At 42.0% G+C, this 72,089-nt stretch overlaps 1 protein-coding gene and 1 long non-coding RNA gene across 2 annotated transcripts; one reads left to right on the top strand and one right to left on the bottom strand.

The window, feature by feature from the left end:
- Nucleotides 1-16,734: 16,734 nt before the first annotated feature.
- On the bottom strand, nucleotides 16,735-20,573 carry LOC123365873. The gene is made up of 3 exons (XR_006577805.1): nucleotides 20,248-20,573; nucleotides 19,893-20,103; nucleotides 16,735-16,885 (listed from the first exon to the last, which is right to left on the bottom strand). It is a non-coding gene; the product is annotated as an uncharacterized LOC123365873 (long non-coding RNA).
- A 25,516-nt stretch (nucleotides 20,574-46,089) lies between these two features.
- On the top strand, nucleotides 46,090-55,569 carry HEY2 (hes related family bHLH transcription factor with YRPW motif 2). Its single transcript, XM_045008497.1, has 5 exons — nucleotides 46,090-46,283; nucleotides 48,157-48,235; nucleotides 48,344-48,427; nucleotides 51,112-51,193; nucleotides 53,408-55,569. Exons 1-5 carry the CDS (start codon nucleotides 46,201-46,203, stop codon nucleotides 54,082-54,084), a joined length of 1,005 nt encoding a protein of 334 aa, XP_044864432.1. The 5' UTR covers nucleotides 46,090-46,200; the 3' UTR covers nucleotides 54,085-55,569.
- The last annotated feature ends 16,520 nt before the right edge of the window (nucleotides 55,570-72,089 follow it).

The raw sequence follows: 72,089 nt of genomic DNA on the forward strand, positions 1-72,089 counted from the left end.
AATTTGATATTAAGGAGGTTTTTTTATGGGAGTTGAACATCTCTGAGAACATATAGGAATTATTTCCTTTGAGTGAACTGAATGTTCATGGAAGATGCCAGATTGATCTCTCTGGAGACTGAAATCTATTCATCCCTGGAACAGATACAGCAATAAAAATACACCCAATATATAAAATGTGTGGGTGCATCGCATGCTGTTAAAAATATATACACATTTATTTATTGGGTGTATTTTTATTGCTGTACCTGGCCAGAGAGATTGTGTTTACAGAGGTAATAACCCATGCCTGGTATAAGCGCATTCTTAGTCATGTGTTATTACTTATGTAAATATAACTTCTCTGGCCAGTTGGAACATAGAGCTGCTAAACAATCATCTTCCATAACTGTGTTGTTATTACAGTAAGCACTGTAGTCCATGGTGTAGATTATGTATAGCCCTTGTCTTTTGACTGAATCATTTTTCACTGAATCATTTTTTTGTCAAAAAAAAACAAAAAGTCTTCATTTTTTGACAAGACGTTTTACTGAGCTTTCCAAACATTTCAAAATGGCAGGGATATTTTCTTAAGACAGGTTTAAAAGTAGCAGCCGTGTTAGTCTGTATCCGCAAAAAGAACAGGAGTACTTGTGGCACTTTAGAGACTAACAAATAAATTTGTTAGTCTCTAAGGTGCCACAAGTACTCCTGTTCTTTTCTTAAGACAAAGCTTCATTATTTTTTGCAATGAATGTTTTAAATGCACAATATATAACAAAGTCTCTAGATTTTTAAAAATCAAGAAACTAACATGACACCCGCCTTACTGCCCCACTCAGTCAAATCCCTCCTTGGCATGGGAGGGAAGGAAAGGATTCATCATAGGAAAGAAGATGCATGTGGAGTTCCACAATGCTATGCCCATCTTCCCTTAGGAGACCAAGGCTACAGGAGAGAATATGAACTTCTGTGTTTGTTGATGTGTTCGTTAGCATATTTTTGGGAGTGTAATATATGTGTTTATAGTATAAGACCAATCCTGGCCCCAGATTGCTTACAATCTAAGTAGATATGACAAGGGAAGCTCAAAGCAAACAGATGGGCATATGGAAGAGATGGAAAAGATGATAAATACTTGACCATGAGACCATGGGCGGCAGGTTATATATTTGTGTGGGGCCCGGGCCCCAGCAATATTCAGGGCTGGGCGCCCTGCTCCAGCAATAGTTGGAGCTGGGTCTCTTCCCGCCCCCCCCCCCGGTCCTGCCTGGATCGGCCCCAGCCACCGCAGGTCTCCCCCCGCCGCCGCGACCCTGCCTGGAGCAGGTCCCAGCCCCCGCCTGCCACCCCCCCTCCGCGTGTTCCCCCCCCTCCGCCGCGTTGTGTTGCGTCCCTGCCTGACAGAACGCAGCGCGCCTCTCCCCTGCCTGCTGCCCGGAGGGCTCCCAGCAGATTTGCTGTCTGCTGCCGCAGGGTCCTAGTGCCTGCCCTCCGCCAGTACTGGCAAGGCAGGCTGCCCTTACCCTGAGCCTCTCCAACCCCAAACCCTCAGCCCCAGCCAGAGCCCTCATTCCCCCCGCACCCTAATCCTCAGCCCTAGCCCTGAGCACCCCCACATCATGAACCCCTCATCCCCCTGCACCCTAATCCTCAACCCCAGCCAGAGCCCTCATCCCCCTGCACCCTAATCCTCAGCCCCAGTCAGAGCCCTCATCCCCCCACACCCTAATCCTCTGCCCCAGCCCTGAGCGCCCCCACATCATGAACCCCTCATCCCCCCGCACCCTAGTCCTCTGCCCCAGCCCTGAGCGCCCCCACATCATGAACCCCTCATCCACAGCCCTCACCCACAGCCCAACCCTCTTCCTTAGCCCTGAGCCCCCTCCTGCATCATGTACCCCTCATCCTCAGCCCCACAGTCCTCACCCTGCACTCCCTCCTATCCCCAAACTCCCTCCCCCTTCCCACACACCCCTTCCCAACCCCAAACTCCATCCCAAAGCCTGCACCCTTCACCTCCTCCTGCACACCCACCCCCTGCCCCAGCCCAGAGCCTGCACCCAGCACCCTTCCTGCACCCTAATCCCCAGCCCAGGATCTGCACCCCAGACCTCCCCCGCCGAGCCCCCTCCCAGAGCCTTAGGCAGGTGGGGGCGGAGTTGGGGGGGCGGAGTTGGGGGCGGGTTCTGGGCCCCACCAAAATTTTTACAAACTTGCCACCCATGCATGAGACTACTTTGCTGCACTGCACTCTTCCCCTCCCCACACTCCCTCGTTCTATTTTCCCATTTCCTCCTCATCCTCCTTGCATTAAAGTGCAAGATCTAGTTCCACACTCTGCTTCTTCCACCTCCCATCAGAACATCATCACCCTGTATCATGCACAATGTGCTGCTTTCCTTTTGTACCAGCTTGTCCGTCTCCTGAATGGTGAAATAAGGCTCACCACAAGTTGCACCCCAAACTCTCTAACTTTTCACAGGCTGGCTCCAATTAAGGATCAGCAGCAGCTTTCCTTTCAGCAGCAATGCTCTGTGTATCCATAACAAAGGCTGTGGGTATGCTGGGATCTGGCAGTTTTCAGTTGTGAGATGTAAGTCAGAGGAGTTCACCAAGATTAGCACAGAGCCTCACTGCACTCGGCGTAGTTTCAGGGATCTTTGGAGTCTGGCATGATTTGAACAGACTTAAATAACAAATCTAAGTGGCCTAACTGTTGACTCAAGATTAGAGTTGGACCACTAATAATAGAACAAATTTAGGCTTTTTTATGTTCACAAATTATTCTCAGACTGTAGGTTTTATGCATTAACTTATTCAACAAATAATTTACGCAAAGAAATTCCAGAGTACAGGTTGCTCTTTAATACTTTGCTATAATTATCCATTGGAGGTGTTTCTATTTGTGCTGTGTGACAGGTCACCTAACTTACATGGTATTGTTTCTGTTACCTGGTTGGTTGACTGAAGCTTTTATAAGCTGGTAGAGGGCTTGTCACTTCTGTTCAAACTTTTCAACAAATATAGATTTGCATGGGTATTCACAAAATGAGAGCAATTTGGTCTTGCATGGTATTACTGTGTCAATAGTTCTTAATACTGAACCTTAATTCTACATGGTAGAAGGGAATATATATGCAATGTAAACTCTACTGCATCTGCTAAACATCCAGGGCTAGATATCCAAGTGCCCACTGTATCTCTAGAATAGTGACACAGAATTAGTATGCCACTTACCGGACATTGCAGAATAGTTAATAATCCTAAATTACACATGACTGTACCAGACCCTAATGTCTGACAGAAGTTTAAATCAGATGCACTGCAGGTACCCAGTCCCTGCAATATTTCAGAACATTGCCTTTTGGCAGGAGTAGAGTCTTTGGCTATCCCCTGAGAAAGCCATAGTTAATTCATACTGGTCTTGTGGTTAGTTTAACAAAAGTCTTGATGTCATTGTTACTTTATTAAAATGTAGCTAAAACAAATACTTATCAGGCTGTCAAAACCTAAATAAAATCTCAAGTTTCTCAAGTGGCCCTTTTGAATGTTTGGTACAATACACACATCTCTATCTACGATACACCGGCATACACAGATGTACTTACACACACCTGTGGCTTGTAACATGCCAAAGCTATTTGCAAACCAGCATTAAAATGCCGGCTTCTGAAAGTGACAGTGATAAGTAAAGTGCAGCCTGGAACAAATCGATACATTTCCCAGTCACCTGTTGCGTGTCAGTACAGCTTGTAGTACTAGATGGACCCTCATATTTCCATACAGAGAAAGAATGTTAAGGTTGCAAAGTCAAATATTCGAAATTTAGGAAATTCAATAAATAAGGTTGCCCATACAACTTTAATTCGGACCCCTTGTGTGCATGCATTATGCTACAGCCTTATGACATGAGTGCATACAGGACCCTGCCTCATTCAGAGCATAGGATGGATCAGGAAACTAGAAGGTAGAGCCAAAGTGCCACATTTCAAGTAGGGCACAGGCAAAGGCAGTAACAGAATTCAATAGCATTAAGCATCAGTGGGGATCATGATGAGGAATCAAGTATAGGATTCTAGCTGGTAGGTCTGGTGTGAGTGCAGATGGGAAAAGGGGGTTGTGCGGGGAACTGGAAGCAGAGGGCCCAGTCCAACTGCAGAGACTAGATAAGCCTAAGAATGCTTCTAATAAAATGTTATCCTAATAGAACACCACTAATCAGGGATGATCAGCCTCCGTAAACCAATAGAAGCTGCAAGTGCTCATCACTTCCTCAAATTAGGCCATACATTTGTTGCTTTAGGACAAAGATAGGCTTGAGTTTCAAAATTTGGACACAAAGTACCGAAATAGCTAAGGTTTGATCTAGTCCATAGTGGTCAGCCACACCATTTCAGTTCGTAGTGGCCAGTCACAACATTTATATACACACCCAGATCCAGACTTTCCTAGCAAGGGGAATTAAGGGCTTTATTCCAGAGCTTTGGCTCATGACCATTTCTGTTTTAGGATTTAGCTAATATTTTTTATCTATCTATCTTTGGGAAGTCTGTCAAGCCAATTAAATCTTTATTGTCAGGCCAAATAGGTGTTTTTCTCTCTTGAGAGACAGACAATTATTGATTTCATTATTAGGTCTGTTCATTCCTTTTTTGCATGAACTCGATTGTGGGATTTCACAGCAAAAGTTCAGTAGAAGAAGCTGAAAGCTTAAGATAAAAGATGATGTGCTGGCGATCCCTCGGAGTTCAAGGATGATTGTCTTCCATAAATGATAGCCAGTTATCACTGGTGGATCTGCAGATGGCTAATGAGACTGATCCAGAATCCATAGATCTTGTCACAATTGGGGCAGACATTTCCTGATGGATGGGGCGGATCTGGATTGTTGAGTCGGACTGTGGCGCATTCTTTACTCCTTTCCAGTTTCTCCATTTCCTGTTCCATTTTGGTTGGTCGAGGGATTGGGTTTTTCGTGAGTTTATGTCAACATTGCAATTCTTTATGTTGGCTTTGAGGGTGACTTTGAAGTGTTTTTTTTTGCCTGCCGTTCATCCATTGGCTGTGGCTCAGACACAATTGAGAAGATGATCGCTAGCAAGTGAAGTAATAGTATCTTGCTACTACATAGCACCTTTTATCTAAGGATCCTGAAACACATTACTTATGTTAATTAACTATACTTCAGCACCCTGTAGCAAATAGGTAAAAATCTCCAATGTTCCTATTACTGTTGCTCTTCCCTTCTCCCTCCTCACTCAGTTATTTTCTACACCCTCTTTGTGTCATGCTATTTATTAGAACTGGGTGAAAAAAGGAGAAAAGGTTATTAACATTTTCATGAAATGTTATCCTCCTTTTCTTAGTTAAGATTTTGACAAAGAATTCCAACCAAATTTCAAAAGTTGGAAAATTTAGACCAGCTCTGCCATTTACATTGTCTTCTTTGACACTTATACAGCACTGAGCACATTGATGCTCCCATCCTGATTGGGGCCTCTGGGCACTTCCGTTATTACAGATAGTAAACTGAGTCACCTGTCCAATGTCACAAAGTGAGTGGGACACTGACAAAAACCGAAGTCTTGGTTCTCAGTTTCCTATTCTAACTACTGAACTTCTGTTACCCTCCCTATTGTATACTGAAAACTGTGCCCTCTATTTAAAACCCTTCTTCTGAAATACCACATATCATGCACCCCCAAAGCCCACCAGCCTCAGGGTAGTATTTCACTAAACCCCAAATTCACCAAATCAATTTCACTTCAAGTGAAGCTTTGGGCTTCACACAGGGTGCTCAATCACTCATGAATAAATTTCTCGCTGGCTACTTTGTAGGCAACAAACCTTCATACCCCATTCTTGGAGGTTGGGGGTTAAGCTTTGAAAGGACAAGTCCAAGGAGGAAATGACAAGGAGCATAGCATAGAAACTTGCTTTAAAAGAACTAAAGCCTAATGCACCAGAGTATTTTTCTTTTAAAATCAGGCAAAGAACCTAACACAAATAATACGGTTACTGATGATTCATATGCTCCTCTGCCTCCAAGTTCCTAAACTGCTGGCTGACTTAACTATTTTTGAACAATTTGAGAGCTCTAACATAATCCCAGAAAGGGTATGTACTACTCTAAAGTTGGCTGGAAATAGGATGGTAAATTCATCATCCTCAGCTTGAAAGCTCTTCCGAAGGCACAGCATGCTCTTTTCTTTTGGACTGTGTGATCAGACTGCATTCCAGGATGAAGAAAATCATTTTATCATCCACATCAAGACTTTTGGTAGCAAGAGCCATCAGCAAAATTAGGTTTCTCTCTGCAGCAGTCTTCCTGGGTTGAAATCCTAGCTGGATGGTCACAGTGGAATCCTGTGCACTTTTTCAAACCCTATGGGATCGTCTTTACCATTTCTATTCAGATCAGAAGGCATAACAAAAGTGTGATCACTTTATTTTCAGGAATTTCAAACAGCCTGATGGTTCAACTGCTAGATTTCCTTTAAGAAGATTTTAAAACAAAATATCCATCATTTTGGCATCCAGGGCAGTAATTTACTTTGTTTCAGGTGTTTATTCTGCCATTGGTAATAGCTCCACCTCTCCCCGTATTAGGCTATCCAGAGTGCACATCAGAAAGCTAATCAGCAACTGGAAAGTAAAGCCCTAATAATCTAACACAGATCAACAGTGGAGCTGTAAGCAGTGTGTTCAGGCTTCAGCCTCAATCAAACCTATACAGGAAGGGTTAGAGGGAAATATGGGCACTTGCACAATATTTTCTACATTTTATTTTTGTTCTGTGTTATGCAGACCACATGGAGTTGTGGGAAACCTGCTGGTTTTGGTTCAGTGGGTTTCAGTGAATTCAGTCTACATGGTTTTAGTACCTTACAATTCAAGCTGTTGTGAATATGTTAATTCAAATGAAACCTGCAAAACAGATGGGTCTCACTTGGTTTGAGCGGAAAGTTGCACAAATCCTACCCCACTTTCCCCTACAACTGTTACCTGATGCTGTCTTCTGGAAGAGTAAGAGGGAACTGGTGACTTGCTACATGCTCTGGTACTCTGCAGTCTTCAGGGGATTGATGGCTGCCTCCTTACCATCCCGATAATTAAAGGGGTTAGCCAGCAAGCCTATGTCCCCCGGGGGTAGAGGGAGCAAAGTTAGTCCATTTCCCCCACTTAATCCACTGGTATTGTGTTACCTGTTCCCTCTTTCTGCATGGGCCCAGAAAATTCAGCTCTCCATGGACCACCAGCAATTGCTCAATCAACCACGAATGATCCACAGAAAACAGGAGGGAATGAACCTCTGTCTTATCTACTTCTGAAGTCAGATACCCCTAGTACACAACACACTGGCATAGACCCCCTTAGTGAAAAGTTTGTGTGTAACTCAAAGTATTTTGCGTTCATCGTGGAGTTCCTGGGTTTTTGTTACAAAAATCTCACACAGCTCTAACACCAACAATTATTTACTCATGCTGACCGCTACTACCATCTACAGACCCCCAAGACTGCAAGAAACTTAATCTGTTCCCTGAATAAGATAAACCAGATGTTTAATTACCTTGCTGAACCAGAGCCAGAGTGAAGGGATACTAAAAAGAAAAAAAAAGGAAAAAAAAAGAGGGCAGGCCAGCTATAAATGCAGTATTGTCTCTTTTCCTACAAACAAAAGATTTTGGTGCCTTCTAGCTTCGACTGGTTGTTTTTCCTTAGGGTTAATGAGTATTGTTATCCCCATAGAAAGCCCAATGGAGCTCACATTTTCAAAAAATATTATTTCCAGGATGAGAGACGGAACTCGGGGGAGCGGTTCACAAGACAAAATGAGATTGTCCCCCATTTAGTCCAGTACCTGTTTTCAATGTGTAGAGTCTGGTCAGGTCAGGAATCTATCAGACAAAACCGAACTTCTTTGCTTTCTTTAGACAGTTTTGGGTTATTCCCTTAATGTTTGATCACATATTTATTGAATGAAAATCAATCCATAGTGTTATGTGAATGGCACAAAAAGCAACTGGCAGGAGAGCTTGCAAACTTTGGAAAACATCTTACATCTGTTATTTTTAATGTGGTTTTACATTTGAATGTGGTGCCAAGTTTGTCCATGGTTCTTTACAAAAAGAAATCCTTCCACAATGGATCTGGAATCAAATGATCAGAATGAAACTTGCAGGGAAAAGGGAAAATAAAAATAAATTTGTTAGTCTTTAAGGTGCCACAAGTACTCCTGTTCTTTTTGCGGATACAGACTAACACGGCTGCTACTCTGAAACCAGGGAAAAGAGAGGAAAGAATGATTGTAATGTACTTCAAGACAAAGTAAATGATTCATTCTTATAATACATACTGTATTTATGAGGGAGCTATTGTCTATGAATTAGGCCGAAGGGGAGACTTACCTATTTGGTAGCCTTAGTGTTGGAGGGCTTAATGGAGTGCAATTGGAATTGATTATTTATCTCCAGTTACTTATGGTTGGATGAACTCAGTTCTGGCTCACCCACAGTGCTATTTCAAAGTACTGTGAGCATATGTATTTAGCATGTGTGTAATGCTAAGGTACCCATTGGTGTGTATGTTACAGAAAATACTATTGGCATGACAATGGAAGGCTTGGTGTGCTCTCCTGTATTTTAATACCCAGAATACTCTCACTGAAGCACCTAGTAACTGATCTCAAGCAATATACTGTAAAGTTTAAGCCTGATTTTTGGAAGCACTGAAATGATTCCTGTGTCATTTACAGAGGTTAGAAAAGTCTTCTCACTGAAGTCTTTGAAGCAAATAATATTTGAACAGAAAAATTATTCTCCAAAAATCTAAATCAGTTCAGTCTTATCCCATAGAAACCTGCTCATCCCTTTTGCCTATTTCTACCACATTTGTTTAATGCCATCTCTATCTAATACAAGTGGGGAAACGGATCAAACACATTCTATACATACCACCCAGCCCACAGTCTCAGCATCCCAGCTGTATCCTAACCTCACAAATTCACAGTGAAACCATCTCCAGTGTTTCAAAAGCATATGAAGGGGGGCAGTGGGAGCTCTCTTAATTAACTCAACTTATTTCTGCATTTCTAGATATGTCTTCCTCTTTGTTCACCTTCAGTAGTTTAATCTAAGGGTACAAAAGGAACATTCTTCCCATAAAGTGCATTCTTTTAGGACACTTATATTCCTGTCAAAGTTTTGGCAGCCAGGAAAACATTTTGGGCCAAACATTCAAATGGAAAGAGGTGCATTTAGCCACTATGCGAGCAGTAAGCTCTAGCAGAGGAAAATTCAGAAATCCGGCCAGTTAGGCAAGCATTTAATTCCCATGAAGTCCTTCACCTATTGTCCATACAACTTATCCTGGTATATAAAATACCTCTGTCCTCAAACCCATTAAAAGGAAAATCAGATTTGATTTCTTAAATCTTTTAACTCTTCCCATTGAGGCATATTTGGCTGCTGGGATGGGATGAAGGGAGAAGGACTCTGATTTTCTCCTACATACCCTAAAGTACTGTTCTGTTGTGAAAGGAGATTCATTAATAATGGCCTGGCAGAGTTCCAAGTTTATTGTGTTCATTATTTCTGTATTAAATGTACTCAGTTTACAAGAAGGAAAACATTTGATCCAACTGACAGCCGTGCAAACAAAATCTGGGCTCTGAGGACCAAGGGCCATAATCCTTCAAGTGACTAAACACCCAGGCCTTTATCTTGCAAAGCACTTAGACATGTGCTTAATTAATGCATCCAAAGTCCTTTAAAGATGGAGTTTCAGAATAAATCTGAACTTTATCGCTTTCATCAGTGTTACCATTAAAATACATTTTGAAAATCAAGATTTCATATCTTCAAAATTGAACATTACTTCCAAAATTTGTAATAGCCCATGAGTGGGTAAGAAATACCAGGTGATGGGTTATATTTTGTAGTTGTTCATAACCAAATTATCTTATATATTCTAATGTTTGTGTCACCATGGAAGCAAAATTGAGAGGTGTATGATTGCTTGTATAGGAGTAAATAGGACTTCTTTGATAAAATAATTTTGCTGGGACTATTTTCCAATATTGTATCATAATTACATTGGGTACATTAACATCAGTTAACGATTATTTCTATTATAAAAAGTCTGAATGGAAATTGTAAGAGTTCAACTCCTGTGGCCTAGCACATATCTCAGGACCAGGGTCTAAATTCCCAGTTTGATGAAGCCTAGAACTGGTTATAAATTGACTTTCTGCTGCTGTTGGCCAAGAAGCAAATACATTTTTAACAGATATTACAAAATTTAAATCAAAATCTAATTATCTATTTAAAGCTCAGGTGTTTTTCCTCTCTTCTTTAACAGCCAATCCCTGGTCTACAAGTACCTAGATGGAGTCGAGATTTCTGATCGCGGACAGATCTTTAATTTAGCAGCAAAAGATACAACAAGGTCCAATGGCTAGAAGCTGAAATTAAACAAATTCAGACTAGAAATAAGGTGCAAATTTTTAACAGTGAGGGTAGTCAACCATTGGAACAACTTACCTAGGGATGTGGTGGATTCTCTGTTGCTTGAATTTTTAAATCAAGATTAGATGTCTTTCTAAAGAGATATTAGTCATAGATTCTAGGACTGGAAGGGACTTCGAGAGGTCATTGAGTCCAGTCCCCTGCCCTCATGGCAGGACCAAATACTGTGTAGACCATCCCTTGTAGACATTTATCTAACCTACTCTTAAATATATCCAGAGATGGAGATTCCACAACCTCCCTAGGCAGTTTATTCCAGTGTTTAACTACCCTGACAGTTAGGAACCTATGGGTCTCATGCAGAGATTACTGGGTGGGATTCTATGGCCTGCTATGCAAGAGGCAAAGTGGATGACCAAAATGATCCTTTTTGGCCTTAAAATCTATGAATCTATGATCCAACATCCAGTGAAGTCAATGGAACAGACCTCCGGCTGTAGGGGTCTTTGGTTTTTGTTTTTAAATCAAAACTTTTCAGGTTATTTGATCATAATGTGCACTTTTACTCTTTGGGGGTTTTTTAAGTAATAAGATGAGATATTTAAGAATGGGGTTTTAGTCAGAAGGAGCATAATAAATTGGGGGGAGCAAGGAGGTACTTCTCACATGATTTCTTTTTAAACATGATGTGTACAAATGAGAGTATCGAGGAAGGAAAAATGAAGAGGGCAGAGCATTTTCAAAATCCAGATGAATGTGGCAACTCTCCTTGAGGGAAATGGAATCCCACTGCAAATACCTGGGGTAGACTTTAACCCTAAATGTTCCATAAACTTACATGAAAGGTCTGCCTTTCTATACTAAGTGATCTAGATACCCAAAAAATTCCCATGCAAATCCTTACATGACAAGAAAAAAATCTGACTCAGCCTTCATCTCAAACCTTGCCACATACTGAATCATTCCCCCATCACCTGTACTCTGCCAATATCGGCCAGGAGGCCGTGTTCATTTATTTCTCACCCAGCCAGCAGCATGCCTTCTAGGCTTCTCCCAGTGCATGGACTGGAGCTAGGAGGCCCTTCCACAATGCTAGTGCCGTCTCTTCATTCACAGCTCCCCTGATGACTCAGTACTACTTTGTTGCCCAGGAGAAGTTAGTTAATATAACATAAGCTACTTAAGTTTTAAATATAAATATATCCTAATATATTTATCCTCTGCTTTCTAGTGTCTCCCATCTCCTTGGTCTGCCTTGCTGAGAAACTGTTAAGTCTTTGGGGGCAGGTTCTATCTGCATTTGATGTCTTCTATAGTACTAAGCACCCTGTCAAGGCTTAACAAACACATAATATTTAGTTATACTGATGATGTCAAACAACCTGACAAATCCAGGAAATTCAGCATTGAAGTGTTTGACACTCAAATGCCTTCTCCTCTAAGTCCTGCTGCTATGTCTTCTATATTTTGTTTTATCTCATTCTCCTAATGGCACAAAATAAAGGCCTGATCCTGCAAACACTTATGCACATGCTTAACTTTATGCACTGTGAGTAGTCCTATTGAAGTCAATGGGAGTTTTGCTATTGGCTTCAGGATATCAGCCACAGTGGAAAATCAATGCATAAAGTGAAGTGTGTGCATAAATCTTTGCAGGATCAAAGCCCAAAGATGGAGTATTAACCTTTATTTTGAAGCTGCTAGTTTTTTGTAAATTAGCATAGAATGTCAGGGTTGGAAGAGACCTCAGGGGGTCATCTAGTCCAACCCCCAGCTCAAAGCAGGACCAATCCCCAGACAGGTTTTTGCTCCAGATCCCTAAATGGCCCTCTCAAGGATTAGAGCTCACAATCCCTGGGTTTAACAGACCATGCTCAAACCACTGAGCTATCCCTCCCCTGCCCCAAGGTGGTATCTTAACCACCTTGTTTTGTTTTTTTAATTTTCTAATCTACACACTAGTGGTGTTTGTGTCACAGAGATTTTGAAGATGAAAGTTCTACCAGTCTAAGAAAAATTCCAAAGGGATTATCGAAGTTTAATGAATAAATTACTTCTATTCCAATTGGATTTTGCTGTTCATGGTAACTTAACTTGGGCCCAAGCCTCACTTCTTGATCATTCTCTTGAACAAAGATCACAGACTTTACATTTACCCATGGAAAAAAAGAGGCCCAAGTGATTTTTTTTTGGCCAGCTATTCAGCCTCATTTTTTTCAATTTAATATTTAACATGTTGATGCCATTTTAAAATAACTGGCCTCATTAACACATTAGACAGTTTTATAAAAATTTTGTTTGACAATTAACTCCTTGTTTCTGCTTTGCAGACTTGAAATGATAAAACAAAACCCGTTTCATAAAGCTTTTTGCTGTTCTTATTTTCCAGCCGTCTTTTCAAACTACCAGTTTCTTTAAATAGTTGTGTGAAAGGATAGCCCTCTTTACCTACTCTTCTTTTTCCCTTTTGTTTAATTAACTATCATTACAGACTTTCTGCTGCCTGAGGGGACAGAGACATTCCCTATCTGGGAAGTTATTGACTGTCTAGAGCCCAGGAAAATAGTTTAGGATACAATTCTACAAACATTTATGCATGTGCTTTACTCATCTGTAAAGTTAAGCATGCAGGTCCCAAGAGAATAATTTCCATGGCTTCTTCCCTACAGCACATCACTGTTTCCTTGTTACAGTAAATTATCCTAGGCAGTTCAACCACATTTATGCTAGCAGATAATGACCCTAGTCCTGTTCCCACTGAAGTCAATTGATTACAATGAAAGCAGAACTGGGCTCAGTGATCCATTCCAGAGCTTTACAACTTTAGGCCCTGGCTGTGAAATTCACGGAATGCGGGCAGACTGCTGCATACACATGGAGTCTTGTAAACAACAATTGGGCTCCAATGGAGGAACAAAAATCTGGCCACATGATATCAATTGCACAAGCAGAGTAGAATTTAGTAAGAGAAAAAAGGCAACATTTTTTACCGACATATTTGAAAAATTTGTGGTCCTGAATCCTAGACAAAGATGAGAAAAATACTCCATGTGTTACGTTAATGTGTTCATAGTAAGTAGAGCTGTTCAAATTATTTATTGCAAATAATATTGACTGTGAATGTTGCATGCTTTTCTGTTGGCAAGGTGAGCCTGATTGCTACGCATTTATTTCTTATTTATAAATATTCATCAAATAGTTTATGCAAACAAATTTCAGCCTATAGATTCTTTCCAAATGGTTCCCTTAGACTGTTTGCTAGTCATGGTGCATGATAGGTCTCCTAAATAACATGGTATAGTTTCTTCTCCCTTTTGGATGACTGAAACTTTTAAACAGGAGAATAAAGAGTACCAAGTAATTCACATCTGCTGTGATTTTTCTTTTTTAAAACAAATGATCTGTGCCAAAACTTGTGACATTTCTTGGATTTGAAAACATTTTCATGACTAAACTGTCAGTCACCCCACTATGCATGGAAAACTAATTTGACCTCCCACAACTACCAGCAAAGTGAACTCACCATGTATATTCATGAATAATTGTTAGTACCATTTAACCAGTTCTAATGTTAACCTAACACAATGAATTCAGCTTGTGAATGTTACATTTAATATCCCTGCCAAACAGAGTTAAAATATTGTTTCATGGTATATCTCTCTGTATTTCGGTTGCCATGTCTTGATTTGATAGGGACATGGTTGCCCCTGAAAACTGACAAACAAAAACAAGTATGTTACTGTAAAGTCAATATAAAATAAAAATATCTTTGGAAATAACAAATGCAAATTAAGAAAGTGTGACAGAAGCCTTGGGCCAGTCAGCCCTGTTCAATTAGCCTAGCCCACTACACCTGTGCAGGACTGTGATTCAGAGGAAGGATGCACAGCAGTGATGCAGTGGTGGGTGAAGTAGAACAGACAGGCTGTCCTGCAATGGGAAAGGAGCTTACATGGAAACAGGAGCTGATCAGGGACTACAGCCTGCCTGAAAACCCTGGGTAAGAGGAGAGTGAGCCAGCCCTTAGGTGGTGAGGCTGAAGCCCAGAAACTGAGGTTGGTGTTAGGACAGTTTATTGCAGCTGGGGTTAGCCAGCAAAGAAAGAGGCCAGCAGCTGAGCCAAGCTGGGCTGAAGGTACAGTTGTTTTGTTATTTTCTGTTGGACTTTAAGATTGTGAAGCCCTGAAAGAGGTTGCACTCTGTTGCATGACTTGGGCAGCAGGCTAGGTCACTCCTGTGTCCTGAGAAGACACTGTGGAAGGCTCAGCTGACACAATGCCACTTCTGGCCATGAAGGGGTGTACTGGGGTGGTATCTCTGTGACAAAGATTATACATTAAAAATGTCTTTGTAGAGTAGATTTCTCCCTCATTCCTATTCAGGGCGAGCTCCAAGCACCAGCGCAGCAAGCAGGTGCTTGGGGTGGCCAAGGGGAAGGGGCGGCACGACCAGCTCTGCGGCGGCAATTCAGCAGCGGGTCCCTCAGTCCCTCTCGGAAGGACCTGCCGCCGAATTGCCCCCGAAGAATGAAGCGGTGGCGGTAGAGCTGCTGCTGATTGCGGCTTTTTTTTTTTCCACTGCTTGGGGTGGCAAAAACGCTGGAGCCGGCCCTGTTTCTATTAACAGAACGTTATATTTAGAGCTGGTGGGAACTCTAAACAAAATATTTTGTTTCAGGTTTGGTTGACCCAAACTGAAGTCTTTCAGTTTGTTCAACCAAATCAAAATGGGTTTTTTTTGTTTTTGTTTTGTTTTTTGGGGGGTGGGGCGGCTTAGGTCAGTCTGACTAATCTGTCTTTACCAAACCTGCCAGGGCACCTCATGGGAGTTGTAGTTTGAGTGCCTCATGCTCAATTCTTCTATGGGCTGGGTTACCTGGTTCTACTATATCACCCATGAAGCATCACAATTTCCATCCCTGGTTGAACCAATGTGGTGCATCATGTCACATGGTGTACCAGGGGAGATGTAGTCTGGCCAGGGAGTTCAGCCAATAGAAAAGAGTTGTGGCATGTGGTACTTAGACTACAACTCCCAGGAGGCACTGCAGCAGCCCAGGCAAACACAGATTAATGTCAAACCAAGTCAAAATTAAATGTTTTGATTCAGTTCAACAAACCAGTGTGAAATGTTTTGATTCAGGAATATAGAATCATTTTGTGAAACTTTCTGTTCTGTGAAAAATTTTGATATTTTCACTTTTTGTCTCAGTTCAAGACAAAAATAAATTTAGAAATATCAATTTCTCATAGGATGGAAATTCTAGTTTTTGACCAGCTCTACTAACTTTTTAGTGTTCAAAAGGAATTTAAGGTTAGGGTCACTTAGATATGTTTTTTCTGAACTATTTTGCTGTCTTTGTTGTCAATGGCTCATCCAACTGCAAATTCTATGAGTGTAAGGAGAATTCTTAGGGATTACTTTCCATCTAACTGATGTCCAAAAAAATTAGAATTATTCATTACCAGATACTTCCTAGCTAGTTGCATAGCTCATAAGGACAGATAGGAAATGCCTGAAAAGGACATAAACACAGGGGTTGAACTCTCAAAGGAATTTTTCCCTGTTCTTGGCTTGCTGAAATCTGCACAATTGCTGGGGTAAATACAATAGTTTCAAATGAATTGGTTTGCTCTTCTCATGCAACTGAACTCATGTTACTATAACATGAAGACAGCCATAGTTAAAACTAAAACAAACTATAAACATTTCATTTTTTAAAAAGCAGAACAAAATCACAGGAGATAGAGAGAAGTTTATTTTAACATTAGTGTGGCGGGTTGGATTCCCCTGTCTGGGCTGCCACCTGATATACTGGGGTCCCAGGCCCTCACGCCTTCTCCAGCACACACACAGGTGAGGCCACAGCCAGCTGCAGACACAGACTGAAATCAGTTCAGTGTGGGAGGATTCAGCTCAGGGATTTACCCAGCACTCACATACACATCTCCTTTGGGGAGTAAACCCAAAATAATATTGTCTTGTGCTGTATAGAGAGATCTGTACAGCGCAAACTCATAAAAATCACCGTGTCACTCAATGTAGAGGGAGATATGCACAGCTTTCCCCTCCCCCTCTCCCTCCCTCTCCCCACCCCAATAGGAATTGTACAAACTGGTTTACAGAAAACAAAGACAAGTTTATTAACTACAAAAGACAGATTTTATGTAATTATAAGGGATAGCAAACAGATCAAAGCAGATTATTGAACAAATAAAACAAAACACACAAACTAGGCTTGATACATTAAATAAATTGGCTACAAATAGTAATTTCTCATGCTAAATGTTGTTTTATGCAGGTTGCAGTTTACCTTCAAGAAACTCTGCACTGCTTGCAGCTTAAATCTCCAGGTATACCCTTCGCAGGCTGACCTTTCTCAGTCTGGGTCCCAGGCCTTCTCCCCAGATCAGTCTTAGGAGTTTTCAGCAGTCATCCTGGGCGAGGATTCCATGAAGAATTGGCAACCATGATTAACTCACTCTCCAGTCTTAAATAGAATTTACATATGGCGGGAATCTTTTGTTTCCCAGTCTGACCCCCCGCACACACCCCTTAATGCAAAAACACTGAAAGCCCAAGATGGGGGTCTAGTACCAGGTGACACAATCATCTGACCCTGTAGTGTTAAAGCAGCAACCCGGGAAGGTGAGAGATTAGTATCTTCAAAGTCTTATTGTTCTTCCTAATGGCCGATTCAGGCTGATTGCCTCCTGTCTGGTGGGCATTTCCCAGATGCAAACATTTTTGCAGTTGATACAGAGTTTATATTCCTAATTTCAGGTACAGCAATGATACATGCACAAATAGGATGATCATATTTGATAAATCATAACCTTTCTAATGATATCTCACAAGACCCATCTTGCATCAAATACAACTTAGTTATGCCATATTCATATCATAAGCCTAATTCTATGAAGAATATGGGCATGACGTGACAATTAGAATTTGTGAAATTTTATAAAATATTCATATGTCTGTGTTTCTTGGGCAGCTTAAAAGATCCCAGCATTCCTAAAAAATGCATGGGGAAATGCTTTCAGACTACCAACTGACACAGGATGGCTCCCATATAAAGAGAACCTATTATAAAGAAACTCCTGGCAAAAGCTAAGTGGGCTCCTGGCTTCCTCCTGTCTCCTTCCAACTAATTTTCCAGTAAACTTGTGGTGACCATTAACATCTCAGCTAGTGTGAGAACATCTTTTGTTTTCCTCCTCTAGCTGGGTCTTTGCAATCAAACAGCATGTTGTGTGTCCCTCATACAGACACCTCTATGTGCACCTTACCATCCACTCTGTCTTTAACCCCATCACTGCATTTTGGGAGCTGAAGACTGGCATCTTTCATTTTTTATTATGTTGAAGCAAGAAAGAGAGCAGAGAGAAGGCAATTCTCAGAGCACTTGAACTGGTGACTGGTCCTGCGAGATGGGAGGATCTCATAACCCAGGCTCCAGCCCAAGCCCAAATGCCTACACTGCTATTTCTAGTTCCCCAGCCTGAGCCCCATGAACCCGAGTCAGCTGACCCGGGCTCCCAGACTTGGTGCTGTGGTTTTTTTTATTGCAGTGTACACTTACCCTCAGGGCCCTGTCAGAGAACATCTTGCCAACAGCCTCCTCTATCTGACATACCAGTGTGGCTCTAGTTCAGGGACTTCTGCTGACCAAAACTGTGGCAGTATGTCACAGGGAGAAACGGGGTCTCCTAGAGAGGAGTCTGTTAGGTCCCAAACCATTTAGAGCTTTACAGGGCAATCCCAACATCTTAATATCAATCCAGAAACCAACAGGCAGGCTGTGCAGATCACAGAGCTGGGAGGTAATACATATGGCTGAATTTTTCCACCAATCCACAGATCTCTTCCTTCCTTCACCCTGGGAGGCTACAGTAGTCTGGCAGTGCTCAGTGTTCAAGAGAACTTCTTAAAAGGTGAGTGCGCTTTAAGTAAAAGGGTCTTGAGAGAATGTGCCATCTCCTCAACAATAAGAAAGGGCTTAAGATGCTGTGAGTAAAAGCCAGTTGCAAAATGGATACTTTAGGCCTGCAGCTGGTTGGCTCAGCCCAACCTAAAGCATCAGCCCCAGAATATCATGTCCTATAAGAAGACAAACCTGCACTGAGAAGAGATAGTAGAAATCAGGATGTCCCCAAGAAGGGTGTTTTTGGGAAAGGGGCTGCCTCTGTATATCACCACTAGATCACAGGCTAAGGAGCATTCCCTCTTTCTTATACCATTCTCCCACATGGGATGATTGGAATCCTATAAATACCATAGATAGAACTCAGCAATGCAGACAGTATTTACTGTGTAGATTACATTCTGACTTCACTCTCCAGACAGAAATAACTAGATGAATCAGAGGAAGGTCATGGTGTGGGGTAAAGGTTAGGAAATGGGAAGAGGAAAATGTTATGCTGCGGAATGGATGTTTACATACTAGTAGTATTTTCATCCACAATTAAGGTGCAATTAATTGGGCCTGCAAAAATGGATACCAGGTTGAGGACCCTTTAACAAAAATGAGGCCCCAAAATTATGACTATCACAGAGAAAGCCTGCTACTATTGACTCCCCCTCCCCTTCCTGTCCCCTATCAATTCTGGTAACTAATCCCTTTCATCACTAGAATAATCCTGATCTCAGAAGTCTGATCAGTAAGAGTAACAGCTTTTATTGTGGCAAAACTACAAAGACAGCAGATTAAGGCCTCAGAATTTAAGGATTTGTTTCTTTAGAATTAACCCTCTATGATTAAGAATCACAAATTCACTGGAAGCACTCAGTGTAAGGTTACATTTTTGGGGACTAGAAGACATGTCAGTCCACAATAGTATAGCAAAAGACTGGGTTAATAGGCCAGTAAAGCATCAGGCCTTCAACTTTAGCCATTTGTTTAACCAAGCAATCACTACTTTATAAAAGGAAAGGGGGCAACAGCTTCTGTTCTCTCAAGGGGGCTGGGGCAGCTCCAGGCACCAGTGCACCAAGCGTGTGCCTGGGGCGGCAAGCCGGGGGGGCGGTGCCTGCCGGTTGCTGTGAGGGCAGCAGTCAGGCAGCCTTCAGAGGCATGTCTGCGGGAGGTCCACCAGTCCTGCGGCTTTGGCGGCAATTCGGCAGCGGGTACGCAGAAGGCACAGGACCAGCGGACCTCCCGCAGGCATGCCGCCGAATCCCCATTACCAGCGGACCTCCCGCAGGCATGCTGCCGAATCCCCATTACCAGCAGACCTCCCGCAGGCATGCTGCTGAAAGCCGTCTGAGTGCCGTGCTTGGGGTGGCAAAATACCTAGAGCCGCCCCTGCAAGGGGGTTTTCTCTCAAGGGGGTTTTCAGTTCTTCGTGTTCAGTTCTCCTTTCTCACTTTCTTGAGGGATGTGTCTAACAGGAATCTGAGATTTTGAAGGCCCTTATGGGAAATCTAGCAACAAACACTTACTGTGGGGTTCTGTATGGCAACTCCAGAATCTTCTCAGACCTCAGCAGGAGCAGGACTGGTAAGCTACAGAAACCCTCTTTGTAAAGCTTCTAGCAACAACTTCCTTCTCTTTACCGCTTGATTCGGTGGCTCTGAAATGACTGATTGTTCTTTTCTCTCAGACTAGCTTCTTCCATCTGTCATGGAGCTTTCCCTCAGGTCGCAATAACTCCTGCTTCATCAAAATAGGGAAGGGAGGAAACATAAAATGTTCAGTGTGACAGCTCAACTGTTTTTCTTCTCGAATACAAACAAAGGAGGGTAGAGAGGAGTAAAGAAAAGAAAAGAGTCAAGCCTGAGCAATTCTCCTGCTTACCTCTTCCAACTTCCATTCCACTACTATGAATGATCACGTGACAAGGGACACTGAAAACACTGACCAACGTGAGTGGCAGTTGTAGATCCCACTGCTTGCTTCCACTCTTTCTTCTCCTTATTCTTTTCTGGGTTGATCAGTAATACACCTAGGATTAGATTTGATTCACTATAATAATGTATGTTCTATTACTGCTTATTGGTGTGACATTAGACTTCAGGGGGACTATTTGTGTGAGAGTGTATCCTGTCTCCAAAAGTGGCCAGTACCAGACACTTCAAAGGGAGGTGCAAGAAATCGTGTGTCAGCAGTTATGAAATGACTTGCCCACAGGGAAAGTTTCTTCCTAAGCCCCTAAGGCTGAGTTATATACAATTTGGTTCTGTCCTCCTTTGTCTGCACTGATGCTTCTCCAATTTCAGTGTCATCAGCAAATATGATCATTTCTGAACTTGTACCAAAGTAACTAACAAAAAATGGAAGGCACGAAGCAGCCACTCTGAAGAAGTGAGGTATTTTACCCATGAAAGCTTATGCCCAAATAAATCTGTTAGTCTTTAAGGTGCCACTGGACTCCTTGTTGTTTTTGTGGATACAGACTAACACGGCTACCCCTTGATTCTGGGAGCAAAGAGATACTTTGTTTGGATTTTCTGTTTGTTTATTTGTTTTAATTTAGTTGGTTGAAAAACTTTTCAGAGTGCCTAAGAGAGTTATTGACTGGACTACAATGAGCAGGGAGAACCACTACTTGGTAGGTAATAGTTGATTCAGAAGGAGCTCCACAGATCATGGCCTGGTCTACACTACGATTTTAGGTCGAATTTAGCAGTGTTACCTCGATTTAACCCTGGACTCGTCCACATGACGAAGCCCTTTTTTTCCACTTAAAGGGCTCTTTAAATCAATTTATTTACTCCACCTCCGGCTAGGGGATTAGCACTGAAATCGGCCTTGCCTGGTCAAATTTGGGGTATTGTGGACATAATTCAACGGTATTGGCCTTCAGGAGCTATCCCAGGGTGCTCCATTGTGACCGCTCTGGACAGCGCTCTCAACTCAGATGCACTGGCCAGGTAGACAGGAAAAGGCCTGCGAACTTTTGAATTTCTTTTCCTGTTTGGCCAGCGTGGCGCGCTGATCAGCACAGGTGACCATGCAGAGCTCATGGGCATGATGTGCACATTGCCAGGGCACATTGCCTGGCCTGTACTTTGTGAGAAGTCTATGTCCATGTCTATGTCCTCATCAGTCTTGTCACCGCACTGTCGTCACCTCCTCGCCTGGTTTTGCTTTTGCAGCTTCTGGTTCTGCATATACTCCAGGATAATGCACGTGGTGTTTACAGTGTTCATAACTGCCATGGTGATCTGAGCGAGCTCCATGATCCCAGTGCTATGTCGTCTGCATTGAAAAAAGGCACAAAATAATTGTCTGCCATTGGTCTGACAGAGGGAGGGGCAACTGACGACATGGCTTACAGGGAATTAAAATCAACTAAAAGGGTGGCTTTGCATCAAGGAGAAACACAAATAACTGTCACACAGAATGGACCCCTCAAGGATTGAACTCAAAAGCCTGGGTTTAGCAGGCCGTCGATTTCACAAAACAAATTGAGTCAATTTCTTGTTTTGATCCACTCCACCTATCTTTTACATCTTAGGCTGGCAGCAGATGGTGCAGTACAACTGCTAGCCATCGTCATCTCCTGAGTGCTCGGCAGAAGATGGGAATGACCTGGCTGAGTCACTCCCATGTCTGCCCAGGTGCCCTGACTGACCTCACCGAGGTCGGCTAAAAGAGCACCCAGGAGTACGACGACGATGGCTACCAATCATAATGCACTGTCTGCTGCCAAAAGGCAATGAGCTGCTGCTGTGTAGCAATGCAGTCCCATGTCTGCCAGCACCCAGGAGATGTACTGTGACGGTGAGCTGAGCGGGCTCCATGCTTGCCGTGGTATGTCGTCTGCTCAGGTAACCCAGGAAAAAAGGCGCGAAACCATTGTCTGCCGTTGCTTTCACGGAGGGAAGGAAGGAGGCAGGGAGGGAGGGAGAGGGGGCCCTGACAACATGTACCCAGAACCACCTGCGACACTGTTTTTGCCCCATCAGGCATTGGGATCTCAACCCAGAATTCCAATGGGCAGCAGAGACTGCGGGTACTGTAGGATAGCTACCCACAGCTACCCACAGTGCAACGCTCCAGAAGTTGACGCTAGCCTCGGTACTGTGGTCTCAGTCCGCCGACTTAATGCACTTAGAGCATTTTGTGTGGGGACATGCATAATCGACTGTATAAAAATGATTTCTAAATTACCGACCTCTATAAATTTGACCTAATTTCATAGTGTAGACATACCCCATTTGGCAGTTCTCAGAGGCCATTATAGCTTGGGCTCCATTGCTCTAAATCAAATATACTGTGATGGGTACTATTTTGCTTTACTACACTGGTAATGAGTTGCCACAGAATAACAGACAAAAACGACCTATCATCTACACTGTCCCTCTGCCAATGCAGGATTGTTACTACAGTATATTTTCTAGAGTGATTCTTCCAGTCCTATTTGAAATCATGCAAGTGATAAGTCTTCTACCACTTCTGGCTACAGTCTACCAGCTCGCACTGGGCGGAATATTTCCTGATATTTAGCCTAATTTTCCCCTCATTTCATCCTATTACTCCTGGGTTGTACTCCTTGAACCTTCCTAAACAATTTCTCACGCTCCTTGGTATACTTGCAATACTTGTAGATGGTTACCAGATCCCTCACCCCCAGTTTAGTCATAGGCCTAGCAGCATAGTATATGACAGTGATGAATGTGATATAAACATCTAGACAGACAGACATGTTTAGCTATTTTAATCTTTCCCATAAACCAGTCCTTGAAGTCCTTCACTGATTTTTGTTTCTTTTATGTGACTTCCCTCCAGTTTATAGATATAAATCTTGAATACATTGATCTTTGTATAACTGGGTTATCATAGTGCTAAGAAGGCATGGCTGTTTATTTCTTGGTAGATATGATATATACTTGTCACATTTTATTAAATGCAGTTGATTCTCCTTCTCTTTTTTCTCCCCACCATCCTCTCCATACACTGTTTATGGTAACCAGCAAGAGAGACAGACAATTAGAATCTCTGGTCCTTGAAGCTATAGGGATAATCACCACAAATACCAAAACATAGCAATAACCACCAAAATATGAAGCAATTTAAACACTCTTGAAAGTATCCTGCCTCTACACCAATCCTAGCTATGGTAGCAAAGCAATCACATCCCATTATTCTCTCTCTCCACCTCTTCCCCACTGTCTGCTCTGTGCTGCACCTCCTCCTCCTCACAGGGTTTTTGGATGATGTTCAACTGGGTACAGACTTTAAGAAAACAAACAAAAAAGGCTTTCCAAGTGCCAGTTTGGCTCTGGGAAGAAGGACTAGCTCACTTGCTGGGTGTAACAAATTGCAGAGTCAGCCAAGTCGACAGCAGGGGGGAGGAAAGTGTTTTACAAAGGAAAGTAAAATACAGAGTGCTCCACCTCACAAGGAATGCTTGAAAAATGTGTACCCCCATGACAGAACTGGAATTGCTCCTTTCATCACTGCTTTTTTAAAAAAAATTGTTGACAGATTGGCAAAGAAACTAAATGCATGACCTTCATGCTATGCAGGGTAAGGTAAAGCTTTCTCCACCTGACACAAGCTTTGCATAGCTACTACGGATATGCCCAGGGAAAGGCTCCATTTGTCTCACCCAATAGAACTGCAGTCTGCAGAATACTAGGGTCCTGGTCCCATTCGCAGCTGTGATAATAGGCAGGACATATAAATCATGCCTAATGTGGAGGCATTGACAGCAGAAAATATTTTTCAACAGGGAGGGGGTGCCATGGTTCCCAGCCAATGGGAGCTGCAGAGCCAGCACTCGGGGCAGGGGCAGTGCGCAGAGACGCCTGCCACGCCTCAGCCTAGAGCAGCCAGGACAGGTCGCCACTTGCGGGGAGCCATCCGAGGTTAGCGGCACCCAGATCCAGCACCCAGCATCCCCACCCACACCCAAACTCCCTCCCTCTTAGTTAACCAGCATTTTTCACTTACGGGCACCCCCCATTCCTTCAACATGTTAGATAAAACAGCTTTTACTGATATTTACTATATTGATTTTAATTACAACACAGTATACAAAGTACACAGTGCTCACTTTTTTATTTGTTATTTTTATTTATTTCTCATTGTGATTTTTATTACAAATATTTACACTGTAAAAATGGCAAACAAAAAAAATAGTATTTTTCAATTCACCTCATACAAGTACTGTAGTATAATCTTCTTATGGTGAAAGTGCAACTTAAAAATGTAGATTTTTTTTTGTTACAATAACAGCACTCAAAAGCAAAACAATGTAAAACTTTAGAGCCTACAAGTCCACTCAGTTCTACTTCTTGTTCAGCCAGTTGCTAAGACAAACAAGTTTGTTTACATTTTTCAGGAGATAATACTGCCCACTTCTTATTTACGTCACCTGAAAGTGAGACAAACTATTGATGTGCCAGATATGCTAAACATTTGTATGCCCCTTCATGCTTCAGCCGCCATTCCAGAGGACATGCTTCCATGCTGATGATGCTCATTTAAAAAAAATGCATTAATTAAATTTATGGCTGAAATCCTTGTGGGAGAACTGTACATCTCCTACTCTGTTTTACCCGCATTCTGCCAGATAGTTCATGTTATAGAAGTCTGGGATGATGGCCTAGCACATGTTGTTCGTTTTAAGAAGACTTTTGCTGCAGACTTGACAAAATGCAAAGAAGGTACCAATGTGAGATTTCTAAAGATAGCTACAGCACTCGACCCAAGGCTTAAGAATCTGAAGTGTCTTCCAAAATCTGAGAGGGATGAGGTGTGGAGCATGCTTTCAGAAGTCTTAAAAGAGCAACACTCTGATGCGGAAACTATAGAACCTGAACCACCAATAAAGAAAATCAACCTTCTGCTGGGGCATCTGACTCAGATGATGAAAATGAATGTGTGTCAGTCTGCACTACTTTGGATGGTTATCAAGCAGAACCCATTATCAGCATGGACGCATGTCATTTGGAATGGTACTTGAAGCATGAAGGGACACATGAATCTTTATTGCATCTGGCACATTAATATAGAATCATAGAATATCAGGGTTGGAAGGGACCTCAAGAGGTCATCTAGTCCAACCCCCTGCTCAAAGCAGGACCAATCCCCAACTAAGTCATCCCAGCCAGGGCTTTGTCAAGCCTGACCTTAAAAACCTCTAAGGAAGGAGATTCCACCACCTCCATAGGTAACCCATTCCTGTGCTTCACACAAGTCCATGGGGCTGGATGCACTGCATCCGAGGGTGCTAAAGGAGTTGGCAGATGTCATTGCAGAGCCATTAGCCATTATCTTTGAAAACTCATGGTGATCGGGGAGGTCTCAGATGACTGGAAAAAGGCTAATGAAGTGCCCATCTTTAAAAGAGGGAAGAAGGAGGATCCGAGGAACCACAGGCCAGTCAGCCTCACCTCAGTCCCTGGAAAAATCATGGAGCAGGTCCTCAAGGAATCAGTTTTGAAGCAGTTCGAGGAGAGGAAAGTGATCAGGAACAGTCAGCATGGATTCACCAAGGGCAAGTCATGCCTGACTAACCTAATTGCCTTCTATGATGAGATAACTGGCTCTGTGGATGAGGGGAAAGCAGTGGACGTGTTATTCCTTGACTTTAGCAAAGCTTTTGATAAGGTCTCCCACAGTATTCTTACCGGCAAGTTAAAGAAGTATGGGCTGGATGAATGGATTCTAAGGTGGATAGAAAGCTGGCTAGATTGTCGGGCTCAAAGGGTAGTGATCAATTCTCCATGTCTAGTTGGCAGCCAGTATCAAGCAGAGTGCCCCAAAGGTCAGTCTGCACCCTCAGCAAGGTTGCAGATGACACTAAACTTGGAGGAGTGGTAGATACGCTGGAGAGTAGGGATAGGATACAGAGGGACCTAGACAAAATATCTTGCAACGCTGGCTAGAACAGTACCATGTAAACCCCTGCTCTCTCTTTCAGGTGATATTGTAAACAAGAAGCGGGCAGCATTGACTCCTGAAAAATGTAAAAAAAACTTGTTTGTCTGAGCGATTGGCTGAAGAAAAAGTAGGACTGAGTGGTCTTGTAGGCTCTAAAGTTTTACATTGTTTTATTTTTGAATGAAATTATTTTTTTACATAATTCTACATTTGTAAGTGCAACTTTCATGATAGAGATTGCACTACAGTACTTGTATTAGGTGAATTGAAAAATACTATTACTTTTGGTTTTTACAGTGCATATATTTGTAATAAAAATAAATATAAAGTGAGTACTGTACACTTTGTATTGCGTTGTAATTTAAATCAGTATATTTGAAAATCTAGAAAATATCCAAAACTATTTAAATAAATGGCATTCTATTATTGTTTAACAGTGCAGTTAATCACAATTAATTTTTTTAATCGCTTGACAGCCCTAGTGGAAATGAATGAGTCCTGCAGCACAATAGAGGGAAAGTCAAGAAGTTAATAAAAGATGTAGGGACATATGGAACTCTATTCCCCTTGAACACATAAAATAACTAGTCCACTAAATCTAGGGAGAGAATATAGGGGGAAGAGTTACTCTTGTTGAATATTAACCATCTCTTGCTTTGCTGCATATAAAACTTTCTAACAACAAAGCTTGCCATTTAATGAAAAAAAATAGGGGTTGGATGGAAAAACACTTCTCTTCTAAGTGGCTATAAAGGAATATAAAGGATCAAGTGATATAGAAGCTTGTACAATCTCCTCTGAGATACCTCTGGAAGCCTACTAGAATCTTATTTCTCTCCTGTCTCAAAACTCCTTTCCTGTGGAAGGCTGCCTTCGATTAAAACAATCTGGCCTGTAAAAAGATACTGGAATACACTTCTGGCACAGCTACATCACTGCTTGTTATACTCTCGACAGTATATTCCCTTTACATTCCTGCTCATAGCTTTGCTTTTAAATGTAGCCTGTTTAACAGCCCTCTGAAGAGCTAACCATGACATTTTTTCACACCCCATTTTGTTCACACCCCTTTTAAACTGGTCTTGTGATGTGGCAACATTAGCAGCTGGACACCCTTCTTTCCAAGATATGTCTTTGGCTTACAGTCCCTGATTAGTTGAGCAATGAGCAATTGCTAAAGAGGACAAACTCCATGCATGTGTGAGGAAAGTGGAGGGTTTCCCCTTCCCTTAGTGAGACGCTTCATTCCTATCACTTACAACACAGTATACAAAGAACACAGTGTTATGGGGTTTTGCCCCATAACAGCAAGAGCAATCCCAAGCCCCAGCTCTGGATAGTGCAAGAGGGGATGAAATGAAGTTCATAAGGCAAAACATCTTCTTCCCTCTCCTAGTTTTGTACTTAGCAGCAGCAGTACTGGGCACTGCCTAAATAGGCAGCCACCTATGACACCATATGTAAGAGGGTTTTGATACACAGAGATTGAACCATGATCATTATGTCACAGTTTCTGAGGTAACTTCGCCTCTGAGACACCTTAAGCTTTCAGACTTCCTGCCATCATCTCTCTGGGGCAGAAACCCCTCATCTCTCCCCCTCCAGAGCTTGCAGTCCATCTGTACCTCACTGTGATTTCCCCAACAGGTGTGACCAGAGTCCAGCACCTGTGGTTAACCTTTCTGCAGGGGCTGAAACACTGTATAGCAGTTACCAACCGGCCTTCACAAAGCAAAAGACATTTATTCTTAGGGTAAAAGCATTACAGAAAAGCATATAAAACAATCAAGTGCCCAGATGCATGTTAAAAGCTTACCCATCAGTCCTAGGGGGTCCTAGTAAGCTGAAGTCCATCCCTTCTTCCACAAGGATTCAATCCCCCGCCCCCTTTGGACAGAAGGTCCTGTCAATTTGCTGAATTAAAAAAAAGTCCTGTGTTAGTCTGAACTCATCCTTTTTATATCAAAAGCCCATACTTTGTCTGTTGGCCTTCAGAAAACCCAGCTTGAACCAGTATACACCAGCATCTCTGGAGGTGTTTACAATGTGAGTGATTCACCTTAATCACCCCCTACTGTTTTTGGTACCTGGAGGAGCTGTGGTAACCTTCCCCACCGGAGCTCCATACAATCCCTGGCCCACAGTGATTCATAAACTTAACACAGTATGGTCCCCAAAGACATTGCATGCAGTTGCAATTCCTGTCAGAAGTTACCTCATCAGCCTTCGCACAGTACCCCCATCTTTTGTTCATTGCAGTTGGACCACAGTTGAAGATCTGAACCAATGTCCCAAGTGCACCAGAGAGACAGGACCAGATCCCCTGCCCCATTCAGGCATCTTTGCAGTGGTTTGACAGTACCAAGCAGAAATAAAGCCAGTAGATCCGGTTCCCTGATCATTCCACTGTCTAGGGGAATCCTTAGATGGCATGTTTTGGCTTAAATGCCAATATCACCCCTGATTCTCAGTGTGGGTAGCATTCCCAGAACACTCCTGTGCCTCAAAGATCCCCAGCTGCTGCTGGAACCACCCTTTGCCATAGCAGGCAGTCAGGCATAAATTAGAGCTGCCCTAATGCTGCTCTAGGTTATACTAGAGACATGCCCAATCCCCAGCTATCCCTAACCTATTGCCTGCATCCCTACCAGAGCCAGACCACAAGATCTGACCCTAAGACTACATCCGCCCCTGCTCATGTACATGTACTCAAGCTAGCTCTCAGGGAGCTAGTGTGAGTATAAATAGCAGTGTAGCTCATGATATCACGGGTAGCAGCAACTAAGGCACAGCTAGGTATACTGAGCACAAACCCACCTGTGACCAGTGGGTACATACTCAGCATGGTTAAGCCAGGCCTCTACTGCTGCTACCCATACATTGCTATGAGTTAGCACGAATATGTGTACACAAGCAGGGGCATCAGAGCCCTACTTTAGAGGGTAGATATAGCCTTAGAGAGGAACTATTAATTACTTTTTAACATAATACCTTTACATATGCAACACAAAATCTCACTGATCTTTTTTTCCTTCCCTATCACATTGAAAATACATGTCTAGTTTGCTGCCCACTACCACCTGTAGGCCTCTTTTAGTAGGACTGTTCCCCAGGTGTCCTTTTCCCATGTGTGTTTTGGTTTATTTTTCCCCAGATGGATTAGTTTGCATTTTCGCAAACAGGATCTCAATTTCTTTTTATTTTCTGCTCAAGTTTCTGCTAAGCTTTCTAGTCTCCTTTGCCTTAGTTCTCTAACCTCACTGTTCTTTTCACCTCTTTTGAATTTAGTACTATCCAGTGTGCATTTTTTAGTGTTTCAGCAGTGTGCTGTATACTGCCTCTTCCAGATCCCTAATGAAGATTTAAATAAAACTGGTCCAAATGCTAAGTCCTACAGTACCTCTTCAGTCACCTCCCACACACCACACCATACACTATAAGTTTCTTTCTGTTTACAGGCCACTCACTGATTTCAGTCTTCATGGCAGTGATTTTATCTAAGCCAATTTTAATTTGGAGTTAAGATTCTTTGAGACACTTTATCCAAAACTGTATTAAAATCCAAATACATCTACCACATTCCCCTTGTGCATCCTGGTCACTTTAATCACATAAATAATCCCATTGACTTCACACAGGCTACTCAAAGCAAAACAGGTTTTCATCCTAACTTTGTGATTACATCAGAAGAAGCAAATCATATGGCAATGTGCTGTCAGCACTTGACCCCTGTTGAGTATCTACTGGCCCTGTTGATGGTGGGGAATCCAATTTCAATGCTCTTTTATCCATTACATAAGTGATAACTTTTTTCATCCAAGGAGGAAGGACATTTGCTTACCTGTAATGCTGTATTGTGCACAACCCTTGCTCTCACCATGGGGACCGATTGTCATTCCACCTTCTTCTTGAGTAATTTAATGGATCAAGCCTTTTGTTTTTCTTGTTATTAACCATTTGCCACAGCAGGAACATCACCATCCACTCTTATCCAGCTCAAACACTGCCCCTTGTGAGTGAATAGTTGAATTAAAGAAGCAGCCATGAGAATACTAGCCCTGTACAACCATCCTTCCCACCAACAGCTTTTGAAGGACAGCAAGAGTGAGGCTTCTGGAGCTTGTTCCTCTCACCTCTTCAGTGACAGAACCAACAGAGCTGCAGCTAATGCTTGGAATTCCCCTATCAGAAAAGAAAAATCCTCACTGATTATGTAAAACGAAATCAACAGCAGAGGTGGGGAAGTGACTGAGTCTAAGTGCTACTACTCTGTGATGTCACTCTCTGAAAATCTGGCCCTCTGCAGTACCTCCAAGTCAGGCTCACAGACTTCAGAAGCAATGTGTCTGGTGGGAAAGGTAGCTCTAAGGTGAAAGGTCTGCTTAGGGACCCTTATATACAAACTAGTCCTAGAAGCATCCTGGTCCTGCAATGCCTACCCCTAAGCTAGGAAGAAAAATAAAGGCAGTATGGGAAATGTATTAGAAGTGGCACTGCTAACTATGAAAGGGCTGGAGTTATTCTGTGAAGGGGAGTGCCCGCTGGGCCTGGGAGATGTGCAGGGGTAGCTCTAAGCACAAGTAATACAGGTGACTTCTCAGAACCCTCTGCTTTTAAGGGCCCTGTATTACCTCAGCTACCTCTGATTGCTGCACAACCTAGTGAGCATCGGTTACCCAGTTTCTTGCAGACATCACAGAAGAAGTGGATACTGATCAGGACTTTCAAGAAAAAGAGAGTAGCCCCAGGAGCACCTGGAGGATTGCATACAGAGGTACTGAGACATTTATGTGAGAAGCTAAAAAGTGGGCAGACAAGAGAGCCATTATTGGCTTAGTGGGGAAGGCAACTTGGCAAGAGAAAAGAGTGTCCAAGTGGGGGGGGAGGGAGGGGTGTGAAAGAGAGGGAGCCAGCAGGGCCGGCCCACAACATTTTAGTACCTGAGGCAGGGAGCTCAAATGACACCCCCATGCCCCCTTGCTTGGGCCAAAACTTTGAAACTCTGGGTCCTAGTGGCGCCCCCACCCCACCCCCCCCAGTCTGGCATCTGAGGCAGCCACCTCAGTTTCCCTCATGGTAAGGCCAGCCCTGGGAGCCAGTGGGGATTCAAAGATGGGAGTGATATGGTCAGAGCTACTGACATGGAAGATGAACTTAGAAGCTGGTTTTTGACTGGATTGGAGGTGCTGGGGAAACCATAGAGAAGGAAGTTACAGTAATCAAGATGGGAGATGTGGGCTTGAACAAGAGTTTTCCCTGGACAGAAATGTCAGATTTTAACTGTTTTGGGGAGGAATTGGTGGCAAGATTTGGATGCTGTGGGACCCCTTGAAGAATGCTAGAGGGGACCAAGTAAAGGAATAATGAAAGAGGTAGGAAGAGAACCAGGAGAGAATGAAGTCACAAACGCTACTGGAGGACAAGGTTTCAAGCAAGAGGATGTGATTGACGGTATTAAAGACAGCAGGGAGAGTTTCAGAAGGTGATGATTGAATAGAGATTCTAGATTTCACTAGGAAAACATAGTTAGAAATTTTGTTGGGAAGAATTTCCATGGAGTGAAGTCCATCTGCAAGGGATCTGGGATGGAGTTAAAGGAGAGTAACACAAGACTTGTTATAACATTAATACCAGAAAACACCCCTCTGGGACCTGGTGGTTCTTCTGAAAATGCAAGCATTCATTTGCAGGTTCTCAGAAATCATTGCAGGAAGTCCAGCTTTTAGAAGGTGGAAAGCCTTCTTACTAGACCACATAAAATGGTGATCTACCAAGAATCAAAGCATTCTCTTACCAATAATACTTTTAAATGTTCATTAGTTAAATCAGCATCTGCCATCAGGCAGCAACTCATTATTCACAGAACAACGGAAAACAGTGTAACATTTTGGCAAGGTTTCAGTCTGCATACTTTTGTTAGCTCTTGCATCGGAATAGCAGTGAAAAGCTGTAAAGAATCATGGACAATTCTTAAGTCACTGGCTTCAGCAAAGAGGGCCATCCTCCAAACTCAAATAACAGAGCACTTTCCTCCAGAGTCTACAGATCCAGATTCCTACCTAACCATACTGCTGTCTTTTTTCCTATACCTTGACAATCATATTTATGAACAACCCTACAAAAACCAAACAAATATGTACCCAAAATACAAGAAATACAATGATTAGTAAAACAATTTTAGATTCAAGTTATTTCTAAGGTGACATTTCACGGGGGAGGGGATATGTTTTTACCAATGTATATGAAAAATATCTAGATTGGGTCCTTTTATGTAGGATATATGGAAAAAATTAGAATATGTACATATTATGTCCAATTTTCTATAATACTGAAGCAAAACTCATATTAAAATCAACATATTTTTCCCTGAATAAGTACAGAAGGATCAAGTCCTATTTAAGCTAAAGAATTGTACAAATGTTTGTCTGCATACAGGCAATTGCAAGTCTAAGTACTGAACTGAATCCAAACAAGACAAAGAGACCAAAGGAGATAAACATCTCATTGCACACTACTTTCTCTCCTGAGGGAAACTGCCTGATCTTTGATAAAAGGAACCTTACTACAGACCATGCTGGCTAGTTTAAAGTGTCTCCTCTCCTTGCCATTCATGGCAGTATTTCAAACTCTTGGTTTGGGAAAAGCAACTTAACTTTTTGGCTGGAGATCCTGGGCCAAATTCAGCTCTGCTGTAAGAAGCTGCAATTCCACTAACTTTATTGGCCTTATGCCTGCTTTCATCAGGTCTGAATTTGGCCCTCAGTCCAAATATTCACCTTGGCCTTAAACGTTTCATAGTAAAGACTTTTAAACTTGGTGCTAGACCTACTTTTTATTAGTATTTTTCACTTTCTGTTTCTAAAGCTTAGCAAGCGTACTGATAAACTGATGTGCTGTGAGTTATTTGGCATGTCCTTTTATTTGCCTAGTGTGGCGGCGAGCTCCATTTTCATTGTCACTTGCAGGTGCCAACAATAACTACTGGAATTCTCCTTATAAAGAGAAGTAATCCAGGGCTGAGTTATTAAAAAATAAATGCCTAAAGTTAGGCACGTAAATAAGGGTATTTCTACACAGCCCACGGCAGCAAGCCTCCCACCCCAGGTCAACAGATTGGCATTAGTGCTCTAATAATAGCTGTATAGACTGTGCTTTGAATTTGCATCTGTGAAGCCCACCCCCTCCTTAGGCCTGATTTTCAAAAGTGCTGAGCACAATGCAATTCCCGTTAAAGTCAATCAGGCCATTTATTTAGGTGCCTAGAGCTGTACTATTTTAAAAAATATTGGCCCACTGTCATATGGAAAAAATAAAGAATCAGCATTATGTAAATGTGCAGTGAAATTTTAAAATGTACATTGAGGTCCTGACCTCCACTGCTCAAAGCTTTGTGTAGTCATGTGCAATGCGGCTATCAGGCCAGAAAGGTAGCATTTTACTGCTATGTTGCACACACTGTGTGCAGGTGCAAGGATGTGGAGAATCAGGACCTGACTTTTTCAGAACACACATGCTGAATATTAGACAAAACTCTGAAATTACCAACCAGTGCTCCATTGCCCCTCATGTGCAAAGACTTAAAAATCTTAATAAGCAACAGTGTATTATCCCCATTCTACTGATGGGGAACCAAAACACAGAGATATTAAGGGATTCACCTAAGTCACACAGGCAGTCTGTGACATAACAGAGAACTGAACCTGGGTTTCTAAAGTCCAGGCTAGTACCCTAACCACTGGCCTATCTTTCCTCATCCTTCACCTGCCTGTTGAATTCCAATTAATGACACTGGAAACTATGCACATATGTGAAGAAAGGCATAAACTTCATTCTTGTGTGGACTGGAAAAGAAATTCTTATCCTTCCAACAACATATGTCAAGTAATAACAATGAGCGGGGAGAGCATTTCTGGCATTGGATGAGAAAACTGGAAGAGCCTTATGCCATCTATTTACTGCCTCCAGAAAATGAACAACTTGAAGGTCATTATAAACCATGAAAATATACAGATTTTATGTATGGAAAATGTAAAAGCTGAATGACACATTGCCTGGGATATGGGGTTCTGTTTACAGCAATGGATCTAAATTCTGCTCTCAGAAACTCCACTGACATCACTGGGTTTGCAGAGATGTAAATGAATGATAAAACCATAAAAGTAAAAGCTATTGGTTTATCCAACCCTTCTGCCTGCCAATGCAAAATATTTTCTTGCTATGCTTCACTCTGATAAATCTCACTGTCAAAAAGCTTTTTTCCTGTTATTCAACCTAAATCTTTCCTTTCTTAAGGCTGGTCTACAGTTTTCCTACTGCTATGTATTTATGTAAATAAACGATATCAATATAAGTACAGGATAACTGAGTCCATACTAGGGAGTTGTATCTGTTTCTAAACTGATATGGTGGTACAAAAACTGTGCATGGACCAGCCCTTACGTTCATCTGTTAGTTCTAGCTAGACCGCCCTGTGTATCACACTAAATTTCTCTTCCTACATATTCAAATATTTGTGGATTCTTATGCACACACACGCCTACACACAGTCATTGTCCAGGCAAGCTACATACATTTAGCTCTTTTAATCTGTCTTCATGCATCAATCCCTTCAGACTCTTAATACTTTTTCTTGCTGTTCTCCACAGCCCCTCCAGTTTGTCAATACCTTTCCAGTAAGGAGATGGCAAAGAAATGAGTTCAGTCTTCTAGGTGTGATCACACCAGAACCAGTTCAGGGAGGATAACTTGATTCTCCATATTCTATTAAGTTTGTAATTTCCTTTCACTAGTCTTGGCTATCACTTTTTACTACATTTTTTAATAAAAGAAAGGAAAACTGAAGGTAATAAAATGCTTGTGTATCAACTTGAGGCTCTTTACTATTTGCTATTCAAGGGAAAATTATAAAAATGTTTATTTAACTATTTTGTAGTAGCTAAAATTGGTCTTTGCTTTTTATCTTAACTTTGGGCTGTATCATGCCACTGATATTTAAGATAAACTCTTAAAAATAAGTGGTGAATTACAGTCCTGTGTTTTTAATGACTAAAATGGTCTTACTGAAAGCACTCTATTTTACTCTAGTAGAGCAGACACTGTGATTTGAAAATTATCCTGCCTCACCCTCTTCAGTTATATCAAATGGGTGAGAGAGAGAGAGAGATCAATAAATACAGGCTATAAAGCCATATCCAAAAAGATTCTATGCATCCTTAATGACCAGTACAGTCAATAGGAGCTACTGGAAAACCTGCATGGCATAGAACAGAGCCATTATTTAGGAGCTACACATTACTCTGGAGAACCATATTCATCCTGTGATGTTCACGTAAAATCTTTGACAGTGGCCCTTAAACATTTTGTTTAATGTTACATGAGGTATCATGAACTGCCAAATAAGAACATAAGAATGGCCGTACTGGGTCAGACCAAAGGTCCATCCAGCCCAGTATCGTGTCTACTGACAGTGGCCAGTGTCACGTGCCCCAGAGGGAGTGAACCTAACAGGTAATGATCAAGTGATCTCTCTCCTGCCATCCATCACCACCCTCTGACAAACAGAGGCTAGGGACACCATTCCTTACCCATCCTGGCTAATAGCCATTAATGGACTTAACCTCCATGAATTTATCCAGTTCTCTTTTAAACCCTGTTATAGTCCTAGCCTTCACAACCTCCTCAGGCAAGGAGTTCCATAAGTTGACCGTGCGCTGTGTGAAGAACTTCCTTTTATTTGTTTTAAATCTGCTGCCCATTAATTTCATTTGGTGGCCCCTAGTTCTTATATTATGGGAACAAGTAAATAACTTTTCCTTATTCACTTTCTCCACATCACTCATGATTTTATATACCTCTATCATATCCCCTCTTAGTTTCCTCTTTTCCAAGATGAAAAGTCCTAGCCTCTTTAATCTCGCCTCATATGGGACTCGTTCCAAACCCCTAATCATTTTAGTTGCCCTTCTCTGAACCTTTTCTAATGCCAGTATATCTTTTTTTGAGATGAGGAGACCACATCTGTACGCAATATTCGAGATGTGGGCGTACCATGGATTTATATAAGGGCAATAAGATACTCTCAGTCTTATTCTCTATCCCCCTTTCAATGATTCCTAACATCCTGTTTGCTTTTTTGACTGCTGCTGCACACTGCATGGACATCTTCAGAGAACTATCCATGATGACTCCAAGATCTTTTTCCTGATTAGTTGTAGCTAAATTAGCCCTCATCATATTGTATGTATAGTTGGGGTTATTTTTCCCAATGTGCATTACTTTACATTTATCCACATTAAATTTTATTTGCCATTTTGTGGCCCAATAACTTAGTTTTGGGAGATCTTTTTGAAGTTCTTCACAGTCTGCTTTGGTCGTAACTATCTTGAGCAGTTTAGTATCATCTGCAAACTTTGCCACCTCACTGTTTACCCCTTTCTCCAGATCATTTATGAATAAGTTGAATAGGATTGGTCCTAGGACTGACCCTTGGGGAACACCACTAGTTACCCCTCTCCATTCTGAAAATTTACCATTTATTCCTACCCTTTGTTCCCTGTCTCTTAACCAGTTCTCAATCCATGAACGGACCTTCCCTTTTATCCCATTACAACTTAATTTACATAAGAGCCTTTGGTGAGGGATCTTGTCAAAGGCTTTCTGGAAATCTAAGTACACTATGTCCACTGGATCCCCCTTGTCCACATTTGTTGACCCCTTCAAAGAACTCTAATAGATTAGTAAGACATGATTTCCCTTTACAGAAACCATGCTGACTTTTGCCCAACAATTTATGTTCTTCTATGTGCCTAACAATTTTATTCTCTATGATTATTTCAACTAATTTGCCCAGTACTGACATTAGACTTACCGGTTTGCAATTGCCAGGATCACCTCTAGAGCCCTTTTTAAATATTGGTGTTATATTAGCTATTTTCCGGTCATTGGGTACAGAAGCCGATTTAAAGGACAGGTTACAAACCATAGTTAATAGTGCCGCAGTTTCACATTTGAGTTCTTTCAGAACTCTTGGGTGAATGCCATCTGGTCCCGGTGACATGTTACTGTTAAGTTTATCAATTAATTCCAAAACCTCCACTAATAACACCTCAATCTGTGACAGTTCCTCAGATTTGTCACCTACAAAAGCCGGCTCAGGTTTGGGAATCTCCCATAACATCATCAGCCGTGAAGACTGAAGCAAAGAATTCATTAGTTTCTCCGCAATGACTTTATCATCTTTAAGTGCTCCTTTTGTATCTCGATCATCCAGGGGCCCCACTGATTGTTTAACAGGCTTCCTGCTTCTGATGTACTTATAAAACATTTTGTTATTATCTTTGGAGTTTTTGGCTAGCTGTACTTCAAACTCCTTTTTGGCTTTTCTTATACATTTTTACACTTAATTTGGCAGTGTTTATGCTCCTTTCTATTTACCTCACTAGGATTTGACTTCCACTTTTTAAAAGATGCCTTTTTATCTCCCTCTGCTTCGTTTACATGGTTGTTAAGCCACGGTGGCTCTTTTTTAGTTCTTTACTCAGGCAAAGCTACCATCACATCCAATGGAGAAATTTTGCCTCAGAAAATATAGTAGGTTTGTGCACCCTATGTGGCGAAAACAAATTGTAGAGGTTTGGTGGGAAATGTCCTAACACGCTCTATTCCCTTATCTCTCAAAGAGATCTCTAAGCTTTCTGTTACATTTAATCAAACCCTTTAATTTCAATAGGAATGCAACAATGTAATAGAGCAGAAGTTGACTCTATATTTTGGGTCACCTTAATAGACACATGTTTAATCCTACATTTTTCTTAATTTCTTCAGACCTAACATCCAGACTAGATCCTGGTCTATACTACGATTTTAGGTCATATTTAGCAGTGTTACCTCGATTTAAGCCTGGACCCGTCCACACGACGAAGCCCTTTTTTTCGACTTAAAGGGCTCTTTAAATCAATTTCTTTACTCCACCTCCGACGAGGGGATTAGCACTGAAATCGGCCTTGCCAGGTGAAATTTGGAGTAGTGTGAACACAATTTGATGGTATTGGCCTCCAGGAACTATCCCAGAGTGCTCCATTGTAACTGCTCTGGACAGCGCTCTCAACTCAGATGCACTGGCCAGGTAGACAGGAAAAGGTCCGCGAACTTTTGAATTTCATTTCCTGTTTGGCCAGCGTGGGGAGCTGATCAGCACAGGTGACCATGCAGAGCTCATGGGCATGATGTGCACATTGCTGGGGCACATTGCCTGGCCTGAACTTTGTGAGGAGTCTATGTCCATGTCTATGTCCTCATCAGTCTCGTCACCGCACAGCTGTCGCCTCTTCGCCTGGTTTTGCTTTTGCAGCTTCTGGTTCTGCACTGAAAAAAGGTGCAAAACAATTGCCTGCTGTTGCCCTGATGGAGGGAGGGATGACTGATAATATGGCTTACAGGGAATTAAAATCAACAAAAGGGGTGGCTTTGCATCAAGGAGAAACACAAACAACTTTCACACAGAATGGCCCCCTCAAGGATTGAACTCAAAACCCTGGGTTTAGCAGGCCGTTGATTTCACAAAACAAATTGAGTCAATTTCTTGTTTTGATCCACTCCATCTATCTTTTACATCTTAGGCTGGCAGCAGATGGTGCAGTACGGCTGCTAGCCATCGTCATCTCCTGTGTGCTCGGCAGAAGATGCTGCATTACGATTGCTAGCCATCATCATCTCCTGGCTGCTCGCCAGAAGATGGGAATGACTTGGCTGAGTCACTCCCAGGTCTGTCCAGGCACCCCTGACCAACCTCACCAAGGTCGACTAAAAGAGCACCCAGGAGTACGATGACGATGGCTACCAATCATAATGCACCGTCTGCTGCCAAAAGGCAATGAGCTGCTGCTGTGTAGCAATGCAGTCCCATGTCTGCCAGCACCCAGGAGACGTACAGTGACTGTGAGCTGAGCAGGCTCCATGTTTGCCGTGGTATGACATCTGCTCAGGTAACCCAGGAAAAAAGGCATGAAACCATGGTCTGCCTTTGCTTTCATGGAGGGAGGGAGGGAAGGAGGGAGGGAGAGCGGGGACCTGACAACATGTACCCAGAACCACTCATGACACTGTTTTTGCCCCATCAGGCATTGGGATCTCAACCCAGAATTCCAATGGGCAGCAGAGACTGCGGGAACTGTGGGATAGCTACCCACAGCTACCCACAGTGCAACGCTCTGGAAGTCGACGCTAGCCTCGGTACTGTGGATGCAGTCCGCCGACTTAATGCACTTAGAGCATTTTGTGTGGGGACACGCGCAATCGACTGCATAAAAACAATTTCTAAAAAACCGACTTCTATAAATTCGACCTAATTTCGTAGTGTAGACATACCCTAAGACTTGTTATTTTGCATTTTTAAAGAGAATTCATACAAAAGTAAAGGACCTTTTTCCTTCCCCATGGCAAATATTTTTTATTTGTCATAATTGCCCTCAGATACTGTAAATTGTCAATCAAACATAAAGATGTAAACCCATTGCTCATTTTAGATTAACAAATTCTACTTTCAAAAGCTGTGAAGATTGTTGCAGGCCTATATGCTAATCTCAGCATCTCATCCCAGTAGTTGTAGCAATGTAACAAAGTGTATTTGGACTGGTGTTGGGCCTTCTCCGGTCCCTGTATCTCAACAAACTGCCTCTCCAGAGGGTATCCAATCAGGTCAATCCGGACAAGCTGTCACACTTTGAAAAATGAAATAAGTGTATTGGCTATATTCTGCCTCAGCTGTGCATGCATAGCTCCCGTTCACCTTCTTGTGCATATCAGAGCAGAATTTGTCTCTGTAAGATAAGGATTCTAAGTCTTCAGCACAGCTCTTTTTGGAGACCCAATAAAAATGTTTCCTCATGAAACTACATAAAAATATTTGGCAGGTAACACAGGCTAGCCTTTTGAGAATGCAGGCCCTGACTTCTCTATTGGTTTCCCTACCACTAACACACTGTCAGCCCATTGGCTTTCTGTGTTTGGGGGGGTTGGTTAGTTTGTTTGATTCCCTCCCCCTTTTATCTGTTCCACTTTTTATAACTAATTAAATAGCTATTGGAGCAAAGCCTTGAATTTGGGTCTCCCACATCCTAAGTAAATGTCATAACTACCAGGCTGTAGAGAGGCAGAGGAAAGCTCTCCTGCACATGTGCATTCTCTCACTCTGTGTCTGCCCACTCTGTTCAGCAAGTTCCCAGGACCAAGCACCAAGAGGAACTGGGAAAAGACAATACGGCTGTCTGTACCTTGTGGAAAGTTTGTTTTTTACGTAGCTGAAGCAAGACATCCATTTCCCTTCCCTCTCCCTCACCTTTTTGTTTAAAAAACAGATAGAAGAACTCCCTGTTCCTGGGGCCAGAGTTGGGAAACACTTGAGCAGGAGTATTTATGACTAAAGTGTCAGGGTGCAGTATTTTCTTTCTCTTTGTCCCTCCGCACTTCCATCCCCCTTCCTATTATCTGTAGCTATGGTCAGGACATGGATAAATTACAACCATACAAGTGTAAAGGGTAATGTTCAAATTGCTGTAAATGTTTAGAAATATAAACTAATCTATTGCTAATTTAAGGCTGTGCAACACTTCATTTCCAAGCTTTTAAAACGTTTTTAAAGGTGTTGTGGGGGTGGGGGGGCTGGGTTTGGGGGATTTTGTTTGTTTTGGTGTTACTAGGACTCCAAAGAAACAAATTTTACAACTTAATCTTTTTAAGCATTTTTGTTTGTGAATAGGCAGCTGTATAGACATTGCTGGCTGTTACATTGTTATGTAATTGTTAAGATGTTGTTTATATAAAAGAAATTAAGAAGAACACATTTGACATTAATGCTGATGTAATCTCTTCACTAGTTTTCCATTCTAGTCCAATATGTGTTAATGCAATTATGATAAGTGTTGTTGGCAAAAGAGCTACCTTGACATTGCAAAATAAATAATTCTTGAATGAGTAAGGTACACTTTTGTACATCAATGCAACTTTCCCACTTGGAAAAAATACCCTGGGAAGATAATATTTTGCTGCATTTCAAAATAATACTCATCAATGTACATTTACTATGTGGAAACCACATAAAAGTAAAAGGTCTGAGCAGTAAATCTTTAACAACAGAGATGAAGCTAGTTTTTTAACTGAGAAAAGTGGTGATTAGTGTCTTAAAATTTCTCTCCCCCTGAGACCTAAGAGAAACAGAAGGGAGCAATTAACAGGCACACATTGTTAAGTAATGCATTGTACAGATGGAGCTGTTAATATAATTCCTTGATCTGCACCCTCTCTAGGGACTGGTTCTGCAGTTCTTACTCAGACTAACAGATTGACTCCCATGCCCTGAATAAGGACTGCAGGACTTAACCGTCAAAGAGACACCGTTACGTTGGAATGGCAGGCCTAAAACGACACCCTACCCGCTTTGCTTTGCTTTGGTAGCATAAGAGCGCATGTCATGCTGACCTGTGTCGGCTCCATTCTTTCGAGTAGGCAGGGTAACGAAATGTACAAGAATCCTGCCCTTGGACGCTGCTAGCAGAGTGTGGAGTTCTTTGTACATTTCAATATCCTGCCTGCTCACAATGACTTGGGCGGCTGATAAAGCAGAGGGACGGCGTGATGAGCACAAGGGTGCTTATGTCATGCCAGTGTACACGTACCTGCGGAAGCAAACAAAACCAGCTCTTTAGATTTGCTCTTGGCAGGTCGCCCAGCGGGGTAGTTGTCATTTTAACGAGCTGCAATGCAATTTGAGAAACCGATACACTTTCTCTCAAGGAGCTGTTAGATGTTTTAAATGTGATTTTCCTAAAGGCTGGTTTAAATCATGGACTTTATTCTTAAAGGAGCATTTAAAGTTAATTCTTTAAATCTATCCTATTTTAAACTTGAGTAAATCCATTTAAATGGTGACAGAATGAGTGACTTGCTAAATAGCCTGGACAACAGCAATACATTTTTTGAATTAATTGCAAACAAAATATCATCTGATTCAGAAGCCCCATAAACAGTAAATAGAACTAATCAGCGTTGGGAAATAAAAAGGCATTCATCCAGATTTCCACAGAAGCAGCAGAATAAAGTTTTGCCATAGAAAATTTCAAAAACACAATAGGGACCTATTATTAATACAGCAAATGTGTAAATCCAGAAACACTGACCAATTAAATTTTAAAAAATGTACAAAATTCTTGGGCACAATGGAAACACACACTCACCCCCATAAACCAAGTTTGTAAGTATTTCCTCAAGCACCTGAAGCAGCTACAAGAGTGTCTAAGAATAGTAGTCTCATTTATTTGGAGGGAGACTTCTTCAGCTAGATTAATGTTCGTGCCGTTCTTAAAGCGCTCTCACTCCTATGAACCATTATTTTCTTTGTCGGTGTTTCAGAGAGATTTAAAATGCATAAAAGCATATGCCTGCAGGTCTACATATATCACATTCAAACTGTCAGAGCTCTGTAAAGGAAAAAAAACAATCTGGAAAACTGCACATTGGAGAAGAAACGCCCAGCGTTGTCCAAGATTTCTAAATCGCCTCCTTCAATTGAGTTCAGACAGTCTCCACGCGTTACCCTTTCTACTATTTCAGTTTTCCTGAAAGGCCCTCATACCTTTCTGTCTGTTTCCTTAAATCAACCCATTGTAGAGAATTTTTTTTTAAATCCCTGAGAACTGCAATTTGTTTTTCCTGTGGGTGCTTGCCTCTGTTGTGTCGAACATTAGCATGAAAAGGATGCCCCTGTAGCCTGTAGGGCAACGAAGCATGAAATCCCGCAGCTCCTTTACACAATAACAATATCCACATGGAAGACTAGCACACACCATGTCACTAGATACAATAACACATATTGGAAATGTCCGTAAAAAATTAGCTGTGGCTGGTTTCTCTTTCAGTGTATTGCTCTCTCTCTCACACACACACTCACACACATACACACACTGTCTCTCTCCCCTACAGGGGGAGAGGGGGAATAGCTGAATGGGGAAATTAGTCGTTTGTAGAATTATATATTAAATAAGACTGAACATGAAGTCCAAGCAAACCCGGGTGGTTATTTTGCTTGGTTAAAAACTACAGGAACGGGGTCTAATTAACTAATAATTACAGTATACACTTTCGAATGGAAATCCTCCAACAATATCCTCTGGTTTATTCACACACCCTTAAATATAGCGGGCAGGTGTGATTTGCTTCTGTGTTTCTTCCTTTCGTTGGATATATTCCCCACCCGCTCCAGATCTTAAAATAAAATAATAATAATATTAAAAAAACAGAAAAGCAAAGAGCACTCTTCTAAAAAGAAATGGGGTAATGCGTTCTGAATTAAAGATTCACAAACCTTCTTCAGCATAGCTTCTCTTTAGAATGATCAATAAGTGCGTAGGTGCTGGAACTTTATATTCCAGGGAAATCAAGCTTTTATTTTTTTAATTAGAAAAACAGTTTATTGTTAAATATTTTAATTTTGTTTTTAATTTGAAAAAGCACTTTGGTGTAACAGAAAATTTCGCAGTTACTCGGCCCTCTTTTCCTTTGCTTCATCCTTTGTAGTCTTTTTAAGACGCTTGGAGGGGCGCGGAAGAAATTACTACATTTTCTAGATTGTCACTGGTGATACTTTAAAGAAAGGCAAACGACTGTTTTTTCAATCCGTTTATTCCATTGGATATTTTAGCCTACTGTTATTCTTATGCTTTAAAATAAATAGACAGAGGTAAACAAACATAAAATCAATATATCGATGTTGCCCTTCACCAACAACTCAGCTTAACGTCTGGACTCAGACTCTAGTGAATAGCGTGTGTATATTTGTTTAACTAAGCGCCAGTTAATTATTTTAGCCTGGTCAGTACAATTGCTCCAGCTTGCTTGGAAATCAAGATCGAAGCTCAACAAACCCTGGTATTGTCCCTGTCTGTGGTTTCCCGTCTTATCACACAACTCCGCCAAGAAGCGATGTGCTTAAAACTATCCCGATCTCTTAGGAGCCCTGGCCAGATGAAACCTACCGCTCGTGGGGAGTTGTTACAGTCTAGCGGGAGCTCGCCACGCTCCGCAAGCCCCCCGCCCCGCTGCCCGCCCCTGACACCGTGTAATTGGCGCAGGTTACATTTCAAAAGCCAGGATGACAAGTTTCAGATGTCTGCCCACGCGGGGAGCCAGCCCAGCCCAGCCCAGCCCCGCCGCCGCCGGGGGACGATGAGACAGCTTAACTCGCCCGCTGAACAGGCTCGACGCCCCTGAGCTTCGGCCACTTCTCTCTCTCGCTGCATCTCTTCCCCCTCCCCCCCCCCATCACTTTCATCTGCTCCCATCGGTTTCCCACTTCGCTTCCCCTCATCTCTTCTTTCCTCCTTCCCTCTCCTCTTTTCCTTTCCCTCTCTTCCCGCCCTCAGAAAAAAGCAAACCCCTTCTCCTCCGCCCCTCGGGTTGCCAGGCTGGGCATAAGGCTATTTCTGTTTTAAGCACTTTATTTTCTTAAACTGACTCCGTGTGTCCAATCCAAAGCAGCCAGGTCTAGTGCCCCAGGGCTTCACGCAGGCAGCTTTCGGCTGGCAACTGTCCACTACAAAACGGACACAAAAGAGTTCAACCTGGCGGCGCTACAGTCCCCAGCATGCTGAGTGCTCCCCGTTTGGACCAGATCTCCCTCCTGAAGAGAAAACGACTCGAAACAATGACTGTAGAACAATGATCTCAGGAAAACGGGGAGGGGAGGGGGAGAGAATAACCAAACTGTTAAAATACACTTGAAATTATGAAAAACAGATTTTCCAATGGTATATCGTGTAATAAATCTAGTCAAACCGCGTTCCCGGTATTAGCAAACCCTGTCTCTCGTAAATCCACCGCCTCACAGCCTCCTCCAAATCCTTTTCAACACTTATTCCTGCCATCTTTGTCTCCCTAGTCCTTTAAAATGTCAGACACCCGACAAACACATTGGTCACTCAGAAGCAGCTACTGGCCATCTCAACTCACCACCACCACGTCCTGGAAGCGAGGGGCAGGACGGGGGAGGCCCGGCCCAGCCCAGGCTGAAATCTCCCCAGAGATATAAAAATCCTTAACACCAGGATCGAGCTTCCCACAATAAAAATTCCTCAGATCACAGCAGCCTAAAAGCAGCAGAGTCACACGAGTTCAGGCAGGACCCGTGGCTGCATTTTTTTAACCTTCCCTTCAAACTACGTGCAAAGGGAAAACATCCATTTGTGATTTGGGGCGAAAAGAGGGGTGAACTAATCCAGCATCACGTGCCATGGGGTGAGCCGGATCATGCATCGGAATGGAAACACCGCTGGGCGGTGGCGGGGTGGGGGGAAGGGATCAAATCCCCTTTCTAGCGCGTAAGTCGTGCCCGTGACCGAGCGAGCGGGGTCGGGGCGCTGGGGCTCTGGCTCTGGCCAGGGGAGAGGGGAGCGCTCCGCTGCCCTGCAGGAGGGGGCTGGCGGCCGCGCACCTGGACAGAGCGAGACACGCTCCGTTACTGGCTGCGCGGAGCGGCCCGCCCCAGGTTAGGCACGTGCCCCAGCGCAGCGCAGCCCCGGCCAGGCCGCCCGGACCCGCACCCCCTGCCCCGCGCTCGCCGCACGCCGAGCTTTCCCACGCTCCGCCGGGTCGCCCCCCAGGCTCCAGCCAGGGCCGAGCCCGGACGGGGCGGGGCGGGGCTGTCACTCAACCGCCTTCTCCTCCAATGGGCGGCGCCCCCCGCCCGAAGGGGCGCGGCTTCGGCAGGCGGGGGGCGGGGCCCGGGCGCTTGAGGCTGAGCGGCGGCGTGGGAAAGCGCCTTAGACGCGCTGCGGGCCGCTGGCGCTGGAGGGGCTTCGCCGCGCTGCGGGCCACGCGTCGGGTCGGTGCGCGCTCCCCGTCCGTGGCCGGAGCTGTGCCGCCGCCATGAAGCGGCCGTGCGAGGAAACTAGCTCCGACAGCGACATGGACGAGACCATAGACGTGGGGAGCGAGAATAATTACTCGGGGTAAGGACCGAGGTGCGGGGGCCAGGGGGGCTGCTGCACCCCCAGGCTTGCAGTGGTTCCCCTCGCATGCGGAGTTTGTCATTGGGTTCAGTGGCGCTCAGCACCCCGGGCGAGGGGCTGGCACCCAGGCGCTCTGTGCCGGGGAACGGGAGAAATGGATGTCGGCTAATGCCCGGGCAGGCGGGGTCACACACACGTGGGGGCTTGTGAGCTGGCAGTTCCAGCGTCCCGTTTCTCAGGGCTTGTCCCGGCATTTTTTCTCTCAGTGGGACGTGGGGGGGACGGGGACTGTTCTGGTGTGGAGCGTCCCGGCAACCTGGAGCCAGCCTGTGGGGTTGGGGTTGTAGCTGATGGAGGAATTAAGGGCCCTCCTGCGATCCCATGTTGTTCGGAGCAGTTTGCTTACCTGAACCTAAGCTGTCACACCCCTATAGGTGGGTAGAAGGGGGCGGAAGCCAAGGTAGGCTTCAAGCTGACAATAAAGTGCAGTAGATTCTTTTCACTACTGGTCTAATTATAAACACTTGAACAGTCCACCATCTGAAAATGAAATGATAAAAGGGCTGATATTGAATTATAGAAATTAAATCAATTCAGTGTGTTTGGTCTCGCTGTTGTGTGTTTTGAGGAATGACAGTCACCATCTGATTTAGACCATGGTATTCTGTTTTAAGGATCTGTTTCACGATATATATATTTAATAGCCGAATGATCAGTACATGTGGAGTCATGAAATCATGTGCTACCAACATTCAAACATGAATTAATATCTCTGTTTAAAAAAAGACTAATCAAGTTCTACTAGGAATTTTAGTGCCCAGGCAGGTCAAGTTATAATTTAATCTAATTTGCATTACCACAAATTTTTCTGTGATTTATCTAAAGCTGTACATCACCTAAGAGATTCAAAATTATTTCCAAGATTTTGGAACTTAAAAAAAAGAAAAATGCACTGTTTTAATTAATTAGTTATGATTACTTGTAAGGATTTGATTGAAAAGATAACAGATATATCCTGAAAAGTGATCAGTATAAGTAGTCTCAAATACCTCAGTACCTATCGGAAACTACTATTCCAGTCATGGAGCAAACACTACAAGCACTCTCTCTCGCTCCCTGCATAAAATGAGGATGAAGTTTCCCAGAGTTTGCAGAGACAGGGCTGGATTTGAAAGTTGGAAGATACTGCCAATTTTGAGAAGCAGGTCTCAGTGTCCATTTGTGTCTGCAGATATGTGAAAAATCTCTCTCTCTATGTATCTTTGAAAGACCATAATTGTTTCTGTTCACTCCTGACTGAATGAAATGTATAACACTTGATGGTGGGGGTAGATTTAAAAACAAATGTTTTAAACTTTTTTTTCTGGAGCTGGACAAAGGAATGGAATTAGGACATATTTCCACTTATGTGGGTGGCCATTAGATACTGTTGCGATAGGCACCAGTGTGAGAACCTAGACAGAGACACAGTCTGTGGTTATGGCTGGTATATTAAAGCACCTTTCATCACAAGTGTAATCCAAAGTGTATGAATTTATCGTGTTTTCTTTATTGAATTTTTTTAGACTGAATATTATATACATGAATTTGTCATGGTGGAAGCCAAATCAACTGAGCTGATACCATGATGTGTCTTTGGGAGGGATACTCCTAACAAAGTTATCTGCCAGCCACTTCAAACACTATGCTAGGATAGGGAGAAAGTGAAACCTTGGTAAGAAGGAAAGACTTAACCATGTTGTACAAAGCACCTCTTCCAAACATGTAGAACAACAGAGAAATAGCTGAGAATATTTAACGTGGTGACACTAGGGATTTACAAGGCAATAGTGTCATGTTATGCAACACCTGACTTACCTTTACTATTTCACAGGCAAAGTAGTGGTTCTGTGATTCGATCAAATTCCCCAACAACAACATCTCAGATTATGGCCAGAAAAAAAAGAAGAGGGGTATGGATTTTTTTTTTTAATTTCCCATGTAATATTTGCATGTGTCCTCTGATTTTTTTCCTTCATGGTTTTATAAACTCATTTTTGTTTTGTTTTTTTGGGGGATAGATTATAGAGAAAAGGCGCCGTGATCGTATAAATAACAGTTTATCTGAGTTGAGGCGGCTTGTGCCAACTGCTTTTGAAAAACAAGTAAGCTTTTCTTATTTTATACCTGTGTCATCTGGCAGTGTTGGTTTTCTCATAAAGCTCATTAAAATAATATTGTATGTGTCCTGATCTGGCACAGAGCAGGCATTTCAACAAAATGCTTTGTTGTGGCAAAACTATTAAAAACATAATCCACCGTAAAGCTGAAAAACATTTCCATTCTTTGGCTTGTTTTTCCCTTAAGGGTCACAGTTTTCATGTTGTCTCTGTTCTTTCGATGAATTCCAGTAGTGGTTTTGTTAAAAAATGTGCTTTATTCCATATACTTAAAAAAAAAAATTGTGGGCCAGTTACCCATCTGTCTAAATCTTCTAACAAAATCCCCCTTTCCCACCTCTTTAAATAGCTTTCTTGTAAACAAAATTCGCAAATCCAGAATAATGTAATCAGTCCTGGTTCCTAAAAAGTAAACAGATTGCCTAGGTTACTCAGTGTTTAAATGTCTAGTTAGTAGCGGCATATTGGATTGTAGGAATATGGTCCTGCTCCTAATGAAGTCAAAGGGATTTTCAAAGGCTTTCAATGGGAAAGTCTTCAATGGAAAGATTCACCTTGACTTCTGTAGGCTATGGGTCAGGTCCTTAGGTTTTTATCTGTATCGAACTTACCAGCTAACGACGACTTACTTGTTTTGATAATTTCATGCAATGTCAACATCCATAAAACCCCGATATTCAGTAAAACAGAAATGTTAGGGCATATTAGAATAAAACCCAAACTCAAAATATGGCAAAACTAGTTGCTGATTTAAATCAGTGTGTTCCAACAAGAGGGGGAACAACTAAAATTTAAGAACAAAGCTCTTAGTAATTTAAATACATTTAAAACAAACAATGAGCCAAATCCTTCAAGGTGCTGACTGCTCTCAACTCCCATTGATTTTGGTGGGAGTTGAGAGTGCTTAGCTACTCCCAGGATTGGGCCTTATACTATTTCTGAACTAAACAAAAGCTAACACTTAAGCAATTGTGCACTTGTGCTACCTGCAATATGCCTTTAATAGCTCATAGTCAGAACAGTGCCATTTCATAGACTCTGGCAACATGGCATGACCAAGGCATTTTCAGCTAGGCAAAACAGGCTAGAGACAATTGTTTGTCCCATTTTATTGTTTATGTCTTGAAAACCACATACATTATAAAACAAGTCCTACAAAGCCCTTGGAAATTACCCAGCAACATACAGTTTTGAGCTATTAGTCACTCTCATTGAGACGGCTTGTATTCCATCTATGAAAAAAGATTAAGATTGAGAAATGTACAGAAACAATAGTCACAAATTCACCAAATTTTGGTATACTGAGATGTTGAGCATATTAACTTAGTAAGAAAAAAATAAGTGGAAAAAGTAGCATACAGTGGGTTCTTAAAGTTTTTCCATGATATATTAACCACAAAACATCACTGAAATTGCCGTACTTGTAAAGGGTCAGTAGTCTTAGTTTAACAACAACAAAATCAAAATCTCTGTTCGTTAGAGATTCAGTTGTAGAGTTTTGTAGGTCATAAGACTTAGTTGCAGAGAAATAAACTTTTGATTTCATTTCTACCATACGACCTCAGTGAAATCAGTGGATTTTTTTATACCTACTGAAGTCAGTGAGGTTGTATGGATATAAGGGAGAGAAGAATTGGCTCATGGAGCCAGATTCCCAGGTGGCATAAATCAACATAGCTCTGTTGTAGCTCTACTGATTTATGCCAGTTGAGGATCCAACCCATAATATTTAAAGGAGAGTGTAGTTCTTTAGGCATCCTCCAGATGTGTAAGGAAATGCTAATAGCCACAAGAATATTCATAAATTTATCTACAAACAAAATTAATTATCTCAGTATTGTAAAACTTAAATTTTATATTTTCCCAATATTTACAAGCCTATGAACCAGCATAACCAAGTCCCATGGGCACAGCAAATTGTGCTCTCTGTTAACAGTGATGGTCTTTCCTTTTCCTGTAAGCAAGGCCTCTTCCTAATCCAGAAAATTTTGGACAATGTATGTGTATAAGCAGAAATGACCATGTTTCAATAAAGGATGAGAATAGAATTTTTATCATCCAAATGACTGATCAAAAAATTGTTGGGTCATCTTAAAAAAAAGTCTGTGTAATTCCTGGATTCTCTTTTGTAGGTGTACACAGTGACACCTACTGGTAAAAGCGGAAAACAATGCTGTGATAGGCTCCCATCAATAATTGCACATTGCTTGCCATTTGTTATATTTCTATGCCTTTGTGGGAACAAACCTCTGAAGAGCCACCTACTTAATCCATTGCACAGCAGTGTAATATGTGACATGTCTACACTGACTTTAGTCCACAGATACATTAGGCCAATCCCCTTGTCAAGCAATTCTATTATTTATACATCTTTAATAATGATCCGTTCTGTTGCATAAATAGACTGTGAACCCCCTAAACTGTAATTTTTTTTGTGGTATCACTATTTCTTTACTAATGTGTTAGACACATACACATTTGCTAGACGTGATGTGGTATTTGTCTTTAAATAAAGTCTGGGATGCAGATGCTCAGTGAAAGCATTAAGCTGAGAATGTTCTAATGGTAGGGAAAATTGAAACCATAAGACTGAACTCAAAGGAAAGTATACCAAATTAAAGCTTACAGTACTTGTAAGCCTCTATTTATTTGAACCTCTTATCTCAAAGGGATCTGCAAAATTAGAAAAAGCAGAAATACTGCAAATGACAGTGGATCATTTGAAGATGCTCCAGGCAACAGGAGGTAAAGGTAAGGAGTTGACTCTTTTTTTTCCTAATATTTGGGGAAATCTTAGCAAACGGTCCTTTGACGAGCTATGATAGGCGATTCCAGATTAAAGGAGTGGAAATCAATGCTAATGTCAGGATTGAACTCGTGGGAAAGAACTGCTGGGACAAAAGAAGCACTTGACCCTGGGCTTGTGTTTGCTTTCATAACACTGTGGGAGTAAAGGCTTCATTCACAGGCAGCCCAGTCAGAGATTTGTTTGGGGTTTCCAAAGAGCACTGAAATCTGTACAGGGAGACAAAACAAATACACAAACATCCAAACATAAACAGGAGGTTTGTGGCAACAATTGTGCAGCACAAAAAAAAAATGTTAAAACTCATTATACAGCAGTTATACCAAAGGAAGTGGATCCAGAGAAATGTTCATTTTTGTTTATATATTTTCTTTGTTCTGAAAGACTATTTTAAATTCAAGATTAGACTGTCTCATTCACCAGACCAAAATCTAATCTTATTACATGCACCTCTGGGTATCAGACGATAGACAGATAATACATATTTAGACTCATACTTTTATGCAGACAGTAACGCACGGCAGGGTGTTCAGTTATTCCTTATTAGCTGGCACTGAGATGATGTTGGGGCTGGAAAGTAAGAAACAGGAAATGGCAATTTCCAACAATTTATAACTCACCCAAAATTACATTAAGGTTGAGCTATGTCTTCACTGCATAGTTAACCCAGGTCTGAACTCCCGAGCAGCCACTCTACAAATCCCCTCCTGAGTTACTTTGTCCTCACTGGTGCTGTCCACCCCCATGTGTGTTGCTAGGACTTCTGGGGGCACAGCCTATGGTTATCTGTGTTTCTTTCAGTAAGCCCTGAGTTGCTCTGAGTCTTACCTTGTGAATTGTGGGAGAACTTGTCTATTCTTCTTGGCACATGGGGAATTATGGGAAGGCATTGGAGGACTATCAGTACTCGAATGATTTAGCCTATGTACTTGCTGCTCAGTGGGTGAGTTACCAGACCAACTGAAAGCTTCGCGTGGGTTTTAGCCTACAGCCACAGACAAGCCAACTAGCCCAGGTTGAAAGCATCACTAAACTAGGAGGCGGGGTGTTATGTTTGGACAAGAAAGGGGTCTGAGGCAACTTCAGAATAAAAGCCCAAATTTACTCAGCAGTGAAGTCATACCCTTCATGGGACAATAAAAGGCCCTGAGGGCTACCTTAAATACTCTGACTCGAATTGAGATATATAGTGAAAAACTACCCTGTTTTGAACTGAAAGTGATTGACAATGGGAGACCATGCTGGTATAATACTGAATGGGTATTACTGCCATAGGGCATTATTTCCCACTGGCGGCTGAAGGGCAATAGTTTTCTCAGTAAACAAAATGCTGTAGGCTATAAATTGAGTTTGATGATAAACTCTTTGGGAAGGCGAATGTCATTTCCTCTGTGTTTAGAAAGTGTCTACCATGTTTTGGGCAACTAATTAGATACCTGTTTAATTCTCTCCCTCCATCCAATGTGCTATAGATTCAGCTATCATTTGCTGAAGTGCCTCAGAGGTCATATGACCATAGCGCCTACATAGTATGTCTTTAAGTGATTACAACATTTTATGTAAAGCATTTTTTATTGCAAACCTTTTCATGCAGAAGCAATGACAAGATGTTTTGAGTTTGCTGTTAAATAACACAACATGTCATGAAGCCTTTATGAATTTACTTAGCAGAGTTTGTAAAGACTGTCTCCAAACTGTCGAGCGGTAGATTTTAAGAACTATTTTATAAATGCCAATGTAGGGGAGAAAAGGCAGGATATTATATACAAGCCCTTTAATCTTCAACCCATTCCTTTGTGCGTATGTGCGTGAGACATACACACAGACTCTGGGTCAGTGTTACCATGGAAAAGCTTGCTGTGGAATTTCAGTTTCCCACAATACAAGATGAGAGGCATCATAAAGCTTTTTGAAGAACCTCAAACACTGATGGTCTTAATTTTTCTCCACTGTAATATTTGGTTGCAAGAACAACTGTAGCATATTACATTACCAGAGATAATCTCACACACAATTTACAAAGCAAACTTTCCTCCCACCAAATCTCAAACCATAAATAGGAGATACAGATATTTAGCCAGGATCATGCTAGCTGACTCCTAGCTAAGAGAGGCTAGGAAATCATCTGATACTCATGCATCTTTTACCTTTCCTTTCAGGTTATTTTGATGCTCACGCACTGGCCATGGATTTCATGAGCATTGGGTTCCGAGAATGTTTAACTGAAGTTGCAAGATATCTGAGCTCAGTGGAAGGTCTGGACACATCTGATCCGCTAAGAGTTAGACTTGTGTCTCATCTCAGTTCTTGTGCGTCTCAAAGGGAAGCTGCTGCAATGACCTCATCCATGGCTCATCACCATCATCCCTTGCATCCTCACCACTGGACAGCAGCATTTCACCATCTCCCTGCCGCTTTACTGCAGCAGAATGGACTTCATTCCTCTGACACCACTCCTTGTAGACTTTCAACAGCGTCAGAAGTACCTCCTCATGGCTCTGCTCTTCTCACAGCCACCTTTGCCCATGCTGACTCCGCACTCAGAGTGCCCTCTGCTGGCAGTGTTGCTCCCTGTGTCCCACCTCTTTCTACCTCTCTTCTCTCGCTCTCTGCCACTGTACACGCTGCTGCGGCAGCTGCTCAGAGTTTCCCTCTGTCTTTTGCTGGAGCATTCCCAATGCTTCCACCTAGTGCAGCAGCAGCAGCAGCAGTGGCAGCTGCAACAGCAATCAGCCCACCATTATGTGTATCAGCAGCTTCCAGTCCTCAGCAAACTAGTAGTGGTGGAAATAGTAAACCCTACCGACCTTGGGGGACTGAAGTTGGAGCTTTTTAAGCCTCAGACACAAACACACAAGCCGTCTTTGGACTTCATGCAGTAGTAACTCAGTGTCCTTCCTATTCAGTCAGATTGAAGGTCTGTATCCACACAAATAGCCTTATAGATGCCTGAAAGCCAATCAAGGAACAGTAAAGCTATTCTAGCGTCAGACTTCAAAGAGGACATATGGCAGTATTGGGTATATTTTTCTTTGTTTTGTTTAAGGCACATTGAGCAACGGTGGCTTTCAGAAACATCGTACCCCAATGACCATTTAGAAGTTTATTGGGAAATAGGTAGACTCTAGACCCAATAATCCTCCAGCCATGCACCGTTATTTGGCAGACAGATGGGGGCTAGCACCTCTACATTTCTCCTGAGCTAGACAAAAAGTTTGAGTTTCATAAGTGCCTGACATGCATATGCGTTCTTCTGAAGCAAATCACACTGCGCAAGTATGGGAGAGAAAAAAAAGAGATGGGGGGGGGGGAGCAGGAAGGGGGAGAATCTTGCATTAAGCTACAGACATTTTGATACATTTCCAGGAAAGAGTGAACTCTAAACCAACAGGCTTATTTAGCCAAAAGGATTGCTGAGAAAGAATGTTCAGCTTGACAGGCCTAGTTTTTATCTTACCTAGTTGACTTTCTTTGTACAGACTTGCCAAATGGTGACATCTAGCATAGCACTGGTAAAAGCAATTATCTTATCAGCGCTTGGATTGATGAACATTTCAGCACTGTCTGTGAGCCTTGAGGCACTTTGGTTTGGTTTTGTTTTTAAATGGCTTAGACTATGGTGCTTGCTTGTCTCTGTACAAGCAATGAATTTATAGTGCACACAGAAGTAGTTGCCTACTAAAAGCGTGCACACGTCAAGACAGTTGATCCATGCCAATACACGAGACTCAATGGTGTAAAGAGTTCAGATTAACTTATTTAGTTGCATTTGGACATTTATTTTTAGCAGCCTCCACATTCTGTGCAAGATCTGTCCTCTCTTCACTATCAACTTCTGGAGGTAACGATTTCTCTGGGTCTGAATGAAGTTACTGTGGGGGTGCTATTTTAAACTGGCTTTTTACATGCCAACGTTGTAAATGTGGGTTTGATTCCAAACCAAAATGAATGTACTAAAGGGCATATCAGTAAATTATTTTGTCAGTACCCAGACAACTAGTGCTGCATTAAAAGTTCTGCTTTCTTTTTTTATTACAGTGACTTAAAATAACCTAATATTTTAGTACATTGACTCAAGAGCTAGAGATTTTATGAGAAAATAAAACACAGCATGTATTATGCACTTGATTTCTCTGCTGTGTGGAGAAAGCAATAAACATGGAGAATGTTAAACATTATGCAAAATATACTTTAAAATATTTGTTTTAAAAATACTATACCTAGTTGCTTTTTTGTGCATTACTTTGTTAACCTTTTTCTATGCAAAAGTCTTTACATATCACTAATTAAACGAAGTCCTTTTTGACTGCGTTTTATAGATTTGTTGCAGTTTGTTTTGCTTGCCTTTGGGAAGTGGAAAGCCTAAATGGACTTGAAGTTCAGTGTCTACCTCTGATAACAAGCATCCATAAGTTGCTGTTTTTGTTTTGACCTCTTTGCTTGTTCTAAAAGCACATCTGCTACGTAGTGTGCTTGAAATGGGAATGGAAAAATAATCCTACCACTGAAACAGTGTTGTTTTCAGGCTTCTAAATTGGCTCCGTGTCCGTTGACAGTAAACCTTACAATATGAACCGGTCCTGTCCGTTTCCCCCACCCCACCCCCAGCAGCAACAAGAAACAGCTGTGGGTTGCAGATGTCTCTTTTGTTAAAACACTAAAGATGTGGTATTATTTGGAATGAGTGGCCAGGTACTAACCCCAGAAGATCCACAAACATGTTAATAGAGTGTGGTGTTGTTTTTCACTACTTTCCAGTCTTCCATTTTGCAGATCCTCATGGATTAGTAAAGTAGCCACTGTCCTGAGTTTGCTGTACCTAGCATTTAATCTCAAATCAAGAAGATAACATAACATAACTTCTATTCATTTAATCTCATGTGCTTAAAAGCACTTAACCAACATTAAGCCACAAAATCCCTGTGAAGTGGAGAAAATATTATGATGCCCACTTTACAGATAGGAAGATTGAGGCACAGAGACATGACATGCCCAAGGGCAAACAGCCTGAGGCAGTATCAGAGTCTGAACTACAACTCCTCCACCTTGACTCACTGTGCCTGGCCCTTGATCCAAGCAGTAACAAACACTTCCAGTCTTAAAGAGAATAAACTAGCCTATTATGCAGATTTTTGTTTGCTTGGATAGTAGAATATTAAAGAATGAACAAAGGGTGGTTGAGACATTTTATCTCTGACATGTAATAACATACTGGATGTTCTTTCAAGGTCTGCTGTTTGAGGAGGGAATCAGATTTTTCCTTATGGAAACACAAGCTCTGTTCTAAGTATGTTTTTACCAATGTTCAGTTCCAGTACCTTGAATTTTCCTCTAAATTGAATAAATTTATGCCACCTTACAAGGAGGTGGAAGGCTGCGTCTTTTCTGCATAGAACAAAGCAGATTGCAGCATCTCACTCATATCTTTAATGTAGAAACTATTAGCCTTGCCAGTCAAACCATGTGGGACATTAAGTATCCCTCAAGTCACACAAGCATACTAGAAATGAAAGTAACCAGTGGCTTTGTTTGCCCCGAGGCTTCATTTTGGTTCCCCACCACTACCACTTTCTGCCCTCCAAATCATAGATAAGAATACATAATTCTGAATCAGAAGTATCTCCTTTTCTGTATTTGAAGAAATTGAGTTTTACATTTTAGTTATGAATATTTTAAAATAAACTGAGCGCACGCAGCATATTTACCTTAATTTCAGAAATAAAACAGGTATGGATTTATGAGCTCACATGAAGTGCCAGTTTCAGAGTGTTTCAATCCTGTTTTTTGATACATGCAACAAAAATGGTACAGGCAGTGGTAGTGCAAAGTGCTCAACTTTGCCATGACAGCACCACTGTGAAGTTCCCTCGGCCACCCCATCCACATACCCTGAGTCATCTACAAGTTTTGCAGCTGGTATGCTTTCAATCTGTGCTAAGGGCACACCTATACACGCTTATGCACGATACTCTCATTTCCTCATCCTCATGTCCCACCCTGATACCAAACAGCAGGACCTAATAGCACCCATTGAGGGTGGGTAACCCCAGTGGGCCAGCCTGTATTCCACCTTAGTCCCATAGCCTGACAGGGATATCGGTTGGCAGCTCCTTCACAGAACCGTGAGCACAGGTGTGTACTTGGCGTGGTTCGCCCCTGTCCCTTCTGTGGCATGAGGGAAACCCCGGCACATGTTTATCTGGAGTTCACTAGGTTACAGACCCTACTCTGGCTCCTCCTAGATCTTTTATTACGTTTTTGGCTGTACTTTTCGCCCCATCTTCTCATTTACGCACAGCCTATCCATGGCCCCACAAAGTCGTGGGACCTCCTCCTGACGATGGCCAAAGTGGCCATCTATAACACCAGGGAGAGGATGTTGGCTGAGGGGGTTCTTTGTGACTGGGGGGCCTATTTCCGGTCCGCCCTCCATTCATGCATCTGGGCAGAGGTCCTCTGGGCGGTGTCCGCTGGCTCCCTTGACACCTTTGAGGAGCAGTGGGTGCTGTCCAGGGTTTTCTGCTCGGTGTCCCCTTTAGGTTCTCTCATTTTGACCCTTTGACCTTCACACCCACCCTTTTTTTGTTGTCCCCCGTAATCAGTTGAGTTCCCAGGCTCAGTGGATCCTCCCCAAAGGCTGGGGGAGGGTCTTTAGCCATGGGGGGCTTATGCCCACCCACTTCCCCTGGAATTTTCAATAGGACCACTGTGAAAGCTGACATGGAGGGACCAACTCTGGGGATGAGACATTAGCTCAGTCTTCATGCCCATTTAGTCTTTGGCCTCTCTGCTTAGAATGCTAACAAGGGTGCCATCAATAGTGATGTGACGTGGACATTTGCCCAGTGAGAACTTAACTGAAATCAGTCATACTTTATGTACGCTGCTTAATAGCCAGCGGAGAGTAATAATTTCCACTGTCTGATGACTTTGGTTCTGTTCATACTAATAAGTTAAAGATCCATATAGCTAAGTTAAAGGGTCCATATAGCTATTACATTTAAAAAAAATACAGTAAAAGAAAGCTATTTGGATTGCAAAATAAAGCACTCAAAAGTTAAAAAATGCCAGATTTATGATTATCTGTGCAACCCTAATTCTGTCCTTTTGCCCATCCATTCTATGTACTGCAATAGACAGTGGTCCTGTGGAAAAAAACAACATGCTCATGTAATCGGAGATGGTTTCATAACACATAATACAAAGGGGATGAATTAAGGTTGTATGATCATGTGTAAATCTGGCTTTTCTGAGTTTTCCAGTGCTTAACGTTGCAACCTTAATGTTCTTTAAAGATGGAAGGGGGGATTGCATGCAATTTCCTAAGATGTTTCTTAAGAGAAAACAAGGTTTTAAAAAAGGTACTTTTATGTACAACTGTAGCCTCCCTGACCCCATACCACTTGAGCTGTATAATTAATTACATTAACTGGCAGCAAGGGAAAGCTACTCTCCTGCTGAAGGGAGATGGGCTGCTGGGGCTATGGACTAGGGCAAGTGATGAAATTAGGGGGAACTTGGCCCATCTCCCCATCCCCACCCCTTGGGAGTCAAGAGAACTCCTCCCTTATGTAGTGTCCCAGAGGCTGGAGCCATGTTCTGGGCAGGTATAGTCAGAAGGAGTTGTGCCTGGCTCAGTTGCAGCTACATCTGTTCCAGACATTCTCAGTTCAGTGCAGGTTCTGCTGCTGCTTTAGCAGTAGTATGGGCCTGACTTTTTAGAACATTCACATTCAGTGATTATTTTACCAGTCTGACAGTGTTTTCCTGCAGAACACAAATAACAGAAGAGAAATGGCAATTTTAAACACTTTGTGTCTCAACCAAACATGAACAAAATTTCCTGAGCTAAATGAAGGTCATGTCTTTAGCCCCAGGACTTTCAGAGGACTTCTGCAAAAAAATGAAAGTGTTACATTTTCTTAACAACAACAAAAAGTTGCAAGCATATTTTATAAGAGAAAGTGTTAAGAAAACTAAATATAGGGGTTATTTACTCCCTCTATTATTACTAGTCCCCTGAGCTATCCACTCCCATAGGTTTGGATATTTTAAATATCACATTTATGAGAATTTGATTAAGTGATCACTCTAACAGCCACAGGCAGTTTTGTTCAACTTTACAAAATGATAAAAGGATTTTTATATTTTATCCATGAGTTTTATACACTTTGTAAATAGCTTGGGTGTAATTTTTACTCAAAGCGGCTGCAGCCCACTTATGAGTCTCTTTAACCTTTTAAACTTTACATGTTTGTAAAGATTTGTACTTTGTTTCACCAATTAGCTTTAAAAATCTCAAAGAACAACAGTGTAGATGTATATATGTACCCTGAATGAGTCCATTATAAGAATCACAGTAAATTGTAAATAAAGGAGCAGTAGTTGGGGTTTTGGCAGCAGGGGGCTTTATCAGTCTAACTATATGCCCAATATTTCCTGATTTTACAAGCTAATACAGCTTCCTGTCTCCTGAGATTTTGAGAGTTTGAAACTTTTTCCTCTCCCAAACTGGGATTAAAAAGTCACTCTTGAATTTTTTCATGACCCAACAATCTGAAAACTTTTTTCTGCTTGGGTTAATTGAAAAGTTTCATTTTAGTCATCTTAAAACATTTGATTTATATTTTAACTTTTTTTTGTTTAACCTTTTTATTATTTTGAATTAACTACACTTTTTAAACAAAAGCTCAGTTTGAATCAGAACATGAAGCTTTTCATTTTGAAAATGTCAAAATGGGGCATTCTGGTAATTCTGAAACTTTATTTAAAAAAAATTCAAATCAGAAGATTTTTCAAAACTGACCCTTTCCTGCAAAGTTTTGGTTTTGATGAATTGACATTTTCCAAAGAAAAGCATTTAATCAGAAAATTCCCAACCAGCTTGATAAACTAAACAGATTTGGTCCTGGCTTCAGTAGGTATCACCTGAGAAAAGGCTTTGTTGCTTCTGTGGTACTAATGGTTACTGCTAAAGGGCTACTATTAATAATACCATACCATATTTATCCTTTAAGACTGTATATAATATAGTGTACTTATGTGTCTATCTTGGGGTGAGAGGAAGACCTGAGTTTGATTCTTGCTCTTATGTTTTCAGAGGAGTAAGTGAACATAAACAAAAAAGGATTAACCAGCAGCCATCTGCTGCCATATGTTGCCCTTGGCAAGATAAGGCCTGGTTACACTTGAATGGGGCACCTTTACAGCAGTATTTGCTGCTTTTCTTAAATCCCTAGCTGCTGGAGTCTTAGGGGAAAAAGTAAATTTCTAGCTCTCCTGATTGCAAAGAATAGTCTCAAAATGTGAACTGAGTGCACCTTAAAGGCTCAGAAACCAGAAGGCAAATAAAATGAACCCAAAAGTACTATTTAAAAAAAAGTCTTGGGATTTTTAAAACAGATTTAATGATTTTGGAGACCAGACTCATATTTGAACTCATGGGGCTGGCAATACTGTCTTCAAGCAAACTTGAAGGTTATAGACAATGTGTAGCTTTTGTGCATTAGAACAGAGCCATTGTTTAATCTATAGAACCTTTTATGAAGTGTTAGTTGTATTTTGTTTTTTATGTATTCCATTTTGGGTACCTTTTAAAAGAAAAGTTTTAATGAAGGGGAAAAATACATTAATGTAATGTTACAGTTGATTATAATCACAAAACAGCCAGGAAATTCTAACTCTGCTCTATCATCATGTGCATTAACTACAGTAGTCCCTTGTATTAAATGATCACACTAATCCAGGAAACAATATAGTTCTGGCAAAAATAAAGGAAAGGGTTTTTTCTGTAATATATGGACATATGTATTTTATATTATTGCATATTATGTGACAAATCAATAAATGACTATTTGGTTATCCAAAGGGGCAGAATGAAGGTTATTTTAGGGACCTATACTTTAATTTTTCTGACTTTGATTAAACTCTCAGTCTTAATGCTGCATTTTTTGCATATATCAGGGATCCAGGGAATTTTTCTTTTTGGGGGTGCTCCTTTGGGGAGCTTTAAACGAAATGGTTATTTTTTAAGATTTATATTTGTAATCAGATGAACACCGGTATATACACTGCATGTGGAAAGTTTAAATGGTTTTAACATTTCCATGATATTCTCCAGCACAACATTTGTAATATATACAAACCTGAAAACATCCTTACTCCCCGCCCCCCAGTCCTATTACATTTTTAATGTATTTTTGATACAAAGACCCTGGAGTTTATTTTGTTTGGGGCATTTGGTGGTGTTATTCTGAAACACCACAACACTGGTAAGAGGAAATGGCAACCATGAAAATAGTCTTCTCCTGTTGCACTGTTCAGTTAGTTAAAAATACTTCCTCTTTTTCACCGTAACCTTACCCCTTTCTGGGCAGCTGCTCCAAAATGCAACCCTCATTTCTGGCAAAAATGAAAGCCAAAAATTTGCTGAAACCACTGTAAAACTGCCGATCCACCAGACACTAGAAAGTTTTAGCCATAACCCTAAATACCAGCTAGTTTTAAATGCCAGCCACTGATAAGTTTGCAGTTATGCCAGGCTGTCCTAGAAGCTTATGTGTGTCTCTCCATTATTATTTTTTATCTGTCTTACTGTTATGAACTAAATGTATGTTTTCAATAATTGCACCGTATTCTCCCCCTCCCCCTCCCATGATCTGGCACCACATAAAACCAAGCAAATTATAATGCTTCCAAATATATGTGCTGCTAAAAAAAATGTAAATTAAGCTGTGCACACTGATCTGTGCAGATAAGATACTGTGGGCAGCAATTATCTGTTGTGGAAAACATTTTTTGATACTGCTGGTAAAGTGACCTTTATATGTTATCCTGTCCTCCTTCAAGGCCTAGTAAACTCAGAAGAAAGATTCCCATTAGTAAATCACTGTTGGATCATTAAACCTTTTAAAGCCAGTATGTGCTTTACCCAGAGAATGAGGATTATGACACCCAAGGCCTGCTGCCCACTGACAATCATGGGAACCAACCTCGGTAATAAATCCATGAATTATCTGGCTCACATTGACCGGTTCTCACGCCAGAGCAGCTCCTTTGATGTGACCATCAAAACCCAAGGATGCCCAAAAGCAATAGCCACAGACAAAACAATAGAGAAGTAATAATTCAATATACATATGTAAAGCCTGCCTCCCAAAATGCTCAGCTTTTGCAGCAGGGCATGTCTCCCTGGGTATATGAAATTGGAGATTAAGGATAAATAAAGTTCATGGTAATTGCAGTATTTTCTGTGGATAACCCTTTAAGAGAAGAAAGGCTGCACATATTGTATCAATCTTCTTCAGCCATAATGGATATCCGTGACTTTCATAAGAGGGGATGTGTCCCCACACGCACTTTTTTTTTTTTAAATATCTATCAAATAGTTTGAAGTCACAATATGCTTAGGGCCAATCCTGCAAAGAGACTTAAGAACACAGGCAACAATACTCAGAGAAGTAGTCACATTGACTTCACTAGGACTACTCATGTAAATGATTATATATGTTCTTAACCCTTTGTAGGACCAGAGCTTCAAGGAAGAAATGCTTATTTGCTTTTCCTATGCGGACAAGTACAGTATTGGTACAGTTCAGCATAGACATATGCACAAACATAGCAGAACCATGCTAAATTGCATGGCCAGGAGATCTATTGTGAACTAGCAAGTAAATAAAAAATTTAAATATATTGTAGTTTAGCTTTATTATAATTCATAAACCTATTATTTTTACTTGCACAGCAGTCGTTTGCAAAGGATTGGTGACCTCCTCCACAAACGCATAGTAAGACAGTCCCTGACCCTAAGAATGTATAGGGTAAGCCCCAACCTTGTCAACACTTACACACATGAGTAATTTTACTCATGTGAGTAGCCCTATTGATTTCTCTGGCTCTACTCACATGTATTTGCAGGATTGGGACTTAAAAATATACTACTAAAGGTAATATAGTGTATTTTGAAAAAAAAATTGTAATGAGATCTCATTACAGCATCTGCTATTAAGTGTTTGCTCAGAGGTAGGGAGAATACATTATTTTTCTGTATTTTTATAATGTGTGTAACTTAGTGTGCAATTCTGACTGTCAGATACATGTTAATAGAACATCTGTCTCAAGGCATCTAATTGCCGTAAACAAGGAAAAGCAAAATACTAAACACTAAAGTATAAAACAAACAAACAAAAAGAAACAAACAAGAGCCCAAATGCCCAGAAAGCTGGCCCAGGAAGAAACCGAGTAGTCAGGAATCTTCCCACAAAGGATCAGCATGTGATTAAAAAGCTGGACTGATACTTAGGAGTTGAATGTACAGTTTCAGACTCTGTAACACACTTCCTGTATGATCTTAGGCTTTGTGTCTCAGTTTCCCCATCTGTAAAATGGGGATAACACTACTTCCTTTATCCAATCCTTTGTCTTGCCAATTTAGAGTGCAGGCTCTGGGGGCAGAGACTATCTCGTACTATGTGTGTATTCAATGACTATCAGACTAACGGCCCTAAGATCAGCTCGAGACTCTGTTTGTTTATTGTAACGCTACCACTAATAAAGGATAATAGCAAGTCTCAAGGCAAGCCATCCCCAACAAAGGAGTCCAATTCCTAACTGGCATAAAGGACAATGGGGGGGGGAAGGAGCAGATTGAAATAATAGGATGCAAATGGAGTCAAGTATAGGCCCTATCAAAATATAATAATGCTATTTATTTATGTAAGTGCATGTGAATATTTATAAAATATGGATCTTTGAAAAAGATGGCTTATTGGCTCATGAAGTTATGACAGTGTGCTTATCTGTCATATCCAAATATATTGGAATGCATTAAACAATTAGCCTTCCCAGAAAATTATACACAAAGGGGAAAGACATTAGGATATTTTCCCTGCTTTTTCCCTCTCCCTTTTTAATTTTTCCCATCATTTAAATTATTTATGGGTTCTAAAATTGTAAGCCAATACCAGCACTTTTAGATCTAACCTGTGAGCAAGTAGCTAAAATCTAAAAATGAAGCACTTCATTTGCAGTTGCTGCGGTTGGGCTTTCTAGTCTCATTTCCATGGACACAGAAGTCGGATTGGTGAAAACAGTCTACGTGATGGAGGGGTTGTTTTTGAAAGTATTTTTAAAAACTCTTACTCCTTGTTTTTGTGGATCCAACAAATTTCTAATGGAAGTGGGAACTGGCCATGAAAAAACTGAATTGGAGATCCTGTTAATAGAATGAATGGTCCTCAGGTCCGCAAAAGTGGAGTAGGGGATTATTGCCTTTAACTTATTTTTAACTTTTTCTTCAGAAACAAGATTGGATAACCGTCAGTTAAAGAGGAATTTGAGTCACCACAAGCCTGGTTTTCAGAAGTGCTGTGTAGCTACAACTATAAGCGAAGTCATTAGCAACTATACTTACTCACTACCTTAGAAAAATCAAACCCTAGATGTGTCAGCTTGGGCACCCAAAAACTGAAGCACATAGAATTAGTAGACTCTTTAAAATCTAGTTTGTGTGTGTATGTGTGTACCTATAGGCTAACTTTTTTTTAAAAAAATATTAAGACTGCATAATGCTCACAAAAGCCAGTAAATTCAGGATGTTACTTTCATCCCTGAATTATTTGTTGCCATATACAACACATGCCACATATGTGGTTTATTAGGTCTTTTGTGGAGTTCAAAAAAGCATTAGATAAGTTCACAGAGGATGGGTCAATCAATGGCTATTAGCCAATATGGTCAGGGGTGCAACCCCATGCTCTGGGTGTCTCTAAGCCTCTGACTCTCAGATGTTAGGACTGGATGCCAGGTGATGGATCACTTGATAATTGCCCTGGTCTGCTCACTCCCTCTGAAACCTCTGGCATCAGAGGCTGATTAAGGGTTTGTGGAGCCCTGAGCCAAAGCAAATGGGGACCCCTCCCCACCCCTTCCACCTGCCGTCCCCCTGCTTCCCCCCAGCACTCCTGCCAGGGAGTGGGATTGGGGTGCAGGGGCTTTCCCTGCTCCCTGGCAGAAGCGCCGAACAAGGGGAGTAGGGCAAGCCCCTGTGCACCAACCCCACTCCCCGGCAGGAGCGCCGGGCAGATGGAATGGGTAGAAACACGCGGTCACCCCAGTTGGCCAGGGCCCCTGGGCACACGCCCTGTTGCCGCCCAGTGGCTAATCTGCCACTGTCTGGCATTGGCCACTGTTGGAAGATAGTATACTGGGCTAGATGGACCATTGGTCTGACCCAGTATGGCCGTTCTTATGTTCAGCCATTACTGAGGAAAAGAAAGCAGGTGGGAGGAATGACAGAGTTAATTCAGGATTGTCTGTGTGGACTGCTTTGCTTTGTCCCATTAGCCAGAGTTAGCAGTGCAGACCCATAAAGGATGTGGGATTGGCAAAACTTTTTACAAGCAAGCGGGCCAGGCCTGATGTTCTTGGTTTGAGATCAGAATTTTCCTTCTTCTAGATGGATTGGTTGCCATAGCTGACGAGCCTCACCTGCCCAATATAGGCGCAGAGTGGTAAAGTGACATGCCCAAGGTCATCCAAGAGGTCATTGGCAGAGCCAAGGGCAGAACCCAGACATCCCAGTCCTGCATCCTCTCCACTGTACCAGCCTCTTTAGATACATTCATGATACCGCTGGCCTGAATTTGAAATAAGGTGGAAATAAAGAAGGAACCCGCTACTGACTACCTAGTGCAAAATTAGTATTTGCCATTTTCTTGCTACTACAGTTACACCCAGGTAGTCTCTTACCTGAGGGGAGAGGGAATCAGCCATCTATTTGTGCTGGATGCCATATGCAGAAGTTCACAAAACCACCTCACATGTGTGAGACACCATTTTGAATCCTATAAAGGCATCTGAGACAGTTTAAGATTTATAGCCTCCCACAGCATCACTTCAGTGGCAGAAATGCAGTACTGTAGTCTCTCATTGCCACAAACAGGAAACTGCAGCACTGAATGGGAAACTGCCTTCCCATGTCATATATTATCAGTTCATGTTTTACTTTGTCTTTGTCTTTTCTTGTATAGCTGGTGTTGGTTTCCTGGCTTCCTGAAAGCCAGGCAAAGATTGGCAGGGCATGTTAATTTTTAAATATGGTTTACAAAAAAATAAATACATAACAGAAAAAAGTTGTGGGGGAAACAAAGCAGGGAAAGGTGGAAGGGGCTGACTGAAGCCAAAAGGAGGCAGAAACAGAAACCTATAAAATAGGTTTTCAGCCCAAAGGCAAAGTCAATTTAGGCCTTTGAAAGGATCAGAACTCTGGAGTAACTTGACAGGACTTGTTGAAGGACCTCTTGGAAAATAGTGCTTGGACTGTATTACTTGGTTTTATGTATGGTTATTCAATCCATCTTTCTTTTAGGATAGAAACTATGTGGGGGAGGTAATATCTTTTCTTGGACCAACTTCTGTTGGTGAGAGAGACAAGCTTTCTGACAGAAGATGTCTGTATAAGCTCAAAAGCTTGTCTCTCATCAACAGAAGTTGGGCAAATAAAAGATTTTACCTCACCACCTTGTCTCTCTAATATCCTGGGACCAGTATGGCTACAACATTTTCTTCTTTTATGATGTCAGATTAAATAAAATGCATTTTGTTTAATCAAAATCAGTGCATCCTGACTCTTTTTCTTCATGCACCAGAACAACTCTCCAACCTACAGTCATAGAGTGACGGGTATATAAGGCTAAAATGTTATTTAGCTTATCTTATTATATCAGCAGCATCCACTTATAGCATATGCACTATCTAGATACCCAGCACTGTGGTAATCAGGCAATATAGTAATCAGACCAGATCCAAATAATCAGCCCAGTCCACAGTAATTGCTTTCTCTAATAAATCAATATACCATTTAATTTTTTCTTTAATAATGTAAAAAAAACTAAATCCCTTTATGGATCAATGTCATTTTATGGCAGATATTGCTCACTCTGGCCCTTGGTTCCCATAGGTCAGAGCAGAGGGAGATGAGACCATAGTCTTTTTTTCATATTTGTCTGGCAAAGAGACTGTGGTCTCTCCTCTTTGATATGGACCTCATCCCATCCTCATCCTTAGGTGCATCCATGCAGCGAACCAAGACTCACCGGTGTGGCACCTCCTGCTGGTCATCCTGGGAATTAGCTCTTGTCCAGCTCGGAGCACCCTCTGTTGGCCAGTGGCTCATCTGCCTTAGGCCCCCCATGTCTCTCCTGGACCCCGGAGCCCTTTACCCTGGGGTTCTGCCCCAGCAGTACCCCCACTCTCTGGGTCTCCCCTCCCAGGGGAACCCCCAACCCTCTCACCCACCTTGTCTCAGTGGCTACTGCCAGTCACCATCTAGCCTCCATTCACTGGGGCAAACTGCAGTCTGTCATGGCCACTCATCATCAGCAAGGAGGTTGGACCAGCTGCCTCTGCCTAACCCTGGGCTGCACCTCTGCAACCCCAGTACCTGTGTAGGCCTTTACTAAGGCCTGAAGCCTAGGGGTTTACCAGGCTGGAGCTCCCTTGCCCTATTCCTCAGCACTGCACCAGTTTCGGGTATTGTATGTACTGTATGTTCCCCAACAGCTAAGCCCTCTCTCTCAAGGTCTGGAGAGAGACTCCTCCAGCTTCTGGCCCACAGCCCTCTTATCAGGGCCAGCTGGGCCCTAATTGAGCTGGCCACCGCTGTGGCAGCTTCCCAAATCAGCCTAGCTTTTCTCAGCTGCAGCCCTCTCCAGGGCTGCTTTTAACCCCCCTTTACTGGAGTGGGGCAGCTGCAGCAGCAGCGCTTTAAGGAGGGTCTTTGTCAGCTGCGTATGCGCCCATACCAGTGGCCACTTCTTACCAGTACGCTGTACTGGCCCACTTTCATCTTTGACTATAAGATGGATAAAAAGCTGTCTAGATTGTCGGGTTCAACGGGTAGTGATCAACGGCTAGATGTCTAGTTGGCAGCCGGTATCAAGCAGAGTGCCCCAGGGGTCGGTTCTGGGGCTGGTTTTGTTCAACATCTTCATTAATGATCTGGATGATGGGATGGATTGCACCCTCAGCAAGTTCATGGATGACACTAAGCTGATGGGAGAGGTAGATAAGATGGAGGGTAGGGATAGGGTCCAGAGTGACCTAGACAAATTGGAGGATTGGGCCAAAAGAAATCTGATGAGGTTCAACAAGGACAAGTGCAGAGTCCTGCACTTAGGATGGAAGAATCCCAGGCACCGCTAGAGACTGGGGACCGACTGGCTAAGCAGCATTTCTACAGAAAAGGACAAGAAGCTAGATTACAGTGGACAAGAAGCTGGATATGAGTCAACAGTGTGCCCTTGTTGCCAAGAATGCTAACGGCATATTGGGCTGCATTAGTAGGAGCGTTGCCAGCAGATCAAAGGAAGTAATTATTCCCCTCTATTCAGCACTGGAGAGGCCACATTGCATCCAGTTTTGGGCCCCCCACTACAGAAACAATGTGGACAAATTGAAGAGAGTCCAGCAGAGGGCAACCAAAATGATTAGGGGCTGGGGCACATGACTTATGAGGAGAGGCTGAGGGAGCTGGGTTTATTTAGTCTGCAGAAGAGAAGAGTGAGGGGGGATTTGATAGCAGCCTTCAACTACGTGAAGGAGGGTTCCAAAGAGGATGGAGCTCGGCTGTTCTCAGTGGTGGCAGATGACAGAACAAGGAGCAATGGGCTCAAGTTGCAGTGGGGGAGGTCTAGGTTGGATATTAGGAAACGCTATGTCACTAGGAGGGTGGTGAAGCACTGGAATGGGTTAGGTGGTGGAATCTCCAGTCTTAGAGGTTTTTAAGGCCTGGCTTGACAAAGCCCTGGCTGGGATGATTTAGTTGGGGATTGGTCCTGCTTTAAACAGGGGGTTGGACTAGATGACCTCCTGAGGTCTCTTCCAATCTAATCTTCTATGATTCTATGCTAGCCTGGAATGCCGAGACTGAGGTTCACTTCTCTGCTTTGACACTGATTTCCTGTGAGGTCTTGGACAGTCTCTTTTAGTCCATCTGTAAAATGAGGATGCTACTAGCTCCCTATCTCAAAGAGTTGTTGTGAGGCTAAATGCCTTAAAGGTTGTGAGATTCTCAGATATTAGGGTAACCGGGCCATATAAGTACCTTGACTAGGTACATTTGTTCTAGAAACACACTAATGCACCTGATAACCTTTTGTACTTTCTTTTTTATAAACAATACCCTCTAATAAAAAATGTTCAAGAGAAATATTTGATGTTTACACACATTGTTATGTATGTTGCTGTCAAGAAAACTGATGATCATCATGAAGTGTTTGGGTTTGGTAACAGATATATGTTAGTATTTAATGTATTTTACCAGGAAATATCATAGGAATATCTGCTTTGTTACTTTGTGTGCATAGCTCGCTAAACCAAGCTATTTTACTTTATGATATTTAATGATTATTCCCCTTAACAGCAACCTGTACAGAGTGTGAATAGGAGTAGATCTGGAGATCATGCAGTTAGGATGCCACCTTGTGGTATACTAAAACAATATTTTTTATCAATAAACATATGACTTTCTCAAGAAACTGACCAAATGCTTTACTAAGGCTACTTCGAAATCAAGCAAGTACAAAGCTAATATTCATAAGTTTGAATACAACAATGACACATGCAGACATGTGTCATTGAATAGATTCAGTATTGATTCAGTATAGATTCAGAATAGGATGAATAGATTCAGTAGATCCTAACCTTTACAGAGATATGTTACATGGCATATGTAGCATAAAACATATTCCAGTTTTGTCATATGTATACATTCATAAGCATATGTCCATAAAGCCTTATGGGATGCACCGTCACAATATATACCAACAATCTAAAGGGGGGAGAAAATTAGTAGAAGGTTGTAGCTTTAAAAAAACCCAAAAAATGAGACAAACAAACCCTGAATACCAGGAAATTTAAAATAAAGGTCCCATTGAACAGCCTCTACCCCCGATCCCCAAATATTGGAAAGTATGTATAATAAGAGTTAAGGTAGCCATGCAAATCTAGGCCAGATTCTCAGCCATTGAATTAATTAGATCTTTACAGATTTATACCACCTGTTTACCGGCCTTCCTTAACTCTATTTTCATATCCCTACCATCCTATGCATCTGCCAGCTATAGTGGTTCCATGATGCCCAACTATATAGGCTTTGGATGGAGAGAAAAATTGAAATGATACATTTTAAAACGTCTACAAATACTCATAAAAGATTTTCTATACATAATCATCTTGCAGTGTTAAAGTCCAATATTTCAGAATTTGAGAAACAAGTACTGTATATCTCATTTGAATGCTGGGAATCTGCTGTTTCAATTAGTTTAAAACTTCTGTTCATCTTCTACATGATGGCAATATCCATATGCTAAACTGCAGAGCCATGTAATCAATTTATTTCATCGCTGATTGCCTCTTGAGCTCCCTGCTCTATTAGCCAGTTCTTCTGGGACCCATTCTAACATTCCAATGACATGATTCACTCATTTAAAACAAACGAACAAAAAACATGCCAGAGCAATGTTTCCTTCTCTTACCACCAAATGTGGAATTTCCTCCCAGAATGACATTGGCCCAAGGTTTAAATGGGCAATGACATTGGCTCAAAGTCTAGATTCATGCCTGGACCTGTAATAAGTTTAAGGTCTGATACTCTGTAACTCATTAATGCTCGAAAGAGAAGCTTTATACCATTAGAAAGGAAGGAATCTCACTTTTTAGAGGCATAAATTTCTAGCCCTAGTAAAATACAAAATATCTGGCCTTAAAATTGCACCATTTGTGCACGCAAAAGCTATTTTGGGGGGTTTTTTTAGAAGTGTCTAAGGTCTCTTTGTTATAATTAGTCTCTTTCTGATGCCTGTAAAGCTGGACTCTTGGTATTAAAAGACTCTGACTTTACCACTGGGTATGTGAAAGTTATACCAATAACAAATAATGCTCAAATATTTAAAATATTTCTACCCTAGTTATTCTTTAAAATATATAGCATATATCACCATCTCTGCTGAGAGCTGTCATTAGATGGAAATCACTTCAACCACTTCTGAAACTAACCATCATTCCCTGAAGTGAAAAGCAGGAAGTAACACTACACCATTACATTAGTCATTTTGCACTGAGATCCAAGGGAGAGAGTGGAATATAGACTCATAGACTTTAAGGTCAGAAGGGACCATTATGATCATCTAGTCTGACCTCCTGCACAACGCAGGCCACAGAATCTCACCCATCCACTTTTATAACAAACCCCTAGCCTATGTCTGACTTATTGAAGTCCCCAAAGTGCGGTTTGAAGACCTCAAGCTGCAGAGAATCCTCCAGCAAGTATGGGAGCCACCTTGCAATCCCTGATGTTACAAATGTGACACTCTAACAGAGGTAGCAGGAGTAAATTGTAGATTACTGTATATGGACGCAGGTGTCCAAAAGAAAAAGGGTAAAATGGGGGAATGGCTGAAAGCCCATATTCTTTTTGTTGCAACCAGCCCTTTTTTTTTTTGGCTTGCACCTGTTTTCTGGGGTAGAAAAGTGAAGGAGATCCCAGCCTTCTGTTTGCTCAGTCTTGGTGATTCCTTGTCATAAAAGTAGGTTAATATACTTAACTAAACATACACACAATGTAACTAGATTAGAGCCGTGTCCCCATTACATCAATTTGTACCCAACCCTTGTTGTAGCTACAACAATGCAAACTGTAGTGGAGAGGCAAAGCCACTATTTGTAGTGGTGCTTTCAATCTCCCTCAGTGTAAAGAGTGGCTTTGCCTGTCAAGGTTAAAGAATTGCACTGGCACAGCTACCTCAGTGACAGGCCAATGGCAGGGAGGAGCTGTGCTAAAAC

This window comes from Mauremys mutica, chromosome 3, assembly GCF_020497125.1.
Source record: "Mauremys mutica isolate MM-2020 ecotype Southern chromosome 3, ASM2049712v1, whole genome shotgun sequence".
NCBI classification, from domain to species: domain Eukaryota; kingdom Metazoa; phylum Chordata; order Testudines; family Geoemydidae; genus Mauremys; species Mauremys mutica.

Coding starts and splice junctions, on each gene's coding strand:
- HEY2 (XM_045008497.1), top strand. CDS start 46,201: ATGAAGCGGCCGTGCGAGGAAACTAGCTCCGACAGCGACATGGACGAG. Junction 46,284..48,156: donor AGCGAGAATAATTACTCGGG/GTAAGGACCGAG, acceptor ACTATTTCACAG/GCAAAGTAGTGGTTCTGTGA. Junction 48,428..51,111: donor CAACTGCTTTTGAAAAACAA/GTAAGCTTTTCT, acceptor CTTATCTCAAAG/GGATCTGCAAAATTAGAAAA.